This window comes from Papaver somniferum, chromosome 8 (assembly GCF_003573695.1).
Source record: "Papaver somniferum cultivar HN1 chromosome 8, ASM357369v1, whole genome shotgun sequence".
Classification (NCBI taxonomy): Eukaryota; Viridiplantae; Streptophyta; class Magnoliopsida; order Ranunculales; family Papaveraceae; genus Papaver; species Papaver somniferum.
In genome coordinates, this window is record NC_039365.1 from 92,286,865 (window position 1) to 92,358,953 (window position 72,089).

Below are 72,089 nucleotides of genomic sequence, written 5' to 3' on the forward strand. Positions count from 1 at the left end.
CACGTGTGTGACCTGTTTTAGGGAATTTGAGAGAGATTAAAGTGCTATGAACCTTCCCAAAGATTTGTATCTATCTAAGGAAGAGTTTATAATAAAAAGGAAAGCTCAGAAACGTGTAGAAATTCTAAAACAAGAAATTGCCGCAACTTTGCCTTGAAGAGAAGGGAATAGATTTTGGAAGATTTGGGAGAGATTTAATCGGTATTTTTGATATAAATAGATTGTTTGGGTCATATAGAAGGGGTGTCGAGAGTTTGGGGACCTGAGGAGAGCCAGAGAAGAAGAAATCAGAGTTTTATCAAACTCTGTTTTTGCTGCTGCTGCACAGCTCAAGAACGCGAAGAACATTCACGAGGAACAGTCGCAGAACAGTGTCGTTGTTCAACAGAAGAAGATAAGTAACGTTTATATACAACAGTAATCATTGTTCCTCTTTGTACCAGAGATCTGTAACACTTTTACGCTGTTGCAAATCAGCTGCTTTACACCTCTCACTCTTTTAATCAACTTTTGAGCAACAAACATGTATTTTGAGCAAGTGATTAATATGAGGAGCTAAACCCCAACACTGGGATGGCGGAGAAAGCCATATTTCATGCTGTGGTAATTATGTTTAATTCTTTTTATGACTTTTTGCATTAATTTAATCGTTTTATGATTTTTCTTAATTAGTTGTGAAGTCGTATGATGATGCATGCTTGGTTTAAGTGCTTTTGATGCATCATGCTAGTGATTTACAGTTAATCTTTTTAAAATCTACCCTGGAAAAGAATTAGAGTCAATAAACTAGAGCTATAATTGTCTAAGAATTGATTGTTGAACCACATGATATGAGGTTTGGTGGAATCCTAAGTCCCAGTTTCTCCGATATTGATATCATCTTTTTGTATCTATTTATTAGGGTTAATATTTAAGTCTAGAATCGAGTCTACACAAGTCCGAGTTGAACGAACTTCTACTTATCACTTTCAAAACTACATCAATATTTATCGAAGATCTAAGAATATTTGAAGACAAAGAAGATATTGAAGATTTCTGATATGGGGTTCATAATCTTTGGTGTGCACAATACTTGTTTCGGTATAAGAGGATCCAACTATAATCGGTTTATCCTTGTGGTAGATTGGATTGATTAGTTGTGTAGATCGGTATCAATACAACTCTTTGTGATTAAAAGTATTGATTGCAAAATCTTAACAATTACCTTTGGTGATTGAACATAAGATAGATTTAAAAACCTGACGAAGGAGTTTATGTTAAGATAAACAGAAGAGCCTTTGTCCGACTAATATCACTTGGTTGAAGAGAGTTGATACCAAGAAGATTTGTTGTTCCTTTGCTGTTTGGAATACGAACCAAAGGAATTGTTACAAGTACGTGACTTAGTCATAAGTTGGAGTCGTGGGAATACATATGGAACTAGATGAACTATGGGTTTTAGTTTCTTGGTCTCAACTATACGAAGTTAGGTGTAATTTTGTGTAGCGGATTAATCCTGAGAGTATTCAATTCTGGACAAGGTCCCGGGGTTTTTCTGCATTTGCGGTTCCCTCGTTAACAAATTTTTGCTGTGTCATTTACTTTTATTTTCCGCATTATAAGTGATTTATTATAATTAAAGTAAATCACACAAACGCTAATTCCTATTTACTTGATAAGTGAATCCTATTGTGTTTGGTTAAGTCCGAACCTTTTTATCAAGTAAACATACTTCGTTGTTGTATTGTCTCGATCTCGTATCCATAGACGATCACACGAAGTGTGAACCGATTAGTTGCATTGTCTCGACTCAGTCCATAGACAATCACTTTCGGATAAAGGACTTATAGGTAAAAAAAGTTTTAGATTGAGGTATATTTGGGTACCCTCGTCTTTTCAGTTAAGTTATTGTGAGGTGATTGATATTTATAGGCTTTTCTTTGGGAATATAAGACTGGATTATCAATTGGTTCCTATCTTCGACTTTGGATCGTAGCAACTCTTAGTTGTGGGTGAGATCAGCTAAGGGAATCAAGTTCGTAAAATCCTGCTAGGATTCAGATACATAAGGAACGCGACTGTACCTTAATCAGTGTGAGATTAGTTAGGGCTCAGCTACATTCCAGTCCAAAGTTAACTTGTATTAGGCTAGAGTCTGTAGCGGCATTATACAGTGTGGTGTTCAAATCTGAACTACGTCCCGGGGTTTTTCTTTATTTTCGGTTTCCTCATTAACAAAACTTCTGGTGTCTGTGTTATTTCTTTTCCGCATTATATTTTTATATAATTGAAATATCACAGGTTATGTGTAGTTCAATCAATTGGTAAATCCGACCTTTGGTTGTTGATTGAAATTGATTGACACTTGGACATTGGTTTTTGACACCGTTCAAGTAATTTATCATATCAATCGGGGTCACAGATTTCTATCTGTTTGATTACACATTGTGTTGAGAAATTGAGATATAACTCTTGGATGTTTTTCCTTGATTGAGTCTGGCTGTATAGTTTATTCTCTTGGAATTATATTGGAGTTAGTCCATACAGATTGCCGAACGAAATATTGGGTGTGGTTGTTAGACCCCCACTTTTTCAGAAACTAGCCGATTTAAACGTAAAGTCTTAATACTCATTTTCATGAACACTTAAGACATTAACCTTGAGTCACAATCACGTGATCAAATAAGTCTAGTGTTTTTAGAGAATTAATCAAATTCTAATTATCTCGTAGAAATAATTTAATCGCACTTGAAGATAATCGACATGGTTAGTAAATGCACAAAGTACAAATAATATAGCCGTTCGTGACTCAGGTCAGTCAGAGTACATGTACCGGTTGGCAAACATTTAACCAAACCAAGTTCTGGAGTTAACATAATACTTTAGGTATGCGTAACGGTTTGGAAACCTTAAGACTATGACCGGTTCCGGAATCAACAAAACTATTTTGGTTTGCGTACTAGTTTGGGTATTGAACCGAGTTCAGGAATACATAACTATTTTAGTACGTGTGCCGGTTTTTAAACTAACCGGTTCCATAACCACAGTTCAAAAATGGTTTGCATACGAGTATGTATACCGATCAGGTTCACGAGTTGAACATATTTTTACATTGTGTACATAAGAATATGCATTCCACAAATCTGTAAGTCGATATGTATATAGCTACTCTGTTACGTGTACGAGTACATGTAATATGGATTCAGACTTATAACAATTTTCCAGTTTGTAATACTGATTGTTAGATCATAGCTTGGTTAAACCGACCAAGCGTTGGTATGTCAAGTTTGGTTGTCATATTTTAGTACCAAAACTCAGCTAGAATCGCTTGATTAAATACTAGAGTCAACTTCGTTTAGGTTATACTAGAAAGTCTAGGAATGTCGAGACGTACAAGTATTACTTCGAAGACCTGAAGAACGAGAAGAAGTAACGACAACAACGACGACGTCATCCTTACACTTGAGGTTAGTAATGTTGAATTGAAGTGCGGTATCCTTACTTTGTTGTTGATGTTGAATCCTTTTAACATGTTAATTTCGTCAGCTTTATTCATAAGTTTGGTGAAGTTTTCAGCTACTAGAATGAATAAGAAAGGGGACAATGGGTCCCCTTTCCTTAAACCCTTCTAAGGATTCAATCTCTCTGCGGAAGCTCCATTGATTAATAAGGAGTATTGCGCAATAGTAATGCACCATCTGATCCAACCTAGCCATTTTTCACTAAACCCAGATGCTTGTAGTGCATCCACTAAGTGTCAACTAATATTATCAAAGGCTTTTTGTATATCTAGTTTGTACAAAACTCCAGGTTTCTTGCTCTTGAACATTGAATCTATCAATTCACCAGCCATTAAGATACCATCTAGAATTTGCTTGTCTTTTAGGAATGCACCTTGACTGTCTTTTATCAGCTCTGGTAATAATGTTTTGAGTCTTTCTGCAAGAATTTTGGATACTATCTTGTATAAGCTACTTACCAAACTGATTGGTCTCCATTGGGTGTGTTTGATTCTTCTTTCTTTTGAATGCGTCTAATGAATGAACAGTTAGCTCTCCAAGTCATCTTCTTGACTGTATAAAATTCATGTACAACTGCCATAAGATTTTCTTTGATAATGTCCCATGCTGCTTTGAAGAATTCCATGGGATATCCATCCGGTCCAGGGGACTTGTTGCTCTTGAAGTGAAAAATTATTTTTTTGACATCTTCTTCCTCAATTGGTCTTTCCATCCAAATTTTTTCATCATCAGAAATCTTTGAAAATTGATTACGGTGTAACTGAGGTCTCCAAGGGTGAGCATCTTGAAATAAGTTGGTGAAGTATGATTTGAATCCCTTTTTGATATCTTGCTAGCAAAAATTATATTTTCAATCTATTACTAACTTATGAATAATATTCCTCTTTCTTCTTCTATTAGCAAGGCAATGAAAGTATCTTGTATTGTCATCCCCCTCTTGGAAATGCTTAGTTTTAGCTCTTGACAATAACTTCCTCTGATTATCTGCACAAATCTTCTTCAATTTCACCTTACATTCCACCCTTGAAATAAAATCATGCTGAGGGGTCCTTGTTCTTCTAGCAAATTCAGTGCATCCATATTCTTATTTAATTCCTTCTTTAGAGCATGAGAACTACCATAAGTTTCCTTGCTCCATTTTTCAGTATGCGTTTCAGACTTTGTAAATTTTTTGACATTACATAGCTTGGAGTGCTAGAAAAATTCAACTCATTCCACCAAATTTGCAATTGGGTCAAATTTTTTTTATTGATTATCCAAAATGCTTTAACTTTAGAAGGAGGATTATTTCTAACAATGATAGAAGTTGTGAGAAGTAAAGGATTATGGTCTGACAATGATCGTGATAAAAGATGTTGAGTTAAATGAGGAAATTTACCTTCCAAGGAGCTTGACGCAAGGATTCTGTCAATTATGCAAAGAATAGGATGCTGCTGCATATAGACCAGGGGTACAATCCTCCTTGTAATGGTATGTCCAATAAATCATGCTGCTCCACAAACTCATTAAAAAATCTCCTGCTCCTAGTTCTTCCTCCATTTTTGTTCCCATCCATTGCTCTCCTAGTTGCATTAAAGTCTCCAGCTACACACCAATTGTCTGTTGCCCATCCTGTAAGATCCCCCATCTCCACTCAAATTCAAACCTTTCATCATAATCATTCGGTGAATATACATTGGTCAGACACCACTCATATTTGTCACTTCTGCAAACAAATCTTTGAGATAAAGAATTTGACCCAATTAGATCATCCACACATTCCAACTTTGCATCATCCCAAATTGTAATTAAACCTCCAGATAATCCTCTATATGGTATAAATCTCAATTTGTTATTATCATTTCCCCAAATGTTGTTTATAAACCAGTCACATACTTTCATCATTTTTGTTTCTTGGATAAGAACACAAGAAGGTTTCAATCTTTGGATTTGGTTTTTTATTGCATCAATTTTGTCTATTACATTTAGCCCTCTGGTATTCCAAGTGGAAATTTTAAGATCCATTTAAATTCTTCAATCCCACTGAGTTCAATTCATGATTCACCACTTTTAAATCCTTCAATCCCATTCATGATTCACCACTGAGATGTTCCTTGTATTAGTTGTAATCTTCTCTCTAGCTTGTTATTTCTTAGTTATAATGTTTCTGTGCTTCTCAATAATCTCTGCAAAACTAATCTCATTTCTTCTTCATTTTCACCAAATGATGCACCAACATTATTACTAGCATCCATTAATAAATCCATTGTATTCATTACTTCCAATGGTATATTTGCTTCCTTTAATAATCTTTCAAAACTGGAAACTTCTTTTGGAGTTAGTGGACTTTCCCCTTCCTTGTAATTAGGAGCTAGGACTAGATTTCTTTCCTTAGTAGCTTGGGAAGTGAATATGGGAGGATAAGAAATCAATGAAGGGGGAGAAATAGGAGAAGAGAAAGGATCAGAAGGTAGCGCTGCTGCAGTTGGTGTAGCAGTTACCATGATGATAAGCTGCTGACAGGGTTTGAAGAAGTGCTACCATCAACCAAATTAGAAATGATATCATTGTTTGAAACATTCAATTTATCTTTCTTTTTCTTTTCAAATATATGAAACAAAGTTTTAATTGAAGACATTTTCTGCTGATTTTTCTCAACTGTCTTATTTTTGTTTTCTTCAAAAAATTTAAACAAACTTTTTATGGTGTTAATAGGTGTTGTATTGCTAACGGTCTGATTCTTGGTTGGTGCATAGACCCACTTGATTTTATGTAGATCTTGAGGTCGAAATTCTCCTTCTTCAGCTCATCAACACTTGACCTAAAACTCTTGTCTGACCTTCATGTACCAGACTGCAGAGGGTGCTTGTCTTTATCTGACTGGTTTTGAAATTCAAAATTTGTATTTTTAAATTTCCGGCCACCCAATAGCCGGACAGAATTCTTATATTCCATCTCGGATGGTCTTCTTGCCTGTTTGAAGTTATAGTCCCATTCCACTGCAATTAACAAGTATATGCCTTTAACGATGACTTCAATTGTTGCTGGAATACCTATAACTTGACATTTAATGCCAATCCTACAACACTCATGATTCTTCAATGCAGTTTGTTTTTATCTCAGATAAACCTCCAAGAGCTTTACCAATAATATTAAATGTGTTTCATGACCAGAGATGTATGGGTACCCCTTTTAATTTGGCCCAGTTTGTGTTAGATTTGAATTTTTGTTTATCAATAATGCATCTAGATACCATATCTTCACTGACACTTCATTCTATCCAATTTTATAAGTTTGAGGTTTCTAACCTTTATCCCATTCATCATCATTTCAAGGGTAGAAAATAGCTGAGTTATCATCAATGAGTGAGAGCTTTAAATATCTGTTCCATCAAAGTTTTTGAGAGATTGATTTTGCTACATGACCCTAAGATATATTTCCTTTAACATGGCATATGAAGATTTTTGAGTTCCTGTCCTTTGTTTATGCTTCTTGTATAGTCATCCAAGGAAAATCTTTGTCGACCGGGGTTTGTTGCTCTGATTCATTTACTAACCAACTATTGTCTTCAATTTTTCATTAAATTTCCACTGCCCAAAATCCTTATCACCTTTAGGTACACAAATAGATCTAGAAGAATTTTTGTCAGTTCTAGTTATTTTAAGGTACTCTCCTTTAACATTTGACATGAGTTCAACAAGACAAGAAAAATCACCGTCTCTTTTGGGCCATTTCTTCTTAATTGGTGGTTGATTTGAAGCTATATTCTTAACAATAAGAGAGCCAACGTCCAATCTCCAAGGAGAAGATCAAACCAATTCGTAACCTTCCCCTGCCTTTTTCCTCCACTTTAAATCCATCCTTTTTTACCCAGATTGAAGTTGTTGAATTCAAAGGTTTTCCATTCAATTTGAGTAATCAATTTATGTGGTGATCCAGAAAAGATTGATTGAGGTTTTTGAATTTTTTGAGTTTTCTCACTTTGACAATTTTCTCTCTCCATTTCTCCTCTATGAAATTCACTCTTGCGTGCAATCAATTATGAGAGTATTGGATTAGATTCTGAGTTTTTTCTTCCAAGAAGTTTTCCTCGTTAACAAAATCTTGTGTTTCGTGTGGTTACTTTTCTTTCCGCATTATAAATGTTATTGTAACTAAGTAATCTTACTTGTACGTTAATCCACGTTGTATACGTTCTCGTAGTCACTTGAGTTTCGAGCATATTACTATATGCCAAGCTAACATCTTGTTGAAGTAATCTTTTAGCATTTATTGTTTCTGTAAGATTACATAAGGTGTGTTTATAGTAGGTTGAGTATTGTAGTGTACTTGGTACCCTTGGTCATTTTATAACCTTTTGGGTTGCTATATTAAAAATCACAAGAAGATGATGATGATTTAACTCATATGTGAGTCACATATACTAGTATCAGTTTATGTTTTATAAATTTTATATTCGGTATAACAGTTGATGGGTAAGATTATGTAACCTTTCTCTGGTAAAGGTTGTTTTTGTGTTATTCTTTTGTTTTGCAGGGAATAACACACACAAGGGGAGAGCTCAATTATATTCATGTAGACATTCTTTTTGGTATTAAGATCTTTGTGGTGCTTCATGCATACTTGATTCTCTAGGAACCTAAACAAGCAGTTTATTTGATACACATCCGACTTGTTGAAAGATCTAAAAAACTGTCTAGTTGATTCTCCTTGTATTTTTTATTGGATAGAGCTTGTTCACTGACATAGATTATTTTATAAACTTTGTTTTAGTTTGATCTTTGGCCAAATGTGTCTATATTGAATATAAATAGAAGATCCTTTGTACTCAACTTTATCTCTTACCATTGTCGGGTTTGGGAGGTATGTAATGAGATGGTTACTGAAACAGGTTAGTCCTTTATTGTTTAGGGTTACGATCCAAATGGGTTGAGAAGTAGAAGTCTTCACAGCAAGTGAAGTGACTTGAGATAGTGGGCTCTATCTTAGGATTCACGTGCGTAGATCAGATTGGTTATAAGCATAGGGATACTAAAGGAACTGAATAACTAGGAGTAATTTACTTGGTCTCAACAATACGAAGTTTTTGTCATCCATTTGAATAGCGTCTTAATTCCGAGGGTATTCACAACTGGAGTATTCCCCATGGTGTTTCTACCAGACAGTTTTTCTCGTTAACAAAATCTTGTGTTTCGTTTGATTACTTTTCTTTCGGCATTACAATTGTTATTATAATTAAGTAATCATACCCGTACATTAATCCACTTGGTATAAATCCCCATTGTTGATTGTGTTTCGAATATATACTATATACCGAGCTGACATGTTGTTGAAGTAATCTTTCAGCAGTTATTGTTTCTGTAAGATTACACAAGGTATGTCTATATTAAGTTGATACCAAAATATTACGGTGTACTCTCTATTCTTGTCGTTTCAAAAGGTACATTGACGCGATGTTGAGAGGAATGTGAAATGAAAGCTTTAAAGAAACGGGATCGGTAAAGTAAGAAAAAAGTCGAATCAAGTTCACGAACATCATCATATATATGCTTGGAAAAAAAAAAACATATTCGACTTATATATACGCGTTTGTTATTCGTATCGAACAACACCATCTAGCCGACTACCACAAATAAATCTTCCAATTTAGTGACCTTTATGATGTTCTACATTTGCGAAGATACAATTAGAGTCAGCTAGTTAGAAAAAAGGTAAATTTTCCTAACTAACTCTTATGATGTTCTTCATTTACTTAGAACACCGCTAGGGTCATCTAGCAAATTTCGAATCAACTTAGCCAACTCTCACACTAACTAAAATATAACTTTCAATTCCAACTTACTTCAATAATTAAAAACCCAAAACATAGGTTTGCCTACTTTTACCTAGTATTAAATCAGGGCTGAAACTAGATCCTAAACTGGTTGCGGAAATGTTTGTGCTAGATGTTTGGGGTAACTTGTTCGTCGACTATTTCTTTATGTTGTTATTGTCGCTATAATCCATTTACTACAACTATTACAATACCTGGATTATAGGTAGTATTCCTATGAGTTTGTTTAGACAAGGAACTTATAAAAGATTTTAAGACCATTAAAAATTGGGATCTTTTAAGTATGGTGTTTATAAAATGTGGGAATTAAGTGTTTGACCTTCCCCTCACTCTCTCTTACTCAAATGGCCTTTGACTTAAAACTCAATTTTATAAAAATTAACCCATTTTATTGAAATGACCCTTAAAAAATAAGGAGGGCCATTTGGATAAAGATGTTTGATGATGTTATCAAATGATAAATTATATCCTTTAAGGATATAAACGTCATACCAACTTAAACATAACATGTCTCACAAATCATTCGTAAGAATTCGACAAATTTTATATATTTGGAAAACTTTTTGAAAGAGCTACACAACGAGCGTAAATACAACTATCAAATTTTCATTTCATGAAATTTTTTATTCTCTAAAATTTTCTTCATATTTTGTAGTGTGCAGACAATATGCACACTAATTTTATGTGCAGGAAATATACACACTAATTTCTGTACATAATTTTTTAAAATTTCTTTATATTTTATAGTGTGCAGGTAATATGTACACTAATTTTATATGCAGGCAATATGCACACCGGTTATAATATTCCAGGGCCACCGGAATAATTTGCAAACTTTATTAAATAACTCTGGGACCAAAAGAGTAACACCCATAATTTCCAGGATCATAAAAATAAATTTCTCAAATAAAATTGTATATCTTTGCGTTTGGTGCTCAACTTTATCCAAATTTAAGCTTGGTCCCTGGTGGGTCCCAATCAAATAGAATGGCGTCCTCAATTAATTAACGATCATGAAATCTTTAGAGGGAGAAAGAAAAAAAATTACCCCATCTATTTCTAAAAACTAGGTTTGTTTGGTTTGTATAAAAATTAAGAAAATTAATCGTTGTAGTCATTTTTTATGTTTTTTCCTAATTTGTCCTTGGTCCACTCGTTTGATATTAGAGAGAAAGGGAGACAGAAGTGGTCCCTTTTTTATGTTAAGAGAAATAAAAAAGAGAGTAGAGGTCACTCAATAGATAACTAGTAAAATCATAACATTTCACTTTCCTTTTATGAAAACAAAACTACTTTTTTAGCATACCCAAATAAGAAAACCTGTCTATTTCCTAGGAACGGAAGGAATAAAAAAAACAGAGAAGACAAATGAGCAGCTAGGACAGACTTCCTTCGTAAGCTGGCTGGGCTTAACTTTTGTTTTTGCAACGGGAAGAAGCACACATTTTCTCAGCCAAATTTATTCAGTAGTTAGAACTAAGAACAAGAAGAACGCTTTTGGGGCTGGAGCCAGGGTCAGCGTAGCCCTTGTTCTACCCCTCCTAGTGATATTACGGATCTGTACTTCCATAAAACCTCTTTCAAGCTCTTCCTTGATCTGCTAGTTATGTTCACAATTAAAATAATGTTTTCCTACTTATTTCTATATCTTCTTAACATAGCTTTATACATTATTTTCTATGCCACTACAGTACAAACTTCGCTTTCCTTTCTTAACCCAACCCCAACACGTAGAACTGAAGGAGATCAACATTCCTGTCACAACTTGCAAGGTTTAATTGCGCCAACTGTTTTGTTTCTTGGCTTCAAATGCCGCTCCATCATTTAACATGTCTTGGGCATCGGTTTCCATTCCAAGTTTTGAGAGCGCTAGCGCTTGCAAATAGAAAGCAGTGGGCCACTCATGCATGCACACCTGAGCTTGCATAGCATCTCGAAGAGCAAGTTCAGGCTGCCCATTCATTAAGTAAGAGAGTGCTCTCCTTGCAAAGACAGTAGCTGATGCAATGGGCATCATCACAACTAACTGTATTTTGCAAAAGAGGTACAACTCATCAAATTTAACAAGACGTAAGGAGATGAGATTTTGAGAAATCGCTTTTAGTATAAAAAAGAACCCGATGATCTAAAGTAAGACTATACCTTTGAGTAATAATCTATGGCGTTTTTAAAATCCTTGTCTCTAAACGCAATGTCCCCAAATTTCTTTGTATTCAACATCTCTTGCACTTGCTGTGTCCATTCTTGAAATGAAAGCTTCATAACAGCACCACAATGTCAGAAAATAACAACCAAATATAAATTACAGACCGTGCAATTACTAAAAAGAGAAATCTCAATAACACTTTAATAAGGAATAATAAAACAAGAATACTACTAGATGAAAAAGGCGTGAAAGGAAACTAATTATGTGGCACAAATAAAGGGTGTAGAAGATAGCCAGAGGAAGTGTTGTTTTACCTCATTCTCTGCTCCCTCTTCATCCCTATAACCTGTTTTAAGTAGGATATCATGCACAGCAGTAAGATCCATTCTTGCACAAGCTTTTCCAAGAGGAGAAAGCACTGCCGGTGTGGGGGCTGCAACTTTTTGCAGACCCATTAGACTAAGCGCTGCCACCTAGCAAGCCCAATGCAACCAAAATCAGATACAAAATTTAAGTTTCATAATATGGAGCCTACAAGCTTCTCACACCAGAATGATAAGGATTTCAGCAACTAGTTTGGATTGCACTGCAATATGGATTCCAAATAGCAGTGCTCAGATTTGTGAAATCAAAAACATTAGGTGCCACTCTAGTAAAGCCACTAGGAGTTAAAATCCCCGACCTGATGAGGAACCTAACCTACACCTTGACTTCTAAAAACTAACAATTAAAAGCTGACTAATAGTGTTCATTGAGAATAGAATGCACAACCTAACATTGAAACTAATCCAGTCTTACTTCTAACAGCTACTAACTTATAAAATACCAATAAAGCCCATTATTAATATCAAAGTACTGAAGTTAATTACCTCTGTCTGCTTTTGAAGGGGAGCTACCGCTGAAACGAGAAATTTAGTATTTGGTCTATCTCTAGCCTCAGATTGAAGACACTTCGAAGCGAGTTCGACCAATTTGGTAGCATCCTCATTAGCGTACTGCCCCTCCAGTGACGAATCCATCACGACCAATACATTCTTTCCCCTTATCAAGTTTAAGGCCTGAAGCAACCAGGATAGAAGTATCACACGGTAAATATCATAAAGCAAGGTACCCATTTGTTTCTAGGTAGCGAGATTGTGTCATAAGAACTCAAACAATTTTATAGTGGAAAAAGCAACTGCAGTAAATTTGAACAACTTCAGTACTACTCCTAATTTTGCACATGTTTAGCAAATGCTCGATTGTACATTTATTACCAAATACCAACCAAAGTGCAAGAAGTGTAAAACTTATAGTACACCTCCAAAATAATTCAAAAAAACGGAGTTTGATGTATGATTTCATGAACGTCCATGATTTGATCACATTTAAAAACGGAGTTTGATATGACTGGAGAAACAGATTCTCCGGAAAAACAAAGGTATAAGAGGCTCCCTAAAAAACAGAAGAATGGTACACTGAGCGATTATACTATCAAGCAGCATATCTTACATGGCTAGGAGGGATATGCTTCCCACTCAACAGATCCAAAAGAACAGTTCCATAACTATATATCACGCTTTCTGGGATGACCCTTCCTGCAAAATTTAACATCAAAATCAAGTCAAAATAAATAAAAAAATCCAAAGAAAAAATCAGGAAAAATGCAGAGTACTGAACAAATATAACTGGATATAACTAACACTGATATATCTAACTGTTTAGGTAGCACTTTTAGAAAGTAAGATGAATTATGAAACTAATTACTGAGTTTCTTTAGGTTGGATAAACACAATAATACACCTCATGAGTCATGACCCTGTAACTTTGAGCCTGGTAAAAGAGATTCACATTCAAGGGGAGTAAGATCGTAGAGAACTAGAGATCATATGCACATTTCAAACATCCATAGATAAAATCTTCGCCCTAACACAAGACGTTGCCTTAACTACCCTTTTGCATATGCTACCTTTGTCTCATCAGTCACCCATTTCAGTTGAGGAGGAAACTGATCAAACGGAACAGTTTCCAATCCCTATATTGCAGAAATGTGTCCAGACATCTTCACTCACTACCCGAAATGTCTGCACCTTTTCACACAAATCACACTCCAGCGACTACCCTATATACATATCTTGACACATGGATCTTTCCTGACATCAAGTAACGGAACCAACTGTTGCATGCTAGTGAAATATAATTCTAACTTTTTTTCCTCACTAAATGAACCTTTCACATAGCAAAAGTACCTATACAGCCGTCTAATGGCACCTCACATTCAAAAAATGACCTACTGCCTGTTAATAAAAAATGACTTCTCGTGCCTCATCATTCAAAAGTCAGAACCTGGTAAATCTTGAAATTGCTAATCAGATAAGTCTCAAAAGAAAGGGTGAATTGAAGTCAAATTATACAATATTTACACAACGATAATGAAAGCAACAACGAGGGCGTCAATGACGCGTCATCATTATCAAATCAGTATCTCACACATTTTTTACCGACTCAATCACTATATAAACTTTATGCACAGTAAAAGAACCAACACAACCACCTGACGACACACCTCGCATCTAGAAAATGACCTATATGAACAAAAAACATTGACTTCTTGTGCCCTCATCACTCAGAAGTTAGAACCTAGTAACTCTTGAGATTTTTAATCAGACCTCAAAAGGAATGGTGAATTGAAAGTCAAATCAGATATTTAGTTGGACAAAGTTAATGAAACAATGAAATCACATAAGCGGCTAAGACAACTACATAAAATAATTATAAAATCAGTATCTCAAACTCTAAGAACTGATATTCACGGCAATAAAAAGGGCAAAAAGAACATGTCAACCATGAAAAAAACCTCATATTACACATTCATGTCAAATTGGCATTTAACCGAGATGTCTAGACCAATGCAATATAAGACTAGAAAAGAACTGAACCAGGCAATATGCTTTCACAAGAAAATTATCCAGCACTCATAAATGCAAGCAGGGAGTCGTCAAATGCACCAACCAGGCCTCAATGAAAAACTAATTTCCTAGCATTTCATATTTGTGAATGAAGACATTATTAAAAATTTCTTGTTCTGGATTTTCTTCATGTCATAAACTTACTCACCTGTCCGTAAAAACTCTGGTGGAGTATAAGCGAGATTTGTACTATAGCTTTTCCCATCTCGACTATTTTTCATCAGGCCAAAGCTAGATAGACGAGGATCACCATCCTGGCACAGATACACATTTATTTTTTACTAAAAATTATAACCTGATACATAAGGAACATATAACAGGACAACCAAAAGAATATTCCTGCAATTGTAACTTTTGAACCAACACTGGGATTTGGGGACAACCTATGTAACTGGCAAATAAAGAATGAACTTAAGCAAATCAAGCACAACGATATGTTGCAATAAAACATCATAAAAACAAAATTTGCATTATACTTTAAGCTTCCAACTACATGAAGTTAATGAGTGTTTTGTTCAACACAATTAGCTATCTTGACTGCTGCCGTTCCCTAAGAAACTATCTTACATTGATCATAGAACCTCTTTTAACCATGTTACCAATTCTTGAAACTTCAATAAGATCGAGTCTAGAAATTTGAAAATGTGATACATATGTAAGTTAGTGTACCAATAACACCATATTTAGTTCCAGGTTCGAGTTTATTAAGGCTCGGACTCTTTAACAGTAATCTTAACAACTAAAGGTGTATCATACGGGAGATGGTTATACTTCTTATATCAGCGAGATGACCAGATGGGATATATTCAAAAGACTAACAATGTTATTAGTGTATACCTCATCAAAAAGAACTCTGTATGCATTCAAATCATGATATATCTTCCGATTCTCAGTATTGCAATGATCAAGTGCCTGTGCAATATAATTCACAACTCTCAATCGCATTTCCCATGGCAATGGCTGCTTATCCCCTGTATAACAAAGACCCATGAGTCCCATACGGAAGGAATGCATAAAAGAAACTGAATTAAATCATCACCTTTTGGTATATAAAGTTGATTTTCATTAAAAAGGTGAACAAACACCCAAAAGCAAACCCTAGTAGTTAGCAAGATAAAGATTAGAAAATCTACAAAAAAAAAAAACACATCAGAAATCTGAATTCAACTGTTATTTTTTACTTTTCAGACATGTTCAATGAATGTGAATCTCAGACATCAATATCATGAAATTCACTGACACCAATTTGCCTATTTCCAACTACATGGAGATCCAAAAACGAATCCCAACCCAAAAATCATCTATAATCCCACTTCAACAAAGTCAAACTAAAAACTCAGAAAAGCTATACCAATAAACCCTAGTAGTTTGCAAGATAAAAATTTCCTTACAGTGAAAGAGATGTTTAGAAAGAGTATCATTAGGCATGAACTCAGCAACTAATAGCCGTTCTTCTCCTTCGCCACAACATCCAATCAAATTCATTAATCTCTTATGCCGTAATTTTCCAACCCCAGAAGCTTCAGCCTATTAATATAAACCACAATAACTACAACATTTAGCTCAGATTTTTGTTACCAAAAATGAAGTTGCCATAACAAGGTTAAAGAAGTATACTTACAATGAATTGTTGAGAATCAGGCCAAGATAATCTAGAGAAACGTTTAACAGCAACGAATCTACCATTATCAAGTTTAGCTTTGTAAACAACATTTGGAGCTTTTTCACCACTTTCTGATACAATTTTATCACTGCTAAATCCATTAGTTGCTAGTTTAAGTTCAGATAAACTATATTCTTTAAACACAGGAACAACTTGATTTATATCATCCTGATCTCGATGTTCTCCTCCATTAAGTAGATCCAGTTTTTCACCTTCTACTAACTCTTCATCTTGTAATGCTTGTATATTACTTGTTCGGGACTGTATGCAGCCCATTTTTCCTCAACATCCAATAACTCAGAACCAGCTATCTATATCTATCTAGATTTATGTCTCTAGGTCGTCTGAAACCCTAACTAGTTCGCCAATAACGTTGTAGCTGTAATTATTGTAAGAGTAAGTTCCAAAGTTTCTAGGCGGCAAAATTCTAGAAAGTTATTTGAGTGAGAAATGTTATAATTTAGACTTTGGAAAGACAACTGATGATGATGGAAATAGTTTTTGTTGAGGTGCGGTAGTAATGCTTCTCGGACAAACCGGCCAACTAGACTGAAACATAGAACTGAGGTAGGTCCACTCCACTGGGTTGAGAGCAAGGTTTGGCCGTGAGCCCGTGACCGGTATGATGCGTTTTGAATGATGTGATCACGGCGTGGTTTTACATTTAGAAGAAAAAAAACGTTTTTTGATCGCGTGTTTTGTTGTAATAATGGAACAAGTCTTACGGTGGAATCCATCCATCTTCCATCTTCCACACCACCTCGTCACTTGGAACCGTGGATGGAAGCGCAAGTGTAATGGTGGTATAGTGAAAACGCTATTCTTAATAACACTAAAAAAACGCTATTAAGTATAGCACTAAAAAAACATTATTAAGAATAGCACTTTTCAGCCGTTAGATTTCAACAACTCATTTTAAATCTACGGATAAAAAAAACATGTTATTCTTAATAGCACTGAGTGCTATTCTTACTAGCGTTTCTTGTCTTCTACTGCGATATTTTTATTGGCGTTCACATGGATTCCACGGACCCTTCCACGAAACCGTGGAACTCTGCTTGGATTTTCTGTGAAAGACCCCAACTTGGAAGCCACTAAACTCGACATTCCATAGTTTTTCCACACTTGAAATAGGTTGGATTCCACCATAAGACTTGCTCCAACAGTTGAATAGAAAAATAATTGGGATTTGAGATTTCCATCTAACTAACGGTTCTAAAACGTGTGTGAAAATAGCGCAACGGTTCTAAGTAGTAACGTTAAAACATTTGCCCACCACTTTATTTATGAGTTTAGTAACCTGTCATTTTGAGGCGATACGCAAGATTATGAAAATGTGAATTCCGTATACAACTTTTTGTTTGAGTGGAAAAGGAAAAATTACATTAAGAATTAACACTCATCAAGATAATGAATACTAAAACTATAAAAAGAAAAAAAACAGAAACTAGCTGCATGTGGCTAGTAACAGCTTCCCAATTACATAAAAGAAAAACTATCAAAAAAAATAACTTAAATTGTGAGGACCAATTATTCATTTTGTATTTGACTGAAACGATAAGCTGGAATATGGTTCTCTTCTTATTTTATATAGCCTACAGCAGTGATCTGTCCATATCGTCCACCAAATTGTAAACGGTAAAATCCCTCGTATCTTCTTTATCATACTTTTGCTCCTCTTATTATATATTTCATACATATTATTCGTAATGTTCTCTGTAAATACTCATCTGGATCCAAAATATTTAGAAAATATCGCCAAATATTCCTTGTTTCATTAAATAAATGGTCTCAAGTTTCTTGATCTTTTAGGATATAAAAGGCATTGATCTGAATTATCCCAACAACTCTAAGTAGCTTACCTAAAGTAGGCGTACCTGTGTGACAGAGTGTCTAAACTAGAAAAACAACAATAGAGGAATTTTTAGATTCCAAATTTGTCTGTGAGGAAAAGAAACGAAACCATCCAACTCCAAAAAATTATAAAAATTTGCCACATAAAATTCTTGTCCAAATCCCCATCTTCTAGCATCAATTTTGGAACTGTTTTAAACTGAGATAAATCTTCTAATAGTTGTAGTAAATCATCCACCTCCATAATTTCAAACTCATCTGTATTTGTCTTTAATTTAAAATTCCAATACCCCTAAATCTAAGCACATCTTTGACATTAATTTTTTTTTGCATTTTGAAACGTTGTAAATGGATGGGAACCTATCTTTAAGAACATTCCATAATCCACTTATCAGTCCAAAAACATACTGTTAGAGCATTGCCCGTTCGAACTCACAAGTGTTGCTATCTCAAGCTTGTTGTTAACTTTATTTGATCAAAATTATATCTTGATTCTAGTCTACATTTGGTCAGGTCTCCTATTAGGATATAAGTATGTAGTTGAGAATCGAATATCACTGCATTCTATCGCTTGAAGGCGAAGATCAACAGGAGCTTTGGAGAACTTCAACATCAAAAGGTAAGTGAAGACTGAACCACCTATTTCTCAAGTTTTCACCTTTCTATCTATGAGACATTGTCACATGACTAAATTAGACAATACATGCATAGTAGAAATTTTGAGTCAAGTTTATCTTGAATATCATTCTCAAAAAATGACTAATTAAGCTTAAGAACATTTATTCATACTTGATGAATTTGGTTAAGAACAATTTATTATTCATGACTTAAATTATGATTCAAGATCTAATCAATTGAAAATAGCCTGGAACAGTGAAATGTGTCATTGATGTTATTCGGGAATGTTTAGAATTGATTACTAGAGAGGTATAGAACTAATATTAATCTAGATACAGGAAAATATGCATACCAGTTCACATACCGGGAGAACTGTTATAAGTCAGGAGTCGTAGTACATGTACCCAGTACACGTAGCATCGTAGCTATAGTTCGGCAACGACTTTTTTGTACGCATACCTGGTATCCATACCACGTAAAGTATGTGACTCGTGAACCAGGAAAGGTACGCATACCTAGTATGAAAACTGGAAAAGATCTGTTGGTTTTAAAACCGAAAAGGTACGCATACCTAGTATGTAAACCATAAAAGATCTGTGAGTTCCTGAACTCGTTTTTGTCTTAAGGGAACAATACCCTATACACGTACTATGACAAAAATATTCACGAACAGGTACAGTACACGTACTTACCTTGTCGAATATTTTCAGATGCATCCGAATTATTTCTATGATATGATCAGCATTTGAACAACTCTCTAAAAAAACTATTTAGACATTTTTGATCATATATGTGACTCAATAAAAGTATTAAAATGTTATATGAAAATGGTTAAGCATATAGTTCTTTTGGCTAGTTTCGGTTAACCTTTCATGAACAAGTCATTGTACACGGTTCGGTTATGGTCCATCCTAACCAGAGTGTATATTATGCTATGTTAATCTCAAAGTCAAGTTTTTCATCTAACGGTAATTATTGATTGCTTGGATCCAAAGCTACCTCAGCTTAAATCTAAAGCAACCTTGACCTTGAAAGTATATATAAAAAGAACCTCAAACAACTGGGATTTTTGAATCCCTGACACTTTCTTGTGTGTACTAGTTACAAACTAAGGTATTCCTCTTCTTTAAACCCTTCTAGGGTTTAGCGAATAAAAAGACTTCACCTAGGGATTCGTGAATCCATGTCCAACTATCTTTATCTTAGTAGTTCGTGGATCCTGATCTTGTTTTGATTGTTGAGCTTTCTCCAACAAACAATATAGATAGAAATCACAAAGTATCTTCGTCTCAGACTTTGTGATTCCACAAGTTTCAACTTGTGAGGTGAATAATAATCTAGGCTGCTTTTCGGGAGTCATAAGACCGGATTTTGAGGTTTACTAGACTTTGTCTATTGCAATCGATTTCCTACCTCACCTTGATTTACTAGCTAAGGGAATCAATTGCGCGGAGTCCTGCTGGGATTCAAGAGGCGTAAGGAGCGCGACTGTAACTGAATTACTGTGACGGTTTAATTCGGTCTCAACTACATTCCAGTTCGAAGTTTTGATAGTAGGCTAGTGTCTATAGCGGCTTAATACACTTTGGTGTTCAAATCTGGACAAGGTCCCAGAGTTTTTCTGCATCTGTGGTTTCCTCGTTAACAAAATTTCAGGTGTATGTGTTATTTATTTTTCCGTATTATATTTTTTTTATCTTTATAATTGAACTATCACAGGTTGTACGTAAATCAATCAAAGTATATATATCCGTTCTTGTTTGTTAGATACGACTTGATTGATTCTTGGATATCGATCTTTGGAATCGTTCAAATACTCTCATGGTATAATCAGGTTCACGGACTTGTCTCTGTTAACATTATGATTGTGAGAGAAAGATATATAAGCTCTTCATATAATTCCTGATTGAGATTCATTAAGTTGAACTCTCGGAATTGTATTCGAGTTTAGTCCATATAGGTTTCCTAGAAAAATATTTGTGGTGTATTTTGGTACCCCCACGTTTTCACATACACTCACGCCATTATACACAATAAGTGAAATGTTAGAGTTAAAATAGTCTCTTGATTTTAGTATTCCAATTCAAAGGCTATGATCGATAAATGTTATAAGGAATAAAAGAAGAAGGATTACATCCAAGATTTTATTGGATTATCTGCCGCCACAAACCTTTCTCTACACTATATTTCCAAATTCACTTATAGTGAAGAGATTTATTGACTAACTTTAACTTCTTAATATCGATGCTACCTTTGGATTTAGAAAGTACAACTTTATACAAAACCACCAAACTTCTTTTTTTAGTAGAAGATGAAGATCCCCATAGAAATTGCGCATTATCTTTTCAATTTTTTGACCGCAGAAGACGAAATTTGAAACAAAGATAAAAACTAGATAGGCATGCTTGCAAGTACATTATTATTTAGAATAAGTCTTTGGATTTATGTAAGACAATTTTTTCTTTATGTACTTAGCTTTTGTTGACACCTCTGAATCGGTTGACGGAAAATTTAACTAATTGATACCCAAAACTATCAACATAATCCAGATTGTGATGATTCTCCCAAATTCCAACCACTGCGTTCTTTTTGAATTTTACTTTTAGATCAGTGACTAACTGAAAAGCAAACAAAACATTCTTCAAAGTTGTGATCTGTTCGTGTGAGTCATCAATGAACACTATCAAGTCATCCATAATCTGAAGATGATTAATAATAATACCACTTGTAGCCGCTTTAAAACCTGGCAAAAGACCAATACAAGCCGTTTTTTAATCATCTTGGAAAGAATTTCAACAACCATAACAACACAAGAAAGGTGATCCTGGATCACCTTTCCTAATTTCTTTGTGACCTAATGAGTAAATTTGTGTCATGTTCACAGGGTATTCATTCCACGTACCTTGTAATTCTGAGTAACTAGTGAGTGGGTGTAACTAAGTTGAGTTGGGTGTATTAATCCTAGGGGTTCCTTCTCGAGTCTAGCACTGAGTTATGATTCTATTCTATCTGTTGATGTAACTGTTAAGGATTGGTCTATTAAAGGCTAATCATTCTTCTCTCCTGAATTATGTAATGAAAACCAAATTTGACTTTAATTGAAGTTTAGGCTCTGTTCATCAGAGAGAAGGTAGCTTTCCACCACTGTTATCCAAAATTCATCTTGTAGTTGTACTAGATACACTAGAATTGGTATCACACTCCATCCTGGAACCTGTAGCCATGGCCACCAAAGAAAAGCTTCAAGAGATTTCATCAACCATTTCTCAACACACCGATTCAGTTACTGAGATTAAATCTGAAATCCAGTCTTTGAGTACTAAGATGAACATTATCATTGGGTTACTTGAGGCTGCACCGAACTCGAACTCACCTCTAGATCCTTCTGCATCTGAGACTCCTCAAACGAATCTGGAAAATTCAATTGCAGGCTTTCAGAAGCTGGTTCACAATCTTTCTCATACTGAACATCGTAAGTTCTCTCATACTCCTAAAGTAGATTTTCCTCGATTCAATGGTACAAATCCCCGTGGTTGGGCTCTCAAATGTGTAAGATACTTCCAATTACATAATATTCATGATAATGAACGTGTTGATATTGCTGCTATTCACTTCGATTCTTCCGTAGATCCGTGGTTTCTAAATTACCAACAGGGTAAAGATTTCATTCCATGGGATACTTTTATTGAGGATTTATGTATTCGATTTGAGGATATTGCTCAGGACAATTATGTAGGTAGCTTCAATAAACTTTACCAGACCACCAGTGTTGAGGATTATTATGATCTTTCGGAACATTATAAAAGTTTCATGGTTGCTAACAATCCTTCTTTGCCTGAGAGTTTTTACATCTTGAGTTTCATTAGTGGGTTAAAAGAGGAGACCCGTACTATGGTGCAAATGTTTAAACCTGATAATACTGCAACAACTTTTTACTTGGATAGATTGCAGCAAGATTCTATGTATCACCAGCATAAATCAACTAAATCCTTCTCTAAACCATTTGCTCTCTCACCACTTTCTGTTTCCCAGCCACCATCTACTATCAAACCTTTTTTTCACTCCATCCTCCACATTTACTAAGCACGCTGCATCATCATCATCCCCCATTGTGACTCATCCTACTACACCCACTAAAACATCCCCATACAACTCTCTCCCTCCTGTTAAATGACTCACCGATGCACAGATGCAGGTTAGGAAATATAAAGGGCTTTGTTATGATTGTGATGAGTTTTACAGACAAGGGCATAGATGTAAAACTCAACAACTGTTTATGTTGATTGCTGATGAGGACCTTGAAGGACATGAATCATTAACAATTGAAGATGTCTCTGAAGACTCTCCTTCAACTCCTGATTCTCCCATCGAGATTTCTTTACATGCCTTGACAGGGAACGTTGCTCCTGACGCAATTAGAATTGTTGGTCATCTTAATAAGCACTCTGTCATTATCCTTATTGATACAGGCAGCACCCATAGTTTCATTGATGCTAATTTAACTTCAAAGTTGGGTGTACATGTTTCTCCAACTGGACAAATGCTTGTCACAGTTGCTAATGGAGATAACACTCTTAGTCAAGGTATCTTCCACAACCTACATTGGGATATACAAGGCCATCAATTCTCTGCACATTTATGAGTTCTTCCTCTTGGCGGTTGTGACATTGTTTTAGGAGCTGATTGGTTGCGCCAACTTGGTGATGTTACATTCAAATTCAGTCAATTGAGCATTTCATTTCTACATCAAGGCAGCCATATCACACTTCGGGGTATCACTTCTAAACCTTCTCTAAGCATGATTAGTGGTTCTTCATTGAAGAAGTTTATTAAGAGTAATACTCCACCCCTAATTGTCCAGTTTTTCTCTATTTATACAACTCCTATACTCCCACCTCCACCTGCAGTTTCTACACTATTAGGGACATTTGCAGATGTTTTTGCAGAACCTACTGGCCTTCCACCCTCTAGATCACTTGACCACAAGATTCCACTCAAACATGGGTCTAACCCCACTTCTCAAAGACCATATAAATGCCCCTTTATAGATAAGTCTGTCGTGGAGTCATTGGTCTCTGGAATGCTATCTAGTGGAGTGATCCAACCCAGCCATAGCCCATTTGCTTTTTTTATTCTCTTAGTCAAGAAGAAGGATGGTACTTAGCATTTTTGTGTCGATTATCGAAAGCTTAATGATATTACGGTCAAGGATAAATTTCCTATTCCTCTTATTGAAGAATTGTTGGATGAGTTGAATGGTTCTGTGATATTTTCCAAGATTGATCTTCGTTCTGGGTATTACCAAATTTCGGTTTATGCACCTAACATTCACAAGACTGCTTTTCGCACTCATCAAGGCCATTACGAGTTCAGAGTTATGCCATTCCGGCTTACTAACGCCCCTGCAACCTTTCAAGCACTCATGAATGAGGTGTTTCATCCATATCTCCGTAAGTTTATCCTTGTGTTTTTCGAAGACATCTTAGTCTACAGTCCATCCATTACAACACACATAGAATACCTTCAACTTACTTTATCCTTGTTAAGGAAGCATTCTTTATTCGCAAAGATGTTGAAATGCGCCTTTGCTCAGCCACAACTAGAATACCTTGGTCATATCATTACTTCCAATGGTGTTGCTGCTGACCCTAACAAGGTTTCTGCAATGGTTAATTGGCCACAACCTCATACACTGAAGCAACTCATAGGATTCTTAGGGCTTACCGGTTACTACAGAAAATTTATTAAGGATTATGGAAACATCTGCAAGCCACTGACTGATATGCTCAAAAAGGACTCTTTTTCTTGGAATGATGCTGCCACTCTTGCCACCATCAAGCAGGCCATGACATCTGCACCAGTTTTGGCCTTACCTGATTTTTCTCAACTCTTTACTCTAGAAACTGATGAATGTTCAAAGGGAGTTGGTGTTGTACTTATGCATAATAGTAAACCCATTGCATTCCTCAGCAAGCCATTGGGTCCTAAGGCACTGGCCTAATCTACCTATGAGAAAGAACTCTTGGCCATTGTTATGGCTGTTCAAAAGTGGAAACACTATTAAAGCAACCAACAGTTTATCATACATACAGACCCTCAAAGTTTGAAGTATTTACTGGATCAGAAATTGTCTACTGCTTTACAACAAAAATGGCTGGTCAAATTGATGGGTTTTGACTATGTTATCAAGTACAAAAAAGGGTTAGATAATAAGGCTGTTGATGCATTATCAAGACTACCAACTGCTTCTTCCTCAACATTGTCTTTATCTCAACCACAATGGATTCTAGACATTCATTCCAGCTATGAGTCGGAACCAACAACACAAAAACTTATTACTCAACTCATTGTCACTCCTAACCATAACAATTATTCTTATGTACAAGGCCTCTTAAGGTTCAATGGGAGACTATATATTGGCTCAGGTACTGAACTCAGATATTCTATATTACATTCATTACATGCCTCTGTTGTAGGAGGCCACTCTGGAATCAATGGTACTTACCACAGGGATGGAACATCCTTCTTTTGGACAAATATGAAGACTGATATCATTCAGCTTGTCACCACTTGTGATGTGTGCCAATGCAATAAGAGAGAAAACTCACTTCCAGGTGGTCTACTTCAACCCCTCTCTATACCTGACACTGCATGGCAACACATTTCTCTTGATTTTATAGAAGGGCTCCCAATGTCTTTTAGGAAGAATGTTATCTTAGTGGTTGTGGATAGACTGACTAAGTATAGTCACTTTATTACTCTTGGCCATCCCTTCACTGCTGTTACAGTTACTAAAGAGTTCCTTGCATATGTATTTAAGCTCCATGGCCTTCCTAGCTCCACTGTAAGTGACAGGGACAAAATCTTCATCAGCAATTTCTGGCAGGAACTATTCAAGACTTTAGGTACCACCTTGAAACTCAGTTCTGCTTACCATCCACAAACTGATGGCCAAACTGAAAGAACCAATGCTTGTGTTGAACAATACTTAAGGTGCATAACAATCTTTCACCCTAAACAATGGGTCCAGTGGTTAGCCTTAGCTGAATGGTGGTTTAAAACCAACTATCATTCCAGCTTGAAGATGTCTCCTTTTCAAGCCTTATATGGGTATGGTCCACCTCATTTGATCTTCCCTATTCCTACTGCTACATCGGTTTCCATTATAGACAATTACTTACAGGAGAGGGATCTTATGCTGCAATTACTTAAAGAAGAACTCTCAAAAGCACAGAGCAGGATGAAAGTCTTCGCAGATCAGAAGAGATCTGACAGGATATTTGCAGTTGGTGATCTAGTGTACTTGAAACTTCAGCCTTATAGGCAAACTTCAGTGGCTATAAGAAAGAATTTCAAGTTATCTTCCAAATACTTTGGCCCTTTTGAAGTTTTACAAAGAATCCGAGAGGTTGCTTATAAGCTGCAACTTCCTGTGGGGTCTAGGATACACCCAGTCTTTCATGTTTCACAACTGAAGAAGAAAATAGGCTTGTAATCAACTACTTCACCTCAGTTACCTTTGGTGGACCATGCATGCCAGTTTGTGATTGAACCTATAATTGTTCTAGATACTAGAATTACTGTCAGAGGATCTTCCCAGATTCCCCAAGTCTTAGTACAATGGTGCAATGCAGACCCAGCTGATTCAACATGGGAGGATGTTGCTCACATCAAAGCTCAATTTCCAGATTTCATCCTTGAGGACAAGGATTTCTAAATGGGAGAGGCAGTGTCATGTTCACAGGGTATTCATTCTACATACCTTGTAATTCTGAGTAACTAGTGAGTGGGTGTAACTAAGTTGAGTTGGGTGTATTAATCCTAGGGTTCCTTCTTGAGTCTAGCATTGAGTTATGATTCTATTTTAGCCGTTGATTTTAAGGATTGGTCTATTAAAGTCCAATCATTCTTCTCTCCTGAATAATGTAATGAAAACCAAATTTGACTTCAATTGAAGTTTAGGCTCTGTTCATCAGAGAGAAGGTAGCTTGCTTCCATTTTTATCCAAAATTCATCTTGTATTTGTACTATATACACTACAATTTGTTCATCATGGGTTTCTTAAAGTCCATGTAAAAAATAATAAGAATAAAAGTAAAGCAAACCCTAAGTTGCATAAAAATATCCAACTCTCCTTATTCATCTCTTCTTGTGTGTAAACTCACGATCAAAATTAATAGAATTTCTTTTGAATAGGTTTCCAAATTGTAGAAGTGCATGTGCTTGACCTGCGTTGAAAAAGTTACCAAAAGTACAAATTCTCACACCCAAAGTCTGGCTGTGAAACAAAATGTAAAACCAGGAAATTGTCTCGCAGGAAACCCGGACAATTATGGGAAACTGACAATAGAAGTTCTATGGAACCATATCTTCTAAAAGCAATTAACCCACTAACCCAATTAAGATCGATAAAAGTTAACCACCATCCCATGATAGCAATAACATTATTTCCTCACTGAACTTCTCCATTCCGTTCGAACTGTTAAATTCGGGAGGTAGACGATAGAGCACTAAGTAAAACGACTGGCGCTCTTATTATTCGTACGCAGCTTCCTTGAGTAAAATTGGGAAGTTCCCTTATCGAAATTGGTTGTTCCGAGTAATTTTGTGCTTCCACCCTTTTCGATAACCTTGAATCACATTAAATGTTCATAACTTCTTCATACAACATCAAAATGACATTATTGTTTTGCCGTTGGACTCGTCTTTTCGCTCTCTTCAAATGATGAGAATAAATTTTTTATTATAATGAGTTACACTTTCTTTTGGGTGATTCACCTAAAGATAGATACACAATATAAAAGTAACAATAATACAACGCAATTAGCATAAAAACTAGCAAATAAATGTAAGAAAACGATATTCAAACCATGCAAAATTATGCACTTATCATTTAATTGTATCCGATCTATTGATATGTGGGGAAATGACTAAGATTTTTGTCTTTATTTATGGAGAAAAGAGATCATCTAGCTTGAAATTTTCCCATTTTTCTTATGAGAAAATTAATTCATTGACCATAATGGGAACTGGTTCTTCCCTATCCAAATATTTTGGAATGATACTCGAAATAGAGGTCCAAGCATCTTTCCGGATTTGGGTATAGTTTTCGTTCCTGATTTTCCAAATAAGTTTATTTTTAATGGGAGGTAGGACTTTTGGATATTTGTCTAAATCCATGACAAATTGGTTTTTTTCGTCGAAAAGAAAGGATGAGAATTATGTAAGTATTTTGCTTTCAGAAGTTGCACCTAGAGATGACTTGGTTCCAGAATGAAACGACTTCTCGGTTTAGTTAGGATAACAATATTAAATAGTGAGGATCCTTGATTCATAAACCTCCATGTGACTTAGGTTTACATATGCTCGACCAAGCTTTTATGTATCCTCATATTTCTTTTGATTTATCTTTATTCCTCAAAAATCTCGCTGAGTCCTATCAAGTTGACGTCAAATGGATTTTGGGAGAGCAACGCATTGCATTTAGTAGACGAGGTATGATTGTAAAATAGACTGAATCAAGATAGTTTGCCAGCTTGAGAAAGTAGTTTATATTTCCAACTGAAATGACGAGGGTACAAAGTACACCACAATCTTTTCGATATCAACCTATGCTTCCTATTACTTGCGTGATCTAATATAGATAGAGACTGTCAATACAACTATAGGGGTCAACCCAAGTGTTTAGGGTTAACGCACAAGTGCAATTACTTTAATTATAACTGTTGGAGCATAGCTCGGTTGATCCCACCAAACGTTAGTATGTCAAGTTTGGTTGTCATATTTTAGTGAATCAAAACTAATTTAAAGAGTCGCTTGATTATTTACTAGAGTCAACTTCGTATAGGTTAGCTAGAAATTTACTAGGATATGAGACTTACAAGTATTACATGAAGACTTGAAGAATGTGAAGAAGTAATATTTGACTTGAACTGTTTCATTTCTAACGTATCTTTCAAGTCGTGCATATTGAAAACATAACTGTGAAGCTGTGAACGATTATATTCTAGTTAGACATAGTGTTAAGGAATTACAATACAAAGTATAACGTATATCTTTTGAACTTCGTATATAAGACATCGACATAATCGTATGAATGCTATAGTGAGTATGTGTATGAGTATGGGTGAAGATTTCATCCTAGGAAACAGTGTTTTACATTCGTTTAAAGGAAGTACAATTCATAAACTTGTTTTATGAATCGAAAGGGAAATCGCTAGGCTTATTGGTATTGTTATTCATTGCAAATCTTTGGATTGCCAATATGTGTGTTTAGTATAACCGCTCATAACTTGTTTATGTATCTTGGTAAAACTATTCAAAATGCCTGACTTTTGTATTGGTATGACTTTTATCAGTGAAACCGATTTAAGTAATCACCTGGGATGGTATGATCGATATTTGTAATTGGTGTGACCATTCCTAGTCATTGGGAGACCCTAGAACTTGGTTGGGACTAATCACAAGATGTGTAATCGATCCTTGTAGTAGGTTAATAAGTATTAGTAATTGGTGTGACCGATCCTATAACTTGTGCAACCGATCACAGGTAAGTACCATAAATAAGTGGTAACCGATCCTGGTACTTAGTTAACAATATTTTGGAAACTAATGTGACCGATCCTAGTATCCACTTGGAGGTAGAACCGAAACTTGTTTTGGTAGAACCGTTAAACCCATGAAGGGTGATTGAATGTTTTTGATCAATCACATAGTTCTTGGAAATCAGATGAACCAATTCTAAATTCGTTTGGAAGTGTGGCAAATCGGTTCCAAGATTGTAAATATGAAAAAGAATTTACAAAGTAAAGATGTCGACATACTTTTAACATGTGCAATAAATCTTATCTTTTATTGTTCAAAGATATTCCTTAATAACTAAAAGAGTATCCCGGATCGAAATAAATTGAGAATCTTTTAATTAAGGTTTTTAGTTTTATATGCTTTTAATTTCCACAATTAAAATGCATATCTTTAGAAAATAAAAATTGGTAATGTGCATTTACTAATTGGAGATTTTCTACTGATTTCGGTTAATATTTGAACAGAGCATTTCCAGGAATTATGAAAACCGAATTTGGAAATATATTACATATCTTGAGAATATTTTATGTTTTAGAAATTCGTTGGTGTCCAAACTTCCCTGGTCTATAAATATTGAAGTTTGCATTTCAAGCAAACTAATCCTCAGAGCCAGCAAAACTACCTAGTTGTGTTGTTACTGGTGGAGCCGTCTATTCGGAGAGGAAAGTACCCTAATTAGGTGAAATCTCTTACGACCGCTCGCTTTAAAGACTTCTTTGGGATTTAGAAGCTCTACGAGTACCGTTGGTGGGAAACTAGATAATTGCAATTTATTATTAGTTTTCGATTGATTTGATTGAATAACGGTGGTTGAACTTTGATTGCACCTAGTTTGTTTATGCTTGAGAATCTTCTCTTCTGATATAAGATTCACTCAAACTAGATCGAAGTTTCGACGAGGATCTTTATACTGTTTGTAGATCCAAAGACGTCTTGTGATAATCCATTGTTAACAGACTCCGTTCTGTGTGTGATTGATCACAAGAGATTCAAGTTAATTGTGTGTAGGTGTTTATTGAAGATCTAAGAATATTTTAAGACAAAGAAGATTGCTTGTTTGAGTTCATAATCTTTGGTGTGCACGAAACTTGATCGGCTGGGGATCCAACTATAATCGGTTTATCTTTGTGATTATCTTGATTGATTAGTTGAGTAGATCGGCATCAATATATTGTCTTTGTGACTAAGAGTATTGATTGAAAAATCTAGAGCCAACTACTTTGGTAGTTGTATTTTAGATAGATCTAAGAACCTGACAAATGAGTTTATTGGGATAAACGGAAGAGCCTTTTGTCAAACTCATATCACTTGTTTGAAAAGAGTTGTTACCGAACAAATTTGTTGTTCCTTTACTGTTTGGAATACGAACCAAAGGAATTGTTCCAAGTGCGTGACTTATTACAAGTTGGAGGCGCAGGGATAAAGACGGAACTAGGTGAACTATAGGTTTAGTTGCTTGGTCTCAACTATACGAATTTGGTTTAGATTTTGTATAGCGGATTAATCCTGGGAGTATTCAATTCTGGACAAGGTCCCAGGGTTTTTGTGCATTTGCGGTTTCCTCGTTAACAAAATCTTGATGTGTCTTTTACTTTTCTATTTCCGCAATTATAATAGTTTTATTATAATTAGAAGTAAAATACACAAATGGTAATTCCTAATTACTTGATAGCAATCCTATTGTGTTTGGTTAAGTCCGAACCTATTATCAAGTAATCATACTTCGTTGTTGTATTGTCTTGATATTGTATCCATAGTCAATCACACAAGTTATCTTGTTGTCTTATTGTCTCGATCTCTATTCATAGACAATCACACGAAGTGTGAACCGATTAGTTGTATTGTCTCGACTCAGTCTGTAGACAATCACTTTCGGAGAAAGGGCTTATAGGTAGAAAAGTTTTAGATTGAGGTATATTTGGGTACCCTCGTCTTTTCAGTAACATAAACAAATTATAATGTGGAAATAATGTAAAAGCACACAACAATAATATTTTGTTATCGAGGAAAGCGCAAATGCAGAAAAACCCCGGGAACTAGTCCAGTTTTGAAAACTCTCAGAATTAAGCCGCTATACAAAGGCACTACAAACTTCGTATAGTTGAGACCAAGTAAACTAAACTTAATTACCTAGTTTCCTCAGTATCCCCGTGCCTACAACTAACCTGGCCAATGCACGTGAATCCTAAGATAGAGTACACTATCTTCAGTTGCTTCAGCCTCTCTGAAGACTTCAAGCACTCAACCCTTTCAATCGTCTTCTAAACAGTAAAGAACTAATATGTTTGGTAACCACTCTCCAATTTCAGGAAATCAATCAGAGATATTTATGTTGAGTGTGACAAAGTATTTTCTGTTTAAAATCAATTAAACTCCTTTGTCGGGTCTAAATATTCCAATATTTGGAATACACAAGTTAACCAGATCGAGTCAAATAGAACTACCAGATTCGGATACTGAAGAGTACCACCAAATTAGATATAGTCGGATCACAGCCAATCAAGTTTGTGTACGAAGCAATTCACAAAGATATGAAACCAGTAAGAATTTTTTTTCTTATCTTCAATAGTCTTATGTACCTACACAATAACAAACTTGATTCTTGACTTATGATTGATCACACAAAGAACATAGTATGTTAACAATGGATGATCACAAGTCAACATTAATCCCTTGATCTAGTTTGAGTGACCTTGTGGCAGAAGACAAGGCTCTCAAGAATAATCAAACTAGGTGCACTCAAGAGTTAACAACCGTTAGTCAATCAAATCAATACTTGAAAACTAAAATAACAATGCAATTCTAGTTTCCCATCAACGATGCCAGTAGACGCTTCTTGATCCCAAAGAAGTCTTTAAACTAGCGGACGTAAGAGATTTTGCCTAATTAGGTTACTCTCCTCTCCAAGATAGTGTTACGAGAATAATACTAGTCGGCTATAGCAGAAACAACAAAGATGAAGTTTGCCTGGCTCAGGATATGTTTGTAAGAAGAACAAACTTCACTATTTATATACCAAGATAGTTTAGAGACCAAGGAATTTCCATAACCGGAAATATTTTTAAGATATGCAATAAAACACCTAAATTCGGTTTTACAAATTCCAACTAATATTCAACTATATAACCGAGATCTTCATTGACAACTCGATATTTGCTAGTACTACTAATATATAATTTCATAGATATGTTTTGATTGATGGTAAAACAAAACATATTAATTTCGAAAATCTCAAAAAGATTCTTAATTATTTCGGTTTGGAATCTCACCTTGAGTATCAAGGAATATCTTTGAACAATTAAGAAATAAAATTTCATTACATGTTCAAATTACTCATTATGTCGACACCTTCAAATTTCCTATTTTGCAAACCCAATTTCCAAATCACACAAATAGTAAAATGTACGCGACTTGATGAAATCGGTTTTTCCTATTAAGACCGGTTCTACTATGACTCCTAAAACAAGTTAGGATCGGTTCTACCTTGAATTCCTATAGGGATCAGCTCCACCTTGACTCCCAATATAAGCTAGGATCGGTTTTACCTTGATTCCCTAAATAGATTAGGATCGGTCCAACCTTAAGATCTTAAATGAAAACCGTACAATCAATCCTCTTGATTTCCTTTCGACTACGAAACAAGTTCGTACGTCTACTTCCTTAAAGTCATGTAATTAAACATAGTTTTCTGGATATGAAATCAACCCCATGTTCACTACACAATCTAGTAACGAGTTACAAAGATTATGTTGATGTCGCAATTACGAAGTCCAAAAGATAAGCATTATAATTCGTAATTTGATATAACAATATAAAGCACTTATCAGTATTGATATACTATACATTGACACTTTGATCGCAATATGATGATCAAGTATACTATACTAGAGTGTCGTATATATAACTTCGCATGTTATGTTTTCAATCAGATTGGACTTGAATGTTTACGATACCTAAAAGGAGACAAGTCAAGTCATGTATTACGAGCCTCAAGTAGAAGGATGATGTTATCTTTGATGTCGATATATCTTCGGAATCTTCAGGTCCTCAGAGTAATACTTGTATGTCTCAACATTTCTATGACTTCATAGTATAATCTAACGAAGTTAACTCTAGTAATCTAATCAAGCGACTTATGAGTTTTGATACTGAAATATGACAACCAACCTTGACATACCAACGCTTGATGGGTTCAACTAAGCAATGGTCTAACAATCTTCCCCGTTCTCAATTTTAGTGACAAAACAATATTATATATGGAGAATACGCGAACTAAATGATACAAATATTACATTACATAACATTATCTTAACTCATTCTTCATACGCTTGATTCCAAGTTTCAACAACACAATAATCTGCACATATTCAAAAATAAATGTTGTTGTTAACACATTTGAATAACAAAAGCTTTACTCCCCTAAACTAAAGCTAGGTAGATATTCAATCTGAACTTATTTGTTATTCCTCTTTTGTAGTATAAAATACTACACAACAAGATGATATGTTTCTCCCCATTAGTCTATGCTTTACTCTTCTGTTATATATATACTTTTCAGCACATATATCCTTTCTTAGTTATTATAAATCACCCGTATACTCCATATATTTCACCCTTTTTTTGTCGCAAAAATGACAAAGACATGAAAAATACAAGAGAAAACCGAAAGGATCTTACAAGTTCATAAGAACTTATACAACCTATTACTGTTAATCACGAAGGTTTAAGCAATACTAAAACCGAAACTACCTAAGTAATTTGTTTTAGCATCTTATCAAGGAAACAATTGCCCGACACAATATTCCCTTTGATTTGATAAGTCACAGAAAGAATAATAATTAACTCCGCCCTTATCACGATCCAATTATTCGTAAATAATTGTACCTCATTTAGACAAGATAAAACTAGGTTAACTAGTTTTATTATCAAGGATCCGATTGGACTTGGACAATTTTTTATTATCAAGAATCAATTTGACTAAAACAATTGAAACTCCTATTTCATTAAGCAAAAGCAAGAATATGAAATTTAAATCAACTTTTCTTAACAGGATAACAATTAACAAACATAAATAAATCGTTACCTCGCTCTTCGATATGACAAACTAAGATCCGAATTGATCAATTTTTCATATCGGGAAAGATTATCAAAATAATTATTATCTCGGTTTCTACTACCACTCTCCCCACAAAGATATGACGTTTAAGCACCAGTTCAATATAAAACTTACCCCCTGTGAGTTGTTATTGCTTGCAAGACAAAAGAATAACAAACAAGACAACATTTACCAGAGAAAGGTCGATCACATAAACATGAGTAAATCTCAGAAAATAACATTAATGGAAGAACTCTTTTAGGTTTTAGAGAAAGATGATGAATTTGCAAAAGTAGTCCAACATAAGAAACTAAAACCAGTTGATCTTAAATAACATAAAAATCTTTACATGTTGAGATTGAATCGTATGAAATTGCATCAGACTCTCTACTGTAACATCCAACTTTTTGATTTGGGTTTCTTTGATGTACCACAAATTGTTCTATTAAAACCTCTGTAACAAAAACTTCAAAAACTTCAAAAATTGATAATAAAATCTTAAGAAAAAATTGGTTTTGTTTAATCTTCATGTTATGAACATGGATTTTGATTTGACTATAGGATTCAGCTCTGATTTATTCTTCATCATCAGAATTTTTATGCATCAAGTTTGATCAAGTAATAATACTCATTGCTTTGATTATACTACTCCAAAAAGAAAAAAGATCCTCACGGTTGTGTTGTTGAAAAAGCATAATCAAATCCTCTCTGAAAAACGAGGACATCTAGAAAAGATAACCATGTAAGTGAGAATGGAAGATGAGAGTGGTATCTAGAAAAGTATCGAAACAATTATGAGTCATGGGACAACTCGGGTTACCCATATGATTGTAATATAATCTTATCCGTATAGATATTAGGATCTGATAATTACCGTCTCCCTGTGATACTCTGTGAGTTAAGGCCCTGTGAGCCGAACGCGCTGTAATATTCTTCTCTTTTAATCCTTAAACTAAAGTGGTAAAATAGGATGTATGCACCTTTTGGTTTAGAGGGGGTATAACGCTTAGTTAAAATTTGGTGTTTTATATAGACACACCCAGGAGCTGAGAAAAAAGTTAGATTTTTGACCTATTCCTCCCAGTCCTAGTCGTGTGGGACGTGGAAACATATAAAGAAATTGTAAACTTAAGGAAATAAGGAAAAAAAAAAAGCGGCAGTAGCATACTAAACTAATTAGGTTTGCGTAAAAATATTTAACAAGGAGTATTCTTGCGGTAAGTCTTAATATGATTTACTGTGATTCCCATAATATAATTAAGTTCTTATTGTTTATAAAAGGGTTCACTTGTTTTATGTTTTTTAGGGATTGATAAGTGAAAGTTATTCCGATTAAGTGGAGTAGGATTTGCGTACTGCAAGATTGAGGCAAGTTTTTTTGGATCCCTTAGTCTTGAAATATATGTAAAAGTGAGAATTAAATATCTCGTAAACCCCATTTCATGCTTGAGTTTTTATTTCGTTGTGTTCTTATCGTCTATTCAAACTGGATTCACTATCCTAGTTGTCTGTGAGGTGAGAAAGGTACATGATAGCTAGATAGTCAAAACTAGATGTAGCAGATGTATATTTTGGTTGCTTAGTGATTAGTGCGACGTGTTTAACATTTATGTGAAATTATATGATTTTTTGAATATTAGGCATGTATATCAGACTATAAGGATTTCCAAGCTAGTTGTATAGTCATTAGTGAATTAATCTCTTGTACGGATTATATGTTTGATGTTGGGATGTATTGGACTTGGCGTTAATGATAGAAATATTGATCGTTAATGATAGAAATGTTGATGGTAGTGAGTATATAGTACGTTGAAGGTACAAATTTTGATGGTAGTGGGTATAGTACCTTACCATTTGTGAATATTGTTAGTTTAGGTTCTGAATCCTATGGATCATGATGTTAAGACAAAAATACCTAAATTAAACGAAGTATTGGTGAGCATTAATTAAATTTTGAGGTTAGATCCATCACCTGGCATTAGAGATGGATTATATTACGAATTTAACATGTTAGTTACGGTAATAGTGAACCAGTTGAGACATTTTTTTTTGTTTGCGTAACTGGTAGCTAGTATCTCTTGCAAGTCTTACTGAAGAATCAAGGAAGAGCACTACGCTTGACTATTAGCTAGTGGAGACTTAATATGTTAGTATAGAAATACTTTGTTTCGTGTGTTCACTTCGGTTCCCAGTTTACTGGCAGTCTGCAATATTTTGGGCTCATAAGTGGGGATGGTAATTGTGTAGTGAGACCCTTGGCCAGGTGGTTTTGAGTAGGCCACTAAAAGCAGTTAAAAGATCTCGTTACCAAAAGAGGAGATGGGGTGTGGATACGTTCCTAGTTCAGTTTTATATGTGCTAATAAAACAACCGTATTTACTGACATAATTATGTGTGTTAGTCATTGTGGATATTCCCTGACGAAGTATATTATGTTTCTTAGACGTTGCGGATGTGTCCCGGATGCAGTTAATATGATTGCGGATAGGTTCCGGTATCATATAGAGGTATAGGATTTTACTCGAAATGAGTTCCTTTAGTATTACAAATATTAAGTTTGTGAAACAGGAAGGATTTATTTCTTTATGCCGTGACAGTTCTAAATGTAAATATTGTTCTTTTTTCTTATGACATTTTGGTTGCGATATATTTGTATAACATTTTTATATTCTTTCGCGACTCGGTGATTGTGTGAACTTGGTTGAAATTTAACTCCCGTTGACTATTTCTTTCAGGTGTTAGGGATCGTGAGGAAGTTTGATCGATTCCAGTTCCGGTGGATATTCTGAAGATATCTAACCGAGGGTGGACATCTACACTACTTCTTTTATTTATTTCCGTAATGTAGGTGTGAGGCAGTGGGGATATTTGAACTTGGGTAGTTTTTTCAATTTTCAGCCATTTGTGAATCATTTTAGCGTCGTAAAGAACACCAATTTAATTTTGGACATCATTGTAGTATGGAATAAAATTCCCTTCTGCATATTCAATTGTGATGGAACCATGTTCCTAGTTTTCTGTGGTTTTTGTACCTTGTTGCAGGAAATTAACGACAAAATTTTCTATTTAGTCATCGGTCGGGGTTAAACGGAAGGTAGGGTTGTTACAGCTGGTATCGGGAGCTTAGGTTAGAGTAACTCTAGGACTTGGGGGAGTGAGTCTAGGACGTTTTGTTATGTATATCCATGGTTTGGATATGCTTTTTAAATATTAGTATATATTTGTATTCTTTTCTAAGATTATCATTGACTTATATAGGAATATCAAGGCGTGGTACTATGAGACGTAATGGTACTGGAAGAGGTGGTACCGCAAATGTTGGTCTGATAAGGGCTGAAAATACATCTTTCGAATGTCAATTTCTTATGCTTTTCTTGGTTATTCTCTTGTATTATTTGTATATTACGGTTTGTTTCTATTTTATAGGTACTTTGGAGTCATGAGACGAAAAACAAAGAAAATAAGTGCTTAATTCATTAGCCGGCGAACTTGGAATTGACGGAGTCACAATGTGCATGGACAGAAGGCTCTCATATGCCAATGGGGCAATTTACTGGAGGAAACACTGATTACTCAGGGCAGATCGTAGAAGATCCATTTACATTGGTCCTTATTTAACCAAGCAGCTAAGTCGACTACTTCACCAGTCCTTCACAGTTCAAGACCAGTTTGTTGCTACAAGTTCCCCACGCTGAACCAGTTCTGCCAATTATTGCCGCCGGCTAGTCATGGAATTCGAGTGTCCAAGATAGTGCAGTATCGAAGCCGAGATGGGAACAGACTTTTGGTGTTCGACTTTGTGAGATTTGGTCGAGTTTAGAACTCGAAATACCAGGGAGCATATGACTGAGTTGGATTTTTAGCAGTAAGAAGTTAGGGGAGAAGAAGTTCCGTCGATGCCATTAATTTGAGAAGGAATGTTGGTATTCGAAAGTGGAGAGATGGGTTAATCTTAAGTTTGCAATTGCTGACAAGAACTTAAGCTGAAGCCAATAAATGCAGTGAAGAAATTCAATATACTGCCATTGATATTTGGTGATGAACGATAGAAAATTGAGTTGGCTTTGCAATTGAATGATTGGGTTTGTGCAGGTTCGTTATTTGCAGAGAATGAAGGTCCAGAGAGAACTAAGACATCATCAGATTAGATTCTCCATTACCAACTCAAGAATGCACACTACATGTTTGACAAAACGACTGAAAGATGAGATCATTCACCAATTTTCCAGCCATGGGTGTTTACACGAGGGGTTACTAGTGCTTGTTCTCGATAGTTAAAGAAAGTTATTATAAAGCCATGAATTCAGTGAAGCAGGTGGGTCTTTGTAATGGGTTTTTAGAGATAATTGAAGTCTGGAAAAACACGACAGAGATGGATTGAATTGTTGGAAGTTTGGGCCTGTGATGGATATGAGTCTCTCTGCCGGTGTTGTTGCAGTGGCTGGAAACTCAATTGAGAAGGATATATTTATGGTTCGATGGCTGTGTATGAAGAGTAACCGATACTGGCTAGGTGGTATCAATTGGTTCAGATTTGGAAAGAGTTTTCTAATCGACAAAACAGGGAAGACTTGGGAGTTGCCATGGTTGGATTTTATGAATGAACGGAGTAGATTGAGACTTATTTCAGAAGTGCAGATAAGCAAGGAAAGAAGGAAAGTTGGGTTGTTAATATTATACGAAGTTGCAGGAGAAGAAGACTATAATAGACGACCTACAGACTACGCAAAAGAGGGCATCATCTCATACCCGCCGCTCAGAACTGTTTCATCACCACAAAGAGGAGCTCTGCTCCTCTCCAAAACCTTTCCATCCACCAGTTTACATTCCATCATCATCTGCATCACATACACCACCTGCATACTCCACCAACAGCATCATTCATCATCTCATATACCACCTACATACTACTACCATCTGCATACCATCATCTCCATCCACCTGCATCTCCACCAGCATCGTCTTATCTGTCACCTGCATATCCATCTCCACCTGCATCTCCTCAATCCACAGCACCAAGGAAGCAGACTAGCAGGCAACCACATAGCAGCAGTTCAACGTTGCCAGTACCACTCCATTTACCATCCTGTTGGCGATCTCTCCCCACTGCCAGTTCTTCTTTGAGCCACGGCAGTCCTTCGCATCCACAACTTCACCTGCTGTTTGGTTCTCTTGTTTCACCATGAACTCCAGTAACTAAGCATTCTTGATTAGGTACGATTTCAACGTCCGAAACATGAACTCGTATTGATATTTAACCTGCTTTGTTTTCTCGCAATTTATCTCATTATTGTTCATTCTCTATTGTTCCAATATTGCTTATGTGAATTGTTTATGAATCGTTTAAGTTGCAAATTGATTTGGTTTATGATGATTCGGTTGCTAATTTGAGAACTCTTCGACCCGTAATTGTTTAGATGTTCCGAATACAAGTAGTAATATGTGGTTATTGACGATGGGATTTTGTTAAATATCTATGTGTAGAGATTGACACTAGTAGATGAATCGAGCTTTTGTGGTTGTCACTAGGAATAGCCTATCTCACGGTACTTAATGCATTTGATTGAGTCACATCTAGAGAGCGTACTTCTAGGAAACTTGGCAAGTAGAATCCGGTAGTCGAGCGCTTCCGTGTCCGGTGAATTAAGAGATTGCGGGATATTTAAGCGTACTGAATATTCTAGGGTTATTAGTAATGGGTACTTTGCAGAAACATAGCTATATTGATTAGATTCACGTTCGTGACTAAGAAAGAGTCCTTGATCATTCATCCTCATAATTGCATTATTTTTATTCAGAAATTTAATCGACAACTTTCGCTCAACCCTCCCTTTGGAACGAACCTGCTTGTCACTGTACTACTAGTTAGTGTAAGAGAAGTAAGGAATTTATTTTTGCGAGTTCGACAATTTAGAATGAACACTAGCCGTTCTAAGTAGATGGCATTTTTTCTTCACAATGAGGTATATTTTAGCTGAGTCGGGATTAGATGCCAAATACATAGCTAGTTTAGTGTTTATCCTCTATTGTTCAGAAGTAGCTACGAGTTAGAGTCTTTATTTTGTAGTATGTAATTTGTAGATTTTGATGCCTCTAGTTAAAAAAAATAAAAATAAATAAATTGCATGATAAACTTCAAAATCTAGAAACTTGTGCCTTTAGGATGACACTACCAATATAAGTGGATAGAACCATCTTAATTGCAGGACTTGAGGAACCCATTAACTAAAAGGACGGACAGACCTCATGTGTTAGAAATAATATGATAGTTGTTACCATATCTCGTAATGTCACTATTGGTGCAAAAATATTCACACCATCACTCTTCGAGATGCGTGTAGATGGATTAAATCTCATTCATTGATTAGATTGCTCCAAAGATACTAATGAAATTGTGATTGATATCGATTGACTAATCTCCAAATACTGATTCAATTTCACAGGAAACCGTTGATATGATTGACGTTGAATGGTGGGGGTACCTGCAAAAAACACTCCGATGCTAAAGTTAGAGAGAGTTTCTTCACAGGTGTATTGTGTGGAAAAGGATTAGAAAATCTGTACCTTTTGAGTGAGGATCTAGCCTCTATTTATAGGCAGAAAGTAGGTCTAGCTTTAGGGTTTTCATAGTTATCTTAATAACTTCCCTTACCTGTATAAATCCAAGAAAAAAACCAGATTCATGATAAAATTTGTTATTCCTTAAACAATTATCATAATCCTTATTTATCCTTAATCATTATCTTGAATAATAATTATCCTCTCTCATAGGAATTATAATTATCTTAAATAATTATAAAATCTAAACTAACCCCTTCCTCATTCTGTTAGGGTTTAGCATTTACCTTAATTGTATCTTAAATAATAATTAAAACTAAAGATAATTATCCTCTTTCTGTTAGGATTTCTATAATTATCTTAAATATTAATCATAACTACCCAACATAATTATCTCATGGAAATATTATCCTTTTTTTGTTAGGATTTAATATAACCATAATTATCCCGGATAATACCAAAGCCAATATTCATCTTTAAATATCCAAATTAAAACCCTTTTCCTGGAGAAAGGATAATTTGGATTGGTGGACCGATCCGTGGGTTCTAAGAACCAAAACATGGGTTTTGGGGCTTTCATAATAAGAAAAAATGATTTCCATAATAAATCAACGGAGCTTCAATAATAAGCCAAGGGCTTCCAAAATAAACCAGTTGTGTTTCTATAATAAACGAAATGAGTTTCAATAATAAGCGAACTGGGCTTCAAAAATAAGCCAGTTATGTTTTTATAATAAACGAAATGGGCTTCAATAATAAGCCACTATCCATATACCGTTTTAGTATGGTACAAACATCACCCCCTCTTAATTCTCAACTGGTTGAGGGTTAAGAAAAACAAAACCCGGATTAATTCTCAACTGGTTGAGGGTTAAGAAAAACAAAACCCGGATTCCGCATCATGGCGTGGATACCCCGGATTTGATATATCCGTATGTGTGCTGCCATGCATAGGGGAGTAAATACTTCTAGTGGTCGGCTGGATAGTCCTGGCGTCAAACCTTAACGAAGCGTGTGTACGGCTCTTTGATAGGGTCCACACCACATAATCTTAATCTTCGTTCGAACCATAAGTACAAACGACTTGTTCGTGTGGAACCAAGTCCACGTGCCTTCGAACCATAATCTTAATCTTCGTTGGCTACATCTGTTCCAATTTGCATATCTAACAGTACACGTGTTTTGGATTGTAAAGTATTTGATGCTAACCAGAAATTTTTTAATCCCGCGTAGTCATCTTATATAACCCTGTAAACTCTTTCGCCGCCCCAAAATTGAAGCTCTGCGCCTCTTTCCTGAAGTAAGTTACCATTGTTTCTTCTTTTCTTTGTTCCATTGACGCACACTTTGTCTGCCTTTTTTTTTACTCTATTACTTCTTTGTCTTCATTGCAGCTGGTTTAATCTTTCTTGCTCATCCAAGTAAGAACTAAAGGCAAATCAAGGTAATTGTTTTCTCTCTTTAAGTTTCTCATTTTGTATCCCTTTTTTGACTTTCCTCTTCTTGTTTTATTGGGAGATGATATACTCACCGTGGTTAAATCCCGTTATGAATCCCGATTGGGAATCCAACGCTTCTAGAAGTTTTTTCTGGTAAGTACCTGCTCTTTTCTTCTTCCTTTACCTTGTTTTCTCCTTTTATGACCCTCATCACAACGGAAAAAACATCTCTGCATTCTTCCCTTTCTTTTTCTTTTAATAGAACTTATTTGCAAGTACTTCTTTAATAAGTACATGCACATGGTGTGCTCTGAATTCAAATTAGAACCAAGATATCCTATCTAAATTTGTAAAATAACAGAATCGTTTAGGACTTATCTTGGTCCCGTGCTCCAATGTTGAGGTGCGCATCCAATTGTCGCCGAGATTGTTTCTTACTTGGACTGCTTTTCTTTACTAGTAGAAATGATCATGATCATGCTACTTTTCTTTATTAGTAGAGATAATATGCGTTATACGCATATTATGGCTCCTGAATAAATTTACGGATGTATTTTATCGCCGTCATTTTCTTCTTATTTGATGATGTAATCCGTTGCAGCTAACCAGTATTTGACGTCCCTAGGCTCAGCCAGAAACTCTTTTTTACTGCGAGAAATAATCCATTCCCTTGTGATTTATGCCAACCTTTGGTGTTTCAGCTTTGATTGCAAATCGTGATCGCCAAAAATCCAAGTAAAGTATCTGCCTTCTTTATTAAAGCCTAATTTCTCTTTTGCAGTATATCTCATGAGAAACGAACTTCCAGGATCAAGACTGGACGCCAATTTGCTACGCGCGGCTTCCCACCTTCCTTCATTGTGTGGGACAATATTTCTCCTACTTAAATAATCTCCAATTCCAATGACTCTTAGGTAAGGTCCTTGTTACTACTGCAGACGCTTTAACTGTGCCGTTGTTCATTGATGATGAAGAACCAGGCTCATGATTTTCGAATGTTGTATGGCGTATGACTGATGAGGTTAATATGAATTAAACTCTGCAGGATTTTTTTTAAATAAAACTTTAAAACTATGGCCAGAGAAGTTTGGCTCACGACCTGTTTTGTAAAAAGTCTTAATGACCACTCCTGTTTCGTGCATCATCTTTCCAAATCTCTTCCTTTCTGATGGGTGTCTCTAGCAATAACCTTCATACCAAGATTATAAGCAACTGCGACAACATCCTTGGTAGTTCGATGTTGTGAATCCTTGGAGTTTGCAGTAACAACATCCCTCTTTATAGAAGAACAAAGGTGAGTTTCCATAATCTCACGTACCTTGGACGATGTTTCTTCAGATGATGTTCGTAATCTTCAATCTGTTAATTAACCAATAATGTTAGTGCATCAAGAGTGTATGACCTCTTCGTGTTATTTCCTAAGTTCCCTTTTCTACTTTGTCCACAGGAAAGTGTTTAGGATATGTGTGTGGCTTAGTCGTTGATTGCCTTTGTGTAGCTACTCTTCCAACTGCCTATAGTTTGTATGTTTAGATGACAATTTTTGATCCACCATGAATCTTATGCTTTGATTTATCGTGCAAGGATCTTCCCTTGGTAGCTAAATCTTGCTTTGCCACTTCACTTGGACTGGAACGGCAGCGCCACATTAACCAATATGTACATGTCAGTTGTCCTTGCTTGGGACTGGGTTGGTTGATCACTCTGTTTGTTTTCAAACTTGAGAAATCTTCAACGGGTGGCACACGTTATAAAATCCCATTAGCCTCCACTTCTCATTCAATCACGTCCATATCAACTTGTGAAAGGTGTAGCCGACTAGAAATTATACAACTTGTGAAACTCTCAAAGTCCTAGTCCTTGTAAAATATGTATTTCCTTTCACGACGGTTAATCTCACTTTAAATGAGCGTCTTCGCACCTCCTTCACTGCCCACAACAGAAGTTTGCTACCAGCTCAGGTAACTCGAGCACTGTCCCTGCACCTATCTTAGTTATTTCCTTTAAGGTCGCTAGTAGTCTTTGAACTGTACGATACTTGATTTTCTTTTAACTATGCTTGATTATCATCAATATGTCCGGCAACTTGTCATCACCTTCCACGAAAGAAACTTTATATGATTGATCATAACATGCAATCGGATTAGACTCCTCAGGAGATGCACCACAAGAACCGCATAACTATTCTTGTTAGCATCCTTTGCGATCAGCTACTTCATAACTGATTAGCCTCTAGGATATATCAGTGGTCTGTAGTCATACCGAAGACAACTTCCTTCAATAATAAGCATTCAAAGTTCTTGGTTTTCTCTTTAATAGAAAATGTTCCAAGCTATCTACTTTTCTCTTTACTAGAAAATATTTGGAGACATATGCGCGCGTGAAATGTTTCTTAACAGCGTTATCGAGGATTTTACCTTATTTGAATGCAGCTTTCTCCTGTATTTTACTAGGTACATTCTTTTCCGTTGTCAGAAATGATCATCACTGGTACATCCAATCTGCAAGTTTTTGCAGATGTTTGTCGCCCCTATTCTTACCAAAGCTATTGCTTCTACCCATTTATTGAAGTAGTAAGTTGCAGCTAATAAATACTTGACCCCCCCAAGTGCAGCTGGAAAAAAACCTATAATATCCAATCCTCACTTATTGAACGTCCACGGGCTAACAACCAGATGCAACTCATTCGTTGGACTTTATAAGAGGGCCATGCATCTGACAAGACAAGCATTTTCTTATGTAATCCCTGGGTCACTCTTTATATAAGGCCGGAAGTACTATTGAGTTCCTATGCACTAGACTCCTTCCTTCATAATGATCCCCACAACACCCTTCATGTGCCTCAACGAAGAATTGCTTCCCTTACTCTCTAGTAACACAAGGAAGGTATAGTTCCATTGAAATTTTACTTTCTTTTTCAGAAAAACATTACAAGTATTTCCTTATTAAATACTTGAAAAAAGTGTTCCCAATTCTCACCGGGCGTTGAAAAGGACGCCCCATGTTGTCTGACCTTTTCTAAACGTGTTGATTTTTCTTCGGATTATGCCACACTTAGATTTTTATAGCTCGTATCTGATCGACATTCCCATACTGCCAGTCGACGTATGCTTATATGACTAACTAAGTATTGGTTCTCAGATGAATTTGTGGACGTGTTTACGACCTCCATCCTCACCAAAGCTATTACCTGAAGCCATTTGGTGATGCAGTCAATTGCAGCTAGCAAGTTGTACACTCCCCCAGATGCGTTGCAGTCTTTAGTCCAGAGACTATTGCTTCATACTCTGATTGATTGTTTAAAGCTGTAAATCTTAGGTGGACGGATTTTTCTCCTGGAAAACAAGTACACAGCCGACGCCTTTACCATCCGTGTCTGCTGATCCGTAAGTATAAAATTTTCCATGTTCTACTATCTCCTCTAAGTATTTCTTCCGAGTCTTTGATACTCTCTTACATATAATTTTTAATGTTTTTTTACTTGCTTTTACATGTTCCCTTGGATATGTATTTGAGACTCCAAGTGAACACATCTTTACTTTCTTTCAAAAGAGTAAACAAGCTGTCTTTCCCATCTACCGGCGGTTTCGCACTAATAAACATTGTATGCTCTTTGCTGATCCCGGATTTTTATCTCTATCAACTCTTCAATAGTTGGTAGTTCCTCCTTCCATGTTCCTCGATAAGAGGTTGGGCTCCTCGATTACAGGCTGGGTAGCACTGCGGTTGCTATATCTCCGAACCTTTTACTTCTGACCTTTTGTACTCTTCTTTGTTCTTCGAGTTTTTTCTTCGTTTCATGCTCTTATTGGAATTTTTTGCTTTCCGTTGGTGTTTCTGGACAGATCTGTAACATAGGAACAACTGTTGCTGTTTCTGACAGATCTGTAACAGTGGATCAATTGTTGTTAGGACTTTTCTGTAACGCTTCAGAATCTGTTACAAAAACTTTTCTTCCAAAAAAGCTTGGAAAAACAACTTCTTTCGCAAGGGGAGAACGATCAAGGGTTCGTGTCCCCTTAGTCGGCGCCGAAAGATGTTGGTGCAAAAATATTCACACCAACACTCTTCGAGATGCATGTAGATGGATTAAATCTCCTTCATTGATTAGATTAAATCTCCTTCATTGATTAGATTCCTCCAAATATGCTAATGAAATTGTGATTGATATCCATTGACTAATCTCCAAATACTGATTCAATTTCACAGGAAACCGTTGATATGATTGATGTTGAATGGTGAGGGGTACCTGCAAAAAACACTCCGATGCTAAAGTCAGAGAGAGTTTCTTCACAGGTGTATTGTGTGGAAAATGATTAGAAAATCTGTACCTTTTGACTTAGGATCTAGCCTCTATTTATAGGCAGAAAGTATGTCTAGTTTTATGGTTTTCATAGTTATCTTAATAACTTCCCTTAGCTGTATAAATCCAAGAAAACAACCAAATTCGTGATAAAATTTGTTATTCCTTAAACAACTATCGTAATCCTTATTTATCCTTAGTTATTATCTTGAATAATAATTATCCTCTCTCATAGGAATTATAATTATCTTAAATAATTATAAAATCTAAACTAACTCCTTCCCCATTATGTTATGGTTTAGCATTTACCTTAATTATTATCTTAAATAATAATTAAAATTAAAGATAATTATCCTCTTTCTGTTAAGATTTCTATAATCATCTTAAATATTAATTATAACTACCCAAGATAATTATTTCATGGAAATATTATCCTCTTTTTGTTAGGATTTAATATAATCATAATTATCTTAGATAATACCAAAGCCAATATTCATCTTTAAATATCCAAATTAAAACCCTTTTCCTGGAGAAAGTATAATTTGGGTTGGTGGACCAATCCATGAGTTTTAAGAGCCAACCCATGGGTTTTTAGGCTTCCATAATAAGCAAAAATGGTTTCCATAATAAACCAAATGAGCTTCAATAATAAGCCAAGTGGTTTCCAAAATAAGTTTCTATAATAAACGAAATGGGCTTCAATAATAAGCGACTTGGGCTTCCAAAATAAGCCAGTTGTGTTTTTATAATAAACGAAATGGGCTTCAATAATAAGCCTTTATCCATATAACGTTTTAGTATGGTACAAACAATCACCATATCACTTTCTGTTTTTATTTTTGCAAATTTTTGTTTATCTAAGTGATTTGATGGGTCACTAACATCGAATTGTTATTACTGTTAGGATGAAATAGAGTGATTGAGTTACTAAAAAAAAAAGAGACCAGACCAATTAGACCAACTGGTGTATATACAAAAAAAAAGACACTTGGATAGCAATGTGTGTGTGTTGTCCCTGTCTCCGTCGAACGCAGGATCCACGGGAATTACCATGTAATCTGCTGACAAGAAGCATGCGCTTGGATCAAAATAAATCTAATCATGTTGTCAATTCAAAAAAAAAAAAAGAAGAAAAAAAGTAAAAAAAATAAAGTTATTATTATTATTATTCAATTAATAAATAGACCACTGGTTCCCTTGTATATGCCAGATGAGTTGATCTAGAATTAGGACTATCAATCACTGGTTCCCTTGTATATACCAGTTGAGTTGATATTAGTATTCAGACCAGTATCTCAATCCATTAGGTTATAGGATCATCTTGGCGGTGACCTTCAGACAAATATGGGAAACACCGTTCACTTTAGTCAACGTCGCAACCATCTATCTCTATATCCATCTTCTTAATCTATTCACGTGTGATTGTGGTTTGTTAGATTCCGAGTATTGTGGTTTGTTCAACTTTCTGAGTAGAGCTTTATTTATATATATATATGAATTGGATTTGCATCAGGGTACTTCCTCCTGTAATCATTTTGGATTCGTTCATAGATTCTTCACAAGTAGTTGGAATTTGGAGTAAAAGGTATTGTCGGTATATCTCTTGTAAACCTTCACGAGACTATAACTCGTCCACTAGGGACACCTAGGGGTTCAAAAGCTTGTTATTTATGCTAAGAGTAACTGTAGCCTCGACGACACGGAGTTGTTGTATTTTAGTTTTGTTTTGTTTGCTCGAGGACTAGCAAAGATTAAGTGCGGAGGAATTTGATAAGTGCTTAAAATACATCTTTCGAATGTCAATTTCTTATGCTTTTCTTGGTTATTCTCTTGTATTATTTGTATATTACGGTTTGTTTCTATTTTATAGGTACTTTGGAGTCATGAGACGAAAAACAAAGAAAATAAGTGCTTAATTCATTAGCCGGCGAACTTGGAATTGACGGAGCCAAAATGTGCATGGACAGAAGGCTCTCATATGCCAAGAGGGCAATTTACTGGAGGACACACTGATTACTCATGGCAGACCGTAGAACAGCCATTTACATTGGTCCTTCTTATTTAACCAAGCAGCTAAGTCGACTACTTCACCAGTCCTTCACAGTTCAAGATCAGTTTGTTGCTACAAGTTCCCCATGCTGAACCAGTTCTGCCAATTATAGCCACCAGCTAGTCATGGAGTTCGAGTGTCCAAGATAGTGCAGTATCGAAGCCGAGATGGGAACAAACTTTTGGTGTTCGACTTTGTGATATTTGGTCGAGTTTAGAACTCGAAATACTAGGGAGCATAGGACTGAGTTGGATTTTTAGCAGCAAGAAATTAGGGAGAAGAAGTGTTGTCGATGCCATTAATTTGAGAAGGAATGTTGGTATTCGAAAGTGGAGAGAGGGATTAATCCCAGATTTGCAATCGCTGACAAGAACTTAAGCTGAAGCCAAGAAATGCAGTGAAGAAGTTCAATATACTGCCATTGATATTTGGTGATGAATGATAGAAAATTGAGTTGGCTTTTCAATTGAATGAATGAATTAGAGCTTTGAATGAATGGGTTTGTGCAGATTCGTTATTTGCAGGGAATGAAGGTTCAGAGAGAACTAATGCAACATCAGATTAGATTCTCCATTACCAACTCAGGAAAGCACACTACATGTTTGACAAAACGACTGAAAGATGAGATCATTCACCAATTTTCCAGCCATGGGTGTTTACACAAGGGGTTACTAGTGCTTGTTCTCGACAGTGAAAGAAAGTCATTATAAAGCCATGAATTCAGTGAAGCAGGTGGGTCTTTGTAATGGGTTTTTAGAGATAATTGAAGTCTGGAAGAACACGGCAGAGATGGCTTGAATTGGTGGAAGTATGGGTCTGTGATGGATATGAGTCTCTCTGCCGATGTTGTTGCAGTGGCTGGAAACTCAATTGAGAAGTCTACATTTATGGTTCGATGGCTGTGTATGAAGAGTAACCGGCACTGGCTAGGTGGTATCAATTGGTTCATATTTGGAAAGAGTTTTCTAATCGAAAAAAACAGGGAAGACTTGGAAGTTGCCATGGTTGGATTTATGAATGAACGGAGTAGATTGAGACTTATTTCAGAAGTGCAGATAAACAAGGAAAGAAGGAAAGTTGGGTTGTTAATCTTATACGAAATTGCAGGAGAAGAAGACTATAAAAGACGACCTACAGACTACGCAAAAGAGGGCATAATCTCATACCCGCCTCTCAGAACTGTTTCATCACCACAGAGAGGAGCTCTGCTCCTCTCCAAAACCTTTCCATCCACCAGTTTACATTCCATCATCACCTGCATCGCATACACCACCTGCATACTCCACCAACAACATCATTCATCATCTCATATACCACCTGCATACTACTACCATCTGCATACCATCATCTCCATCCACCTGCATCTCCACCAGCATCGTCTTATCCGTCACCTGCATATCCATCTCCACCTACATCTCATCAGTCCACAGCACCAAGGAAGCAGACTAGCAAGCAACCACACAGCAACAGTTCAACGTCGCCAGTACCACTCCATTTACCATCTTGTTGGCGATTTCCCACCACTGCCAGTTCTTCTTTGAGCCAAGACAGTCCTTCGCATCCACAACTTCACCTGCTGTTTGGTTTGTTTATTTTAGTTTTGTCTCTCTTGTTTCACCATGAACTCCAGTAACTAAGCATTCTTGATCACGGACGATTTCAACGTCCAAAACATGAACTCGTATTGATATTTAAACTGCTTTGTTTTCTCGCAATTTATATCATTATTGTTCATTCTCTATTGTGTCAATATTGCTTATGTGAATTGTTTATGAATCGTTTAATTTGAAAATTTAATTGGTTTATGGATGATTCGGTTGCTAATTTGAGAACTCTTTGACCTGTAATTTTGTAGATGTTCCGAATACAAGTAATAATATGTGGTTATTGACGATGGGATTTTGTTAAATATCCATGTGTAGAGATTGACACTAGTAGATGAATCGAGCTTTTGTGTGTGTCACTAGGAATAGCCTATCTCACGATACTTAATGCATTTGATTGAGTCACACCTAGAGAGCGTACTTCTAGGAAACTTGGCTAGTTGAATCCGGTAGTCGAGCGCTTCCATGTCCGGTGAATTAAGAGATTGCGAGATATTTGAGCGTACTAAATATTCTAGGGTTATTAGTAATAGGTACTTTGCAGAAACATAACTATATTGATTAGATTCACGTTTCGTGACTGAGAAAGAGTCCTTGATCATTCATCTTCATGATTGCATTATTTTTATTCAGAAATTGAATCGACAACTTTAGCTCAACTCTCTCTTAGGAACGAACCTGCTTGTCATTGTACTACTAGTTAGTGTAAGAGAAGTAAGGAATTTATTTTTGCGAGTTCGACATCTCGTCATGGTCCTATTGATGGAGATGAACCACAATTAGGAAATCAGATTGTGAATGTGAATATGGCGCAGCTGACCCAGTTAATAGTTCAAGCAGTCGCTGCTGCTATGAATCAGAATGTTGGACAAGTCAACAATCAAGCAGGGAAACATAATTTAGGATATATTGCTGAAAGAAAGGTGCAGTTTCAATTCAAGAAGTTGAACCGAAGAAGTTCTCTGGAAAGTCTGATGATCCAATGATAGCTCATGAATGGAAGGATGAGATGGTCAAAAAATTTAGGGCCATAGGACCTTCTTGCACAGAAGTCTTTAAGCAGAGATTATATACCTTTCAGCTCATTGGAGATGCTCATACTTGGTGGACTTCAGCTTCACGTGGCTTGGATCATGCCACCATGACATGAACAGACTTATTCGTATGTTTGATGACAAATACTTCCCTCAGAGTATTTAAAATGCTAAGGAGAGATAGTTTCTTTCATTTAAGCATGATACTTTATCTGTTATAGAGTACGAGATTGAATATTCAAGATTGTTGATGTTTGTACCTCACCTGGTAGATACTGAATATAAAAATATACATAGGTTTATTTATGGTGTGAATTCTGTGTATCAGAGGCATACTGTTGGAAATCATATGATCGACACATATGTTAGGGATGTTGAGTGTGCTAGAGAGGTTGAGCAAGACCATTTGGCTCATAACAGGGATGATGAATACCTGAAGAAGGAGAGTAAGGCTGATCTTGCATCAAAGTCTTCGTCGACTCATCATGGAAGTGGTAAGAACCAGCAAACCCAGAATGTCACTCAACAAGGTGATCATCCAGGGAATAAAAGGAATGGGTATTGGAATCAAGGGAATCGTGGTTAGAAGAACGGTGGTAATGGAGGGGCAGTAGTGCTAGCTGAGGGCGAGGCTCTTGCTGCCAAACCAATTAATTTATATGAGTTTTGTTATAACTGTTGTGAAAGGGGGCATAAGGCATCAGAATGTACCAAAGAGAAAGTTCAGACATCAGATAGACGTGGTCAACCAAATACTGGAGTTGCAAACCGTAATGTGCAGCCTCGTGGCCGGGGTCTACTCTTTGCTGTGCAACCTCCTGAGACAAAGAATGCTACTTTGGGAGGTACTTTCTTTATTTTAGGAGAGCCTGTTAGTATTTTATTTGATGCTAGAGCTATTCATTCCTTCATTTCTGCTAAGTTAGTTCGCATGGTAAATCTTTATATGAAAGTGTGTGATTTTCCTTTATGTGTTTCTACTCATATGAGTAGTATGGTAGAGTTGTGTAACAAGATTGATGCTTGTCCTATTATGATTGGAGATTTTGAGCATTTGGCGGATCTTTATGTGATAGAGAAGGTTCCTTATGATGTAATATTAGGAACAGACTGGTTATCTTCTAATTTTTTGCAATTGGATTGTGCTGACAAGACAATCACTTTTGCAAATTAATCCGGGTCAATCTAAGGTAGTGGTGCAGACTACATCTTGAAGTATGTTTGTAGAAGCTTTCCTTAGCCATATTGAGGGTGAAGTAGTAGATAATGAATCTCTGCAAATTACGAGTACACTAGTGGTGTCTGATTTTGCGGATTTGTTCCAAGAGGTTCCTGGATTACCTTCAAGTATGGAAGTAGAGTTCTGTATCCAACTTCAACCAGGTACGACACCAATTGCTCGTGCTCCTTACAGAATGGCTCCAAAGGAAATGCAGGAGTTGAAGTCTCAAATTGACCAACTTTTAATTCAAGGATTTATTTTCCGTAGTTCTTCACCATGGGGAGTACCGTTTGTTTGGGATTCTAAGTGTGAGGACACTTTTCGGGAGCTTAAGACTAAGCTTACTTCTGCATCAGTTTTGACCTTACCTGAAGAAGGAAAGGAGCTAGTGGTTTACACATATGCCTCACTTATGGGATTGGGATGTGTTTTGATGCAGGAAGGAAAGGTCATTGCTTGCGCATCTACGCAATTGCGTGTCCATGAGAAAAATTATCCAACCCATGACTTGGAGTTGGCAGCGGTTGTTTTTGCTCTGAAGTTGTGGCGTCATTACTTGTATGGCGAGAGATTTGATCTTTTCATTGATCATAAGAGTCTCAAGTATTTGTTTTCCCAGAAGGATTTGAATATGATACAACATCAATGGATGGAGCTCATCAAGGATTACACTTTTGGCTTACAATATCACCCTGGTAAGGCGAATGCTGTAGCTGATGCCTTAAGCAGAAAACCAAGGGGTTTGTTAGCTTTCATGATGGTGGAAGAGTGGAAGATATTAGAGACAGTCGCTGAGTTTGTCTTAGACGTCAACAATTCTTCTGATTATCAAGAATTTTTGGGTAATGTTGTGGTATAACCTGCACTTATTAGCCGTATTATTCAGTCTCAATCCAAGGATGATTGGTGTATGAAACTACTTGGATCTGGAGACTAAAGTGAAGATTTTGATGTAAGGATGGATAATGGGCTTCATCTTCGAGGTCGGTTATGTGTGCCAGTGGACTCCCAGTTGAGATGTGAGGTGTTAGATCGAGATCATCGTAGTCGCTACACTATCCATCCTTGAGCTACAAAAATGTATAAAGATTTGCGTAGATAGTTTTGGTGGAAAAGTATGAAGCAAGATATTGCATAATACGTTTCTAAATGTCGGATTTGTTAGCAAGTTAAGATTGAACACCAAAAGCCAGCTGGAGAATTAGAGACACTTCCAATACCGGAATGGAAATGGGATAATATTTCCATGGATTTTATAGTTGGACTACCGAGATCAAAGAAAGGACATGACTCTATTTGGGTAGTGGATCGATTGACTAAGTCGGCACACTTCTTACCAGCGCATTGATGTATTTTTATAAGTGATTTTAGAAGTGATAAGTAATATGGTTCGTTCAAGATTTGTGAAAGCAGATTTTTTAAACTTAATTTTTATAAATAAAAATAATAAACTCAAATAAAAAGGTGTTGTGAAAATTATAGAGAGGCTGGGGCTATGATTCCACCATTGGTCGATATTAGTGATTTAATAAAACAATAATTATGCAACTCAACATTCAAATTGATTCTAATAGTATTGCCTAGACATGTATATTTTCAAAAGAATAGATGTTAATACAAGCATAGAATATCAAACCCTAAAGCAAGCATATTCTATCAAGAGAAAATACACCTAACTAATCAAAATCATATAATCAATTTTTAGTTCAATGCAAAAATCATAATAGAGTTGTTATAATTAATTAAAAGTAAAAATGTATCACTTTTACCGAAACAACGACTTCCTCCATTGCCCTAAGGATTCGGTTTAGCTCATCATGATGGAAACACGCTCAAAATTCGATTGCATTGCTCCAAATGTGCTTACAAAGATAAATATATAAGAAAAGATGAAAAATCGGATTTGTAACAATTATGTTTGTTACAAACCAACTGTTACAAAGAACGATACAACAAATATGTCACTGTCACTGTTGCATGAACGACTGTTTATAGCCATCTTATGTTCTTCGTGTTCTTTAGCTTATGCAGCAGCAGAAAAGTATCTGGTGGAGCTCTGATTATCGCATTGTTCTGATAGACACATTTTTGTATCGAATTGTCCTCAGTGTCTCTATTGTTAGTGCTTGATTTTGTACTTATTATGGTGTTTTTATGTTTGTGTAGGTGTTTTTGGAGAAATACACTTGTGTGGAAAAAGTTGCTCAAAAAGTGCTATTTGGAACTCCGGAGGAGATTTGCTATTCGGACTCTCAGTTTGGATAAGGGGCACCTCAATTACTAAGGGGCACCTTATTGATTATTTGCACCCAGGGCGCCAGTCACTATTCACATCCCTACTCTGGATAGGGGCTACCCATCTTCATTGTTCAAAATTCCAGTTTTGGCAGGAAACTGTTGCAGTGGAAGAACAGATTAGGGCTTGATTTTTGGGCGTGCTAGAAGTAGACTCAATGGCTGAAACTTCATGGTTCGACTTGATTGATCTTAACAGACATGGTACGATCAATGTTTTGGGTTAGAATTGGCTGGAAACTCAAATTACGTAATTCAGGGAGTTACGTATTTTATAAACCCGTTAATGGCTATTTTGGTTTTGGACGACTTATAGGGAGATTACAACACTACAATTGGTTGGATTGGGCATGTTTCAGCTTAACAGGACTGGTAAGTCCATCAGAACCGGTGAATTTGGGCTACATCATCGGAGAGAAGAAAACAAGGAGTACGTGTACAAAGTGAGACAATCACGGGATTTTATGAGCTGTAGTGAGTTTTAAACATGTAAGACAGAGTTAAGCAACCATTTGGAGCGTGTAGAAGATAAATATGGAGATTTTCAATATGGAGATTTATTCACAAACCATGGTTGCTCCTCTATCTGCATTTAGAGGAGCAACCAGCTGCTCCTCTAAATCTCTGTAATAAATGCAGATAATTATCCCATTACTCTTTTTTGCAAAACACGGGATATTCTTCCCTTTCATATCTCTATACGCAGTAATCCTCAACAGACACACTCCAAACACGCTGCATACTCATCTAAGATTGAGTCAAACTCCTGCAGCAACAAATCTTCACGTATCTTACACAAGTAAACCCAAAAGAATCCCGAGTTTTTCTCACGTAAGAAATACACGTCCCTGTTTCTTCAGTTTCGATGATTCAGCCAAGTGTAGTCGAAACAAACAACTAAACCAACCCTGTTTCGAAGAAACAAGCTGGTTCCAATCCAAATCCGAGATTCAATCTCTCTCAAACTTCCCACAATCCTTTACAGAAACTCTCGGGTTTTTTATGACTTCCCCGTTGTGTTCAATTCAGTCGATTCAGCCAATTTTAACTGATTCTAAAGCCCATACAATCTCTGTTAACTCAAAACAAGTCATCCCAAAAAGTTTCAACCCTTTAGTCTCTCTAGAATACCCCAAAATCTCGAACCCTAATTCTGGTTCTTTTGAAACCAGATTTCCCTCCAAAACAGAATTTGAAATGTTGAAGATGAAGTGCCCTTATCCAAACAGCGGTGCCTTTAACAGTTGGCTGGAAATAGTAAAAAGGTTTCCCCTTATCAACTGGGTACCCCTTATCCAAATTGAGAGTCCGTTTAGCAGTTGTCCTTCGGGGTGTCTTTAACAACTTTTCGAGCCGAATTTTCCAAAAATACTTATTGCCCAAAAGTACCTACAAACACATAAAATACCATAATAAGTACAAAATTGAATACCAACAATACAAAAAATTGAGGACAACTTAGACACATTTTTGTGTCTATCAAATACCCCCAAGCTTATTATTTTCTAGTCCTCGAGCAAATCTAATCTAGAAATAAAAATCCTAACTCACTGTCGCAGGCATCGCGATTGCACTTAGCGTGTGCAACAAGCCTTTGAAACCCTAAGTGGCCCTAGTGGCCGAGTTATAGTCTCGGGAGGGTTTACAAGAGAACCTTGACTTCTAATTGGTCACAAATATCCAAAGAGCTATGAGGACATACATATTCTCAACCTATCGCAAAGTAACTAGAATGCCAGGGAAATTAAAGGTATCCTGCTCTAAAGCTGAATAATAAAAAAAAGGGAAGACACATCCGCTATACTGTTAGATAAAGAGATATCTGCTACACAACTAGATAAACATTATGAGATGCATCCGCTTTACGGCTGGATAAGATTAGAAGAGAGATAAAGATGAAAGGGACATCTGCTACACAGCTGGATTAATTATGTGTGATGAGTTGAACTAGTGTTGGAAAGATCTTGTGCCGGATGGAAAACGGACTAACAAAGCAACCAATATGCATCTCTCTTCGACTCTCTCATAATGCTCAGCAGAAACAACGTCTTCTTCGGCTTCAACCATTGATGATAAACTCTCGAACCTCGTAGAACCTTGACAATTAACTCTTCTCTTCGATTTATTGCTTGAAACTTCTTTGTAGATTTCTACTTCCCTATGGCCTTATTGAACAAAAATATAACAACAAAATTTAAATGTATATCATCATTTTTTTTTTCAATTGGAAACAGAGTAACAACAAGACAAAAATTTACATGGCCATGAAAGAAGAACTTCAGCACTTGGATCTTCGCAACTTGTAATGTCTTGGTATCATGAACTTCAACAACTTATATCGTTTAATTTTCTTTGCTCTTATAACTTTTTGTAACTAAGTCTTAAACTTTGATTTTGAATTCTGATTTTCTATTATTGCTTCCAAACCTTAAACGTCTTCAACTTTCTTCATATATTTTGATGTTGCTCTGTTTGTTGATGATGATAAGTTTCTACTGAGAGAGAGTTGTAATCCAGTAACTAAGACTACATTGTGAGATTGCTTTGTCTTTCTGGCATTTCCTTCTGACCGAATTGTCTTTCTATCATGTATGGTTAGGTCCATCACGATTACCCTCTAAAAGGTACATGTTCTCTCCTGATTGTCAAATATCTCTAATGTCTCACTAGAATGTTATCCCTAGCAATTCTAATTTCCTAGAAGTTAGCTAACCGGAAACTATGTGACACTAGAAATTTCTCCCTTACCTCCAAACTTAAATCTAACATTGTCCTCAATGTTCTAAAGATAAAATTAAAAGCATGAACAAGGAGAAATTGTTACCACTTGAGGGAAAAGAAATAAGGAAGGATATTACTGTATCGCATGAGCGTGGGTGCCTCCCAGAAAATGCTAAATTTAAAGTCTTTGGCTAGATATCAAATACCACAAAATGTCTAATAATCTTTCAAAATCGTATACCAATAGGTGAAATAATTGTGGGTCCAAAAGACCAAATAGAGCTAACACAAATATGAGACAACTGCACTGGTTCATAAAAATGAAAAGAAGGTGCACGCCCTCATCTAAGGTTTCTGTCAAGACAACTGGGTTTATCTGGGGCTCATAATTGAGCTTCATATGCGTGTCTCGATAAATAGATTCATCTGAAAAATGGGTCTCTAATACCTGGGTTACCTCCTGGACAATATCAGGAGGATCGGGTTGCAGAGTCTGAATATACTCAAGCGCACAAGGCTCGAGTCCCAAGTTTGGGGCTCCGATTAGGGATACGTGGCAATCACAAGAGCCATCACTACCCCCAAACTTAGAGTTTTTATTACGCACAGACAAACCTCTAAGTATTGCTTGAATTTCCGGATCTTCAAAGTCCTTAAAATACTCAAGATATTCTTCTAGAGATTGATCACACATCTGATCTAAGATAATGGTTTCCTCAAAATCATCTAGAGAATCTACCAGTAAAGTGTCAAGCCAATTATCCTGAACTAAAGTGCTAAGCATATTCACTTCTTCTAATCATCGTTCTCAGAAGGTTGTATAGTAACATTAAAGGCATTTAGTTCAGTGGTCATATTACCAAAGGATATGTTCATAAACCCAGTCCTACAATTGATGACAACGTTAGCGGTGGCTAAAAATGGGCGACCTAAAATCACTGGGATTTGAGCTCTTGGGTCCTGAACAGGCTGCGTGTCTAGACCAATGAAATCCACTGGATAAATAAACTTCTCAACCTCAATCAGAACATCCTCTATGACACCACGAGGGACTTTGACAGACCTATCAGCTAATTGTAGTGTCATTTTAGTCGGTTTCAACTTACCAAGACCTAGCTGGGTGTATACATGATACGGGAGTAAGTTAACACTATCTCCTAAGTCAAGTAAAGCTTTATCGACCATGTGATTACCAATCTCACAAGATATGGTGGGGCATACAGGGTCCTTATACTTAGGGGGTGTTTGGTTCATAAAAATTAAACTTATTTGACCAGCTAAAAAGGATTTCTTATGAACATTAAGCTTTCGCTTTCGTGTACAACGATCTTTAAGGAACTTAGCATAATCATGCATTTGCCTAATTGCTTCTAATAACGGAATGTTGATGTTCACCTGCTTAAATATTTCCATCATCTCGTTAAAAGTTGACTCCTTTTTTGTTGGGGCTAGCAACTGTGGGTATGGGGATCTAGGCACAAAGGTAGCCTTATCAGGAATTTCTTGGGAATCTTTAGAGACTGTTTCAGTTTCGTCAGCTATGGTATCCTCTTGGGAACTAGAGGGTGGATCTACAGTATGTCCACTATTAGGCACGGCTACCTTATTGTCTACTATTTTACCGCTCCTAAGGGTTGTTATAGAGTTCACATAGTTTGATGATTTCTCACCAGCTAAATATATTTTATGAACTCCTCTAGATTGGGCTGTGGTTGACTAGGGAATCTTTCTATTAAAGACTCGGCAAGCAAACCTACCTTTCCTGAGAGTTAGCCTGGACCATCTTTTTATTTTTATCTAGACCTTGTGCAATCGATTGTTGAAATTCTATAGTGTTCCAAGTTAGCAAAGCAAGAGACTCTTCTAAACTCGTGATTTTCTTATCTGAAGGGATCTAAAACTGTGTCGGTTGAAGGATTCTTAGCATAGCTAAAACCTGGGGGAATAACTTGAGAGTTACTAGACTGACCTTGACTCTGGCCATTGGACCAAGAAAAATTTGGATGGTTTCTCCAACCAGGGTTATAAATTTCTGAATATGGGTCAAACTTCTGATGATTCTCAAATCTAGTGTTATTATAAAGAGCATGGGCTTGCTCTTCAGTAGTTTGTCCTTCCCAAAAAGGCTTTGCTCTACCACTAAAGTGACTCAATTCTAAAACTTCTAACCTTTTTGCCATAGCTGCAATTTTGGCATCTGACTCATAAGATCCTTCTACCTCATTAGCGGTTCTCTACCTAGAAGAATGGTTTTCTTTGGTTCCCTACTATTTTCCCATTGATAGGTAATTTCAGCGATTTCATTCAAAAATGTCATCGCCTGATCAACATCTTTATTCTCAAACCCACCTGTGCATAAAGACCTTCATAGAGGATCTGAACTAGCCCAACCTTCTCTAAACCACGGTGAGGACATTGAGCTATCAAATCATTGAACCTTTCCAAATACCTATATAAGGATTCTCCCTCTTGCTGAGCAAAGGTGCTAATCTGTTGTCTAATAGACGATGTTTTGTGTCTAGGGAAAAACTTCTGTAAAAAGGCAGATGTAAGTTGTTCATAGGTTCCAATTGACTCGGAGTGCAAACTATGTAGCCAAGATTTAACTTTATCTCTTAGGGAAAAAGAGAATAACCTAAGTTTCAAAGCATCATCATCTAGGTTTTTAATTTTCAGAGTACTACAAACTTCCTCAAATTCCCTAACATGAAAATATGGGTTTTCATTTTCTTTCCCTGAAAAGATTGGGAGCATTTGCAGGGTCCCAGGTTTCAGTTCATAATTTTCCTCAGTTTCAGCTAACTTGATACATGACGGACGAGAGGTCCTAGTTGGGTTTAACAAAGCTTTCAAAGTTGCCATTTCTGGCACTACCAAAGGACTGAGAGTACTTTCTTCACTAAGTGTCAAGTTTTCAAGATGAAATTTCCAAAGACAGGGATCTGATTTTAATTTTGATGATGTTGTAGTAATGAGGTTCAAACTCTCGGACTTGTGAAGATTAAATTTAAAGATTTAATAAAATTATATACAAAAATATTAACAAAGTGGGCGAGAGGTAACCAAGACACTAGAATCCACTATTACACATGAATGATGTCAAATATTTCATAACTCTAATTATCCTTTTAATCCTTTATTTCTTAATCCACAAATAATCAAACATATTCTCAAAAATTAATTGTATCCCTTAAGCATAGATTATCTAACCAAATCATAACCTATCTAATTGAATCACAACTAATGAAGAAAATTATGTAAACTTTTAAGAACTCTGCAAAAGCAGTGATTGAGTGAATTATAATTAAATATTAGAGAAAATGAAATAGTTACCCATTGTTCATGTGTGAATAGCTTCATCCATTGCCTTGGTTACGAGAGAATTAGCCGCTCATCATGTTGGAAAACCTCTCAAAGAATTTCATTGATGCTCAAAAATGGTTTACAAATGATGAGAATATGAGAAATACAATAAAACCGGGTTTGTAACAATTATATTTGTTACAAACCAGGGAACTACGACCCTCAGTGACAAAATAAGACTGCTGCAGCTGTGTCGCAAACGCTGTAGCAAATAAGTCTGCCTGATGTACGACCCACAGGTGTGAGTCGTTATTACTGTAGAAAAATGACTGCTGGTGCAGGTCCGTTCTTCGTGTTCTTCATGTTCATCATCATCAGCAGCAGCAGAAACCGAGTTTGGGAAAACTCGAATTTCTTCTTTTCTGGCTCTCCTCATCCCCCCAGACTCTCGACACCCTTTCTACTCAACCCCAGCAACCTATTTATAGCCAACAGACCCATCAAATCTCGCTCATTCACTCCATATAATTCTCTTTAACTCGGCAGTAAAGAAAATATTTCTGGGAATATTTTCTTTCCTGTTTCATCTTCTCACGCGTTTTCAAGCCTCCAAATTACCATATTTAACTCCTTCACGCTCCAACAGGCTGTGAGGGTCTTCCATGCACGCACAAAACACGTTGAATCTTCTCCAAATCACGTGAAACCCGTGATATACACGAACTGCCCTGTTTTCAACCCGTGAATTGTTTAGCTGATTCTAGCCAATTCTGTTCGAACCAAACGCCCACAGTGTGTTTAATAGGCCATATCACAACTATCTACCAAAAATCAGCCATTGAATCTCCCTAGAACACGTTCAACAATTCGATCAAAAATCTGCAGAAGTGTTCTACATTTTCCCGCCAAAAACAAAATTCAAATGGAGAAGATGACCTCCCCCTAATCATGTACTGGGGTGCGAATAGCAGATGCCTTTTGGGGTGACCTGGGGTCCCCTTAGTAATTAAGGTGCCCCTTATCCAACGGTGAGAGTCCGAATAACACGTGTCCTCCGGGGCTTTTACCAACTTTTCAAGCCGAATTTTCCAAAAATGTTTATTTTCCAAAGGTGCCTACAAACACATAAAACACCAAAATTAGTACAAACTCGAGTGCCAACAATATATAGTATTGAGATCAAATTAAACACAAAAATGTGTCTATCAAATACCCCCAAACTTATTATTTGCTAGTCCTCGAGCAAAATTTATTTTTGAAAAGATAAAAAGACTACACATAGCACGTGCAGCAGGCCGTTAAACCGCTAGGTGGCCCTAGCGGCGGAGTGTTGTCTCCGGAGGGTTTACCAGAGGTGTACCCACAAAACCTTTACTCCTAATTGGTCACAAGTATCCAAAGAGCTATGAGGACATACATATCCTCAACCTATCTCCAAGTAAGTAGAATGCCAGAGAAATTAAAGGTGTCAGCTCTAAAGCTGACTGAAGAAAAGGGGAGACACATCCTCACCACTGCTAGATAAAGAGATATCCTCTACACAACTAGATAAACATTGTAAGATGCGTCCGCTGCTTTACAGCTGGATAAGATTAAGAGAGAGATAAAAATGAGAGGGACATCTGCTACACAGTTGGACTAATTACGTGTGATGAGTTAAACCAGTGCTAGAAAGATCTTGTGCCAGATTGAAAGCAGACTAACAAAGCAACCAAAATGCATCTTTCTTCGACTCTCTCACAGTGCTCAGTAGAAATAACGTCTTCTTCGGTCTTCAACTGTTGATGATAAACTCTCGAACCTCATAGAACCTTGACAATTAACTCTTCTCTTCGATTTCTTGCTTGACTTATAAATTTCTTCTTCCCTATGGCCTTATTGAACAAAAAGAACGTAATGATGTTTTTTTTTTTCATTTTTCATTTTTTTTTTTTTGTCTTTTACAAGACAAAAATTTACATGGCCATGAGAGAAGGACTTTAGAACTTGGATCTTCACAACTTGTGATGTCTTGGTATCATGAACTTCAACAACTTATATCATTTGCTCTTGTAACTTCTTGTAACTAAGTCTTCAACTTTGATTTTTGAATTATTCTTTTCTATTGTTGCTTCTAAACCTTAAACGTCTTCAACTTTTTCATAAATTTTGATGTCACTCCGCTTGTTGATGATGATAAGTTTCTACTGAGAGAGAGTCGCAATCCAGTAACTAAGACTACATTGTGAGGTTGCTTTGTCTTTCTGGCATTTCCTGACCTACTTGCCTTTCCATCATGTATGGTTAGGTCCATCAAGGTTACCCTCTAAAAGGAACAAGTTCTCTCCTGAATTTCAAGGATCTCAATGTCTTTTTCTCTAATGTCTCAATAAGTTGTTATCTCTAGCATTCCAATTTCTATCTTTTCGGTGAGAAACAGTATGTAAACTTAGCTAACCGGATACCATGTGACGCTAGAAGTTTCAAAAGTGCAACTAAAAAGTTCTTCCCCACCCCCAAACTTAAATCTAACATTGTCCTCGATGTTCTAAAGATAAAATTAAAAGCATGAACAAGGAGAAACTGTTACCACTTGAAGAAAAAGAGTTAAGGAAAGATATTACCATGTTGCATGAGCATGGGTTACCTCCCAAGAAGTGCTAAGTTTAAAGTCTTCAGCCAGACTTAGGAAAGGATAAGTCAACTCGAACCGTATAACAGTAGCCGGAATAACTGTGGGTCTTCAAAACCAAATAGAGCTGACCAAAGGAAACTGCAGTAAACCAAGAAAATGAACAAGACTAGCATGCCCTTACCTAGTTTCCTGATTAAGACAACTACGTCTAATTGTGGTTCAGGTTCAGGTTCTATAAAAGGGTCTAAATATATTTCTTTAGGCTGCAACTCCTCAAAAGTGAGATCCGGATTATTAGGTCCTAGAGTCTGTAAAAACTCAAATAAAAATTTAGAAGCACATAATAATAACCTAAATAATTGAGGATTCTCTAAGTCAATCAGGTTTGACTTACAAAATTGACCACAGTGAGGGTAGTAGTCATTCTTAAGAAAATGTGTTGATTCTAATTTCCTAAAGCATTTAGGTTTAGTCTCACAACTAAATATTCGACACATTTGAAATATAAACGTTCCCACATTTGGAAGAAAACTATTTGGTGGGAAAACAAAGTCAATAAGGGTATCATAGCCTGGGCAAACCACATCAACCAGAGGATGGGTTTCTAATGACTGAACTTCTTTCTGGACATTATTAGGTTCGGGAAAACGTGTATGGAGATAATCTTGTACGATGGTTGAGGCACAAATGTCAATCCCTACACGAGGGAACTTTCTAAGAGTTAAAGGTAAAGCACAGGGAGAATGATAATCACCCCCAAACTTAGAGTTTTGGGTGTCTCTAGGTAGACTAACTACAATTTCCCTAATTTCTAGATCATCGGAATCCTGAAAATGGTCAATTTCTTCTGTTAGGTTATACTCAGGTGATGCATCCTCACTCATATTTAAAAGCTCTACGAGTTCATCTTCTTCGTCTAAGACTATTGTTTCTAAATCGCTAGACTCTAAAACATTATTCTCATAATAAACTCGTTCCTCTAAATCATTATCGGCTTTGTAAACATGAAATACTACATCGTCTAAAATGAGGGTATCTCTAGTCAAATCCTCGTCCTTTTGAACAGGTGAATAATTATTAAAATTATTTGTATTTGAAATAGAAATAATATTATCATTGTAAAGCTCAATTGGAGTATCCATTTCCTGATCACTATTCCTACATAAGTATGATTCTCCATCAACACTATCCTCATCATAATAACATATAAAAGATCGAACCTCATCAAAACAAGTAGTGCTACCAATTCTAACCTTATTATCTTGATTATGTAAATAACTATCTTCATTCTCAAGGGTATTATTGGATACACTATATTGGCAATTCAAGTAATTTCGAGCAATTCTTTCGTTCGTCTCAGCTATCCGCTTGAGGTGGCCTTCTAAAGAAGGTTCACTCATTATTGTAGTTCTTTCGTCTATAATTATACTATTCATCTCAGCTAACTTACGCGTCGACTCAGTTAACTTCCTGAGGGACTCTTCTAAAGGAGGAATAGGAACAAAGGGATCATAAAAAGGACTACTTTTCAATAGTTCGATTGTATCCTCTAGAGACGAAGAACTAGTACTATAATCTTCTTGCTCGTAAGACTGATGCATGTGTGGATAGTAATTGGGCTCACCAGGGTATGACCCATATCCTTCCAAAGGATGGCGTTCCCAACCACTATTCCCAACATGGTCATAAAAAGGATGATGTCCATATTCAAATTCAGGTCGATAATCATTGTATTGGATTCTATCATACCAGTTCGACATTCTTAATTGCAAGGGAATTCTACACAATCACAAACAAGGCTGACTCGACCAAATCAAACCTATAGAATCTAGCAAACAAAAAGCATGATGGCTCCACTTAGATTGTTTTCTAGACCAGCTTCTATTCCTTCGAAAAGGAATTCGTTACAATTTGAGCACACCCCTCTGGAATCAATCCGAGCTAATGTAAGTTGAATCGAGTCGAGGGAAGCTCAGTGGAGCTTTGATACCCAAGGCCTCACCGCTATCACAAGGCGGCGCAGTCACGCATTCAACTTACAGAAACCATCAAGAACTTTGAAGTATGCTTAAAAGAGCAACCAATATTTTTCGAAAGATTTTCCTACCAAGCTCGTTACCCTATCGGTCTCGTTCTAATCAAATTTTAAGCTTGGGTTCGCGTTAGGTTTCGTTTACCTAAGGCGGGCAAGAAGGGAACGGTGATGAAATCCGAACCCTTATCTTATATGGCCAGTTCTTGCCCTTTACTAGGAAATTAAAGCAGCCGGTTCAGTCCTCAACATATAATCACCTTAAGGCAGACAGTAAACCGCTGACAGGAGATTCGCGGGTGTTTAGAAGTTTACCTCCCGTACCAGACGGGCGAAGAACCGTTGTAGTCGACTCGGGCCACTGACTCCGGTGTCAGTGTGCGAACCCGAGGGGCCGAGACGATATTGTAATCGTCGTCCTTCCCTGCAAACAGTTTATATTTAATTTTTTTTTATATAACCCTTCCGTAGGGTTTAAAATTAAAATAAATTGTCCAAAGTCCAGTCCAATGAAAAGAAATACAAAAAAAATAATATAATTACAAAAAAAAAAAATGGAAAGTCTCTTAAAAAAATAAAAAAAATAATCTCTCTTTTTTTTCTCTTTTTTTTTCTCTCTTTTTTTTTTTTTTGCTTTGTCTTTTTCCTTTCTTTTAGCTTTAAGCTTTGATTCCAAGGTCTTTAGTATCCAACTTCAAACCTGTAATACAAAGACACAACCAAAGAGACGTAAAAAGAACAAATGGAATAATAAAAACCTAAAAATTCTACCTAAGCACAAATCCGCGTCGGCGGCGCCAAAATGATTTTAATTTTGATGATGTTGTAGTAATGAGGTTCAAACTCTCGGACTTGTGAAGATTAAATTTAAAGATTTAATAAAATTATATACAAAAATATTAACAAAGTGGGCGAGAGGTAACCAAGACACTAGAATCCACTATTACACATGAATGATGTCAAATATTTCATAACTCTAATTATCCTTTTAATCCTTTATTTCTTAATCCACAAATAATCAAACATATTCTCAAAAATTAATTGTATCCCTTAAGCATAGATTATCTAACCAAAGCATAACCTATCTAATTGAATCACAACTAATGAAGAAAATTATGTAAACTTTTAAGAACTCTGCAAAAGCAGTGATTGAGTGAATTATAATTAAATATTAGAGAAAATGAAATAGTTACCCATTGTTCATGTGTGAATAGCTTCATCCATTGCCTTGGTTACGAGAGAATTAGCCGCTCATCATGTTGGAAAACCTCTCAAAGAATTTCATTGATGCTCAAAAATGGTTTACAAATGAGAGAATATGAGAAATACAATAAAACCGGGTTTGTAACAATTATATTTGTTACAAACCAGGGAAACTACGACCCTCAGTGACAAAATAAGACTGCTGCAGCTGTGTCGCAAACGCTGTAGCAAATAAGTCTGCCTGATGTACGACCCACATGTGTGAGTCGTTATTACTGTAGAAAAAGACTGCTGGTGCAGGTCCGTTCTTCGTGTTCTTCATGTTCATCATCATCAGCAGCAGCAGAAACCGAGTTTGGGAAAACTCGAATTTCTTCTTTTCTGGCTCTCCTCATCCCCCCAGACTCTCGACACCCTTTCTACTCAACCCCAGCAACCTATTTATAGCCAACAGACCCATCGAATCTCGCTCATTCACTCCATATAATTCTCTTTAACTCGGCAGTAAAGAAAATATTTCTGGGAATATTTTCTTTCCTGTTTCATCTTCTCACGCGTTTTCAAGCCTCCAAATTACCATATTTAACTCCTTCACGCTCCAACAGGCTGTGAGGGTCTTCCATGCACGCACAAAACACGTTGAATCTTCTCCAAATCACGTGAAACCCGTGATATACACGAACTGCCCTGTTTTCAACCCGTGAATTGTTTAGCTGATTCTAGCCAATTCTGGTCGAACCAAACGCCCACAGTGTGTTTAATAGGCCATATCACAACTATCTACCAAAAATCAGCCATTGAATCTCCCTAGAACACGTTCAACAATTCGATCAAAAATCTGCAGAAGTGTTCTCCATTTTCCCGCCAAAAACAAAATTCAAATGGAGAAGATGACCTCCCCCTAATCCTGTACTGGGGTGCGAATAGCAGATGCCTTTTGGGGTGACCTGGGGTCCCCTTAGTAATTAAGGTGCCCCTTATCCAACGGTGAGAGTCCGAATAACACGTGTCCTCCGGGGCTTTTACCAACTTTTCGAGCCGAATTTTCCAAAAATGTTTATTTTCCAAAGGTGCCTACAAACACATAAAACACCAAAATTAGTACAAACTCGAGTGCCAACAATATATAGTATTGAGATCAAATTAAACACAAAAATGTGTCTATCAAATACCCCCAAACTTATTATTTGCTAGTCCTCGAGCAAAATTTATTTTTGAAAAGATAAAAAGACTACACATAGCACGTGCAGCAGGCCGTTAAACCGCTAGGTGGCCCTAGCGGCGGAGTGTTGTCTCCAGAGGGTTTACCAGAGGTGTACCCACAAAACCTTTACTCCTAATTGGTCACAAGTATCCAAAGAGCTATGAGGACATACATATTCTCAACCTATCTCCAAGTAAGTAGAATGCCAGAGAAATTAAAGGTGTCAGCTCTAAAGCTAGCTGAAGAAAAGGGGATACACATCCACACCACTGCTAGATAAAGAGATATCCGCTACATAGCTAGATAAACATTGTAAGATGCGTCCGCTGCTTTACAGCTGGATAAGATTAGGAGAGAGATAAAAATGAGAGGGACATCTGCTACACAGCTGGACTAATTACGTGTGATGAGTTAAACCAGTGCTAGAAATATTTTGTGCCAGATTGAAAGCAGACTAACAAAGCAACCAAAATGCATCTTTCTTCGACTCTCTCACAGTGCTCAGTAGAAACAACGCCTTCTTCGGTCTTCAACTGTTGATGATAAACTCTCGAACCTCATAGAACCTTGACAATTAACTCTTCTCTTCGATTTCTTGCTTGACTTATAAATTTCTTCTTCCCTATGGCCTTATTGAACAAAAAGAACGTAATGATGTTTCATTTTTTTTTTTTTTTTTTTTTTTTTTGAAAACAAAAATTTACATGGCCATGAGAGAAGGACTTTCAAAACTTAGATCTTCGCAACTTGTGATGTCTTGGTATCATGGATTCTAACAACTTATATCATTTGCTCTTATAACTTCAACTTTGATTTTTGAATTATTCTCTTCTATTGTTGCTTCTAAACCTAAAACGTCTTCAACTTTCTTCATAGATTTTGATGTCGCTCCGCTTGTTGATGATGATAAGTTTCTACTGAGAGAGAGTCGCAATCCAGTAACTAAGACTACATTGTGAGGTTGCTTTGTCTTTCTGGCATTTCCCTGACCTACTTGCCTTTCCATCATGTATGGTTAGGTCCATCACGGTTACCCTCTAAAAGGAACAAGTTCTCTCCTGAATTTCAAGGATCTCAATGTCTTTTTCTCTAATGTCTCAATAAGTTGTTATCTCTAGAATTCCAATTTCTATATTTTCGGTGAGAAACAGTATGTAAACTTAGCTAACCGGATACCATGTGACGCTAGAAGTTTCAAAAGTGCAACTAAAAAGTTTCTCCCATACCCGCAAACTTAAATCTAACATTGTCCTCAATGTTCTAAAGATAAAATTAAAAGCATATGAACAAGGAGAAACTGTTACCATTTGAAGCAAAAGAGTTAAGGAAAGATATTACCGTGTCGCATGAGATTGGGTTACCTCCCAAGAAGTGTTAAGTTTAAAGTCTTCAGCCAGACATCGGAAGGAATTAGTCACCTCATAGAATCAAAAAGTAACAGCCGAAATAACTGTGGGTCTTCAAAACCAAAAAGAGCTGACCAAAGGAAACTGCAGTAAACCAAGAAAATGAACAAGACTAGCATGCCCTTACCTAGTTTCCTGATTAAGACAACTACGTCTAATTGTGGTTCAGGTTCAGGTTCTATAAAAGGGTCTAAATATATTTCTTTAGGCTGCAACTCCTCAAAAGTGAGATCTGAATTATTAGGTCCTAGAGTCTGTAAAAACTCAAATAAAAATTTAGAAGCACATAATAATAACCTAAATAATTGAGGATCCTCTAAGTCAATCAGGTTTGACTTACAAAGTTGACCACATTGAGGGTAGTAGTCATCCTTAAGAAAATGTGTTGATTCTAATTTCCTAAAGCATTTAGGTTTAGTCTCACAACTAAATATTCGACACATTTGAAATATAAACGTTCCCACATTTGGAAGAAAACTATTTGGTGGGAAAACAAAGTCAATAAGGGTATCATAGCATGGGCAAACCACATCAACCAGAGGATGGGTTTCTAATGACTGAACTTCTTTCTGGACATTATTAGGTTCGGAAAAACGTGTATGGATATAATCTTGTACGATGGTTGAGGCACAAATGTCAATCCCTACACGAGGGAACTTTCTAAGAGTTAAAGGTAAAGCACAGGGAGAATGATAATCACCCCCAAACTTAGAGTTTTGGGTGTCTCTAAGATTTAAACAAATAAATAAATGAAGGAAATTAATAGTAATATCAAGATTTTAGAAAGATTAAGGCTCAGGATTCACTATTACTTCAAGTTCATTGGTTATAAATAATATTTCAGAAATTATTATTAAGCTCTTTTTCTTATTAAATCACTTTTTAATTTAAAAGGTGTCCAAATATTAAGTTGTAATCCTTAAGCATGATTTATCAAAGAATATATTCTAAGCATAAAACATCAAACTGATTCACAAATAATTAAGAAAACCATTTTATCCTTTTTTTTATTTTTATCCAAGTGAATTAAATAAAATAAATAATTAACGAAATTATAAATAAAAATATTACCAATCAAACATGAGCGAATAGATCCTCCATTGCCTCAATCACCAAGAATTTAGCCTCTCATCATGTTGGAAAAATACTCAAAAGACTTTATTGATGCTCACAAGTTGATTAAAAATGATGAAATAACAAGAAAATCAATTTATGACCGTCCTTTGCAACACACAGGAAACGTCTGAAAAGAACGGCACATGAGAAGTGCAGTTGACGCTGTTGTGAAATCGCGGGAAAGGAATAGGGAATTGTCGCAGTTAAGCGACACTTCTCTACGACTTTCCTGCGTGTTCCTTGTTCTTCGTGTTCTTAGCTGAGCAGCAGCAGAACTCTTCTTGTTGTCGACCCTTTCCTTCGATTCTCTCGGCTCTAACTCTCTCCCAATCACTTCTCTAAACTTGCTAGCCTTTTCCAAACTGTTTTGCCTTGTATTTATAGTGAATTGGAGCCAAAAAATCCGACCATTGATTGCATATATTCTCCATTTAATCCAAATATTCTCGGCTTCCAATAATAACGAAAATTTCCATTTTTAATCTCATGCACGCGTTAACTTTGATCTTGCACGCTCCCAAATGTCTTCTCTACGCCTCAACACTCTTCCAACGCTAGTAGGACTCTTCCATGCACACAAGAACTCCATTTTTGCTCGTGTTACAGTGCACGTGCTCTGTTTTGGGCTCAAGGATTATCACGCGTTTTCCAGCCACTTCTGATCGAACCCACTGCCCATAATGTGTTCCTCATGCCATATCACATCTTCCTACCAAGTTTGAGCGATTGAATCTCCCTAAAACACCTTCATTTTGTTGATTGAAACTCTAACAGTTGAGAACTTCATTTCCCGCAAAAAAAAAGTTTTTGAATTTAAAGAGACGAAGTGCCCCTAATCGTCTGTGGAGTGTAAATAGCAAATGCCCAACTGAGGTGCCCCTTAGTAATTGGGTTGCCCCTTAACCAAAATGAGAGTCTGAATAACAAATGTCCTCCGGGGATGCCCCGCATAATTTTTCGAGCAGATCTTTCCAAAAATGTTTATTTCCTAAAAATACATAAAAACACAATATTAGTACAAAAATAGAGTTCCAACAATCCGGACATTGAGGACAAATTAGACACAAAAATGTGTCTATCAAATACCCCCAAACTTATTATTTGCTAGTCCTCGAGCAAATCTAATCTAGAAAGTAAAATGACTACACTTAGCACGTGCAGCAAGCCGTTAAACCACTAGGGCCGGAGTGTTGTCTCTGGAGGGTTTACCAGAGGTGTACCCACAAAACCTTTACTCCAGACCCTAGCTATCTACAACGAACCTTGGAAGGCACTAAAGAATCTCCTTGGTTGGCTTACAATCACTGACTACAGGAGGAAGTACCCTGATGCGAAATTCCAATTGTTGTACACGAGTTTATACTCAAGCATACTAAAATTCATATAAAGTGACAGAGCTCTACTCAGATAGTTGCACTATGGACATCATATTCAGAGTCAAACTAATCATATGGATAGAAAAATGAGATGGAAATAGAAAAATGTAGATGGTTTTGATGTTAACCAAATGATCGATGTTTCACATATCTGTCTGAAGGCCACTTCCAGAATGAACCTATCCTAATGGACTGAGATACCGGTCTGACTAATATCAACACAACTGTCATATACAAGGGAACCAGTGGTCGATAACCTAACTCTAGGTCAACAAACTGACAAATACAAGGGAACCAGCAGTTGACTACACAAAACAATAACCATTTTTTTTTAGTAACTCAACGGCATGAATAGATCTTTTTGATCCAAGCGCATGCTTCTTGTCAGC

General features: G+C 36.3%; 1 protein-coding gene and 2 long non-coding RNA genes across 3 annotated transcripts; 2 read left to right on the top strand and 1 right to left on the bottom strand.

Moving 5' to 3' along the window:
* Positions 1-10,750: 10,750 nt before the first annotated feature.
* On the bottom strand, positions 10,751-16,595 carry LOC113302058 (serine/threonine-protein kinase BSK2-like). The gene is made up of 9 exons (XM_026550902.1): positions 16,028-16,595; positions 15,798-15,933; positions 15,244-15,377; positions 14,555-14,660; positions 12,950-13,035; positions 12,328-12,516; positions 11,773-11,931; positions 11,455-11,568; positions 10,751-11,338 (listed from the first exon to the last, which is right to left on the bottom strand). Exons 1-9 carry the CDS (start codon positions 16,343-16,345, stop codon positions 11,087-11,089), a joined length of 1,494 nt encoding a protein of 497 aa, XP_026406687.1. The 5' UTR covers positions 16,346-16,595; the 3' UTR covers positions 10,751-11,086.
* A 21,136-nt stretch (positions 16,596-37,731) lies between these two features.
* On the top strand, positions 37,732-40,975 carry LOC113306769. The gene is made up of 2 exons (XR_003338824.1): positions 37,732-39,434; positions 40,664-40,975. It is a non-coding gene; the product is annotated as an uncharacterized LOC113306769 (long non-coding RNA).
* Positions 40,976-42,015: 1,040 nt separating this feature from the next.
* LOC113306975 lies at positions 42,016-46,645 on the top strand. Its single transcript, XR_003338956.1, has 7 exons — positions 42,016-42,078; positions 42,173-42,370; positions 42,999-43,131; positions 43,263-43,511; positions 43,802-44,178; positions 45,359-45,603; positions 46,427-46,645. It is a non-coding gene; the product is annotated as an uncharacterized LOC113306975 (long non-coding RNA).
* Positions 46,646-72,089: the final 25,444 nt, after the last annotated feature.

Excerpts from the sequence above, each read along its gene's own strand:
- LOC113302058 (XM_026550902.1), bottom strand. The coding sequence starts at position 16,345 with ATGGGCTGCATACAGTCCCGAACAAGTAATATACAAGCATTACAAGAT. Across the intron at positions 15,378-15,797 it reads TTCTAAACATCTCTTTCACT|GGGATAAGCAGCCATTGCCA; the intron begins GTAAGGAAATTT and ends TTTGTTATACAG. Across the intron at positions 12,517-12,949 it reads AGCATATCCCTCCTAGCCAT|GCCTTAAACTTGATAAGGGG; the intron begins GTAAGATATGCT and ends TGGTTGCTTCAG.